Source organism: Pinus tabuliformis, chromosome 2_2, assembly GCF_031772625.1.
Source record: "Pinus tabuliformis cultivar Carrire ecotype Pingquan chromosome 2_2, CPIR1, whole genome shotgun sequence".
Taxonomy (NCBI): Eukaryota; Viridiplantae; Streptophyta; class Pinopsida; order Pinales; family Pinaceae; genus Pinus; species Pinus tabuliformis.
Genome location: NC_142300.1, coordinates 1206791224 through 1206863312, shown reverse-complemented (window position 1 = coordinate 1206863312; position 72089 = coordinate 1206791224).

Here is a 72089-nt window from a genome sequence, read left to right as displayed (position 1 = left end):
ATAGATGAGGTATCTGTACAAGCTACTTATCTAGAAGTTAGAGGAAAGAATGGAAATCCAGAAGTTGGGGGACCATCCCAACCCACTGTAAGCAAGAGCAAGGAGAAAAGAAAGCAAAAGTGGAAAGCAAGGAAGGCTAACACTACACAGAAAGGCAAAGCCTCATGCACTCACTGTAAAAAGGAGGGGCATGATGATGAGCACTGTTGGATTCTGCATCCAGAGCTGAGACCTAAGAAGTCCGAGGGCAAGAAGAAGAAGACTGTTGCAGCTATTCAGAAAGATTTGGGGTCAGACTCGGGAGATGAAACAATCATTGCAGCCACAGGTATAAAAGGTTATCTGCTTTAGAGAATGCTAAAATCAAGAAGCAGGTGCAGGAGTTGCTCGAGAAAGGGTTCATCAGGCCTAGCACATCACCATGTGGGTCACCAATCGTTTTGGTGAGAAAGAAAGATGGCTCGTGGAGAATGTGCATTGATTATCGAGCACTGAATGAAATAACGATCAAAAATCGTTCCCTTCCTCACATAGATGATCTTTTAGATCAATTGAAGGAAGCTGTTTATTTCACCAAGCTGGATTTGCACAGTGGATACCATCAGGTCAGAGTTGCAGAGCAAGATGCATGGAAGACTGCTTTCAAAACAAAGCAGGGATTGTATGAATGGCTTGACCAATGCCCCTGCTACTTTCATGAGATTAATGAATGATGTACTCAGACCTTTTCTTGATGATTTTGTTATTGTGTATTTGGATGACATTCTGAATTTTAGTAAAACGTGGGAAGAACATTTAAAGCATGTTAAGCAGACATTAGATGTTTTGAAAAGAGAAAAACTTTATGTTAAACTCTCCAAATGTGAATTTGGCAAAACCTCTCTAAATTATTTGGGTCATATAGTAGGGGCAGGTGAATTGAAAATAGATCCCTCTAAAGTGGCAGTCATTGTAAACTGGCCTAAACCCAAGTCTGCTACAGAAGTGAGAAGCTTCTTAGGAGAAGCACAATATTGGAGGAAGTTTATTTCAAATTTTTCCTCAATTGCAGCTCCCTTACATGCTTTGACAGGATTGAACAAGGTGTTTCAGTGGGGAGGCAAACAGCAGAAAGCCTCGACACCTTGAAAGAGAAAATCAGTACAGCACCTGTACTAGCACTGCCAGATCTACAAAGACCATTTGAGATTCAAACTGATGTCAGTGACTATTCCATGGGAGCAGTGTTGACACAACACGATAAACCCATATGTTATCATTCTGAGACTTTTAATCCTGTAGTAGTCAATTATCCTACCTATGATAAAGAATTGTATGCATTAGTTCAGAGTGTGAAAAAGTGGAAACATTACTTAATGGGCAAAGAAATAGTAATACATATTGATCATCGGCCACTTCAATATCTACACTCCCAAACTAAGTTGCAACAATCAAGACATTACAGATGGATGGGTTTTCTACAACAGTTTCATTTAGTCATCAGATATAAAAAGGGCATACATAACAAGGTTGCAGATATGTTATCTAGACCCATTATAAATGCATCTACCATACTTAAGCATAATTCTATGCTACATGAAAGCTACATAGAACAGTATGCTCAGGATATGGACTTTAAAGATGTATATGCAACTTTGAGTCAAGGAAAAAGAGTAGAAGAATTGGACTATCATGTAAAGGACCAACTCTTATATCATTGTGGGAAACTCTGCATTCCACAAACTGAGAGAGCAAAGATAATTAGGGAAGCACACACTTCTCTGATATCAGGTCACTTTGGGGTAAGTAAAATAGTTGCACAACTGCAAAGGTTCTGCTATTGGCAAAGAATGAGTGAGACAGTTTCTAGATATGTAAAGGGGTGTGCTATGTGTGCTAAAAGCAAGCCCAGCAATAGAAAACTAGGCTTGTACACTCCATTGCTAGTTCCTTCTTACCCTTGGAAAAGAATTTCCATGGATTTTGTTGGAGGACTGCCTAAATCTAGGAAAGGTCATGATTATCTATATGTTGTTGTGGATAGGTTCAGCAAAATGTGTATTTTGATACCTGTAGTAAACAGATTACCGCTGAACAAACTACGAAATTATTCTTTGAACATGTATGGGTTCATTTTGGATTACCCACTTCTATTATATCTGATCGAGACACCCGATTTGTGGGGAAGTTTTGGTCCAGTCTGTGGGAACTAATGGACACCAAATTAAAGAAAAGCATAGCTTTTCATCTACAAACATATGGCCAGACAGAAGTAGTTAACAGGACAGTGATCTAGTTACTGAGAGGAAATTGCAGCAAACACCCTAAGCTTTGGGATGAACACTTGTGTTATGTGCAGCATGCTTACAATAGAGCCAAACATTCTTCTACCCAGAGATCTCCTTTTGAGACCTGCTTTGGTTTCATACCAAGGTCTCCCTTGGATTTTGTCTTTGGTAAAGATACCATGGTTGAGGGACACAGTGATGTGGATAGGGCAACTAGGTTCATTGAACAGATCCAGGAGATCCACCAGGCAGTACAGGAATAGCTGGAAAAGAGCCAGGCCAAGTACAAGGCTAGGCATGATAAGCATTGGATGGAGCATAGTTTTCAAGTTGGAGACCAACTATGGCTGCATATCAGCAACGACAGGATGAAAGGAGAAGGTAAGAAGCTAAAACCTATTAGGTATGGACCCTTCAGGATACTTGAGAAGATTGGTGAAAATGATTTTCGCCTTGATCTGCCAGCTTACATGCACATCTACTCAGTCGTGAACGCAGATTGCTTGAGGTTGTTTGAACCTTCAATGATTGAGGACCCTGAAGAGCAGAGTCAATTGCCTTCTATTGATGACCTGCTACCTAAATATCTTAATGAGTTGTAGGAAGACACAGTTATGGATAGGAAGGTAAGGACGACGTGCAGTGGACAGGTGGAATACCTCAGAATTGGGCTTAAAGGTTAAAAGCCGAGCAGTGCAAAATGGATTGAGATTGGACAAGTGAGACAGCAGTTTCCTCACTTAGTCGATGCTTGAAGAAAACCAAATTTTGGTGGTCCAAAAGCTTTTCAGTTGGGAGGCCGTGATCCAAATCGGATCCATAAACGACTGTCATAGAACCATGACTATATCAGGACGAAACAAATCCTTGAAGAATCCAGAACAGCAATCAAAAACACCCTAAACCAGTGGCCATGGCAGCCGGTGCAGAACAACAAGGACCTTGATCAAAGCACACTGACCGAGGCCCATGGAGACTATGTAGGAGGTAAAAATAGCCCCTGGGAACCTCGGATCGGGAAAAGGAGCTGATTTTTGATGTAACGTGCATCGTTGGGCAAACAGGGCCAAAAAGGAGGAGCCTTAAGCACTCGGTCGCGTGGGGGAACCAAAGGACCGCGGGCGGAAAAAGGTAAAGGCGCTAAATTACAAAGGTGGGACCCGTGTTGAAAATGCAACAAGATGATGGAGCTTAGTGGAAAGGAGTCGCCTTCACTAAGTGGGCCCGCAGGCTATTTTTGGCGCAAAGTCTATTTTTAGACTATGTCTATTTTTAGACATATGGATCATGGTCTATGAGTTGCAGGATGCTATTTGTGGATGATTGGTCATGTTGGTAAAAATAGATGGACTTCTATTTTTAGACATATGGGCGGTTTCTATTTTTAGACTGCCAGGCTAAAAATAGAATAGTCGAATATTATTAGCTCTTAATAATATTTGGACTATAAACATTATCTTATCCTCTTGGAGCACTTCAGTTCAAGCTACAAATGTGGCACATGCAACTGCCAAAAGGAAATACACTTTTCTTGTGGGTCAGTTGAGCTATTGCATGAAGGACTTCAGTTAGAACTCAAGTGGTTGAGTTTGGTGGAGTTGATTGAGGAGTTGATGGAGTTGTGTTCAGTTTGACTTGGTTAAACTAGTTGTATTTAGTCTAACTGCAGAATAAACTAGTGATGAGTGATGTGAATTAATTATTAATTAATTCACTAATTATTAACTCATAAATCAACTAAAGAATACGTCAATTAACTCAGTGCATGGACAGTTCAGTGGAGACAAGTGTTAGAGGTGAGTGAAAGGGCAAGACAGCGGTCAGTTGTGACTATAGTTGTGCATGAGATTTTCACAATCAATGGATTGAGTATTGCCAATGAGGATTGCATGGTTCAACCAAGGAAATACAAGTTTTGTTCAGCCATTCATCATTATTCTCATGCAGGATTGTGCAGTGGAGGCAGGCAAACAGTGGAGGAGAATTGAGGCATCAGATCTGAGCTAGTTTGTGTGTAACAGGTGGAGATTGTACTGAGCACTTGTGAGGAGTATTGTACTATGTATTGTTACATGTTCTCAATCATTATAATATATAGATAGTGTGGGGTTTTCAGCTATATGCTTTCCCCGGGTTACATAATGTGTTAATGTGTGCATGCGATTGATGTTTCATTGTTTTTAATGCTGCAAAATTGATGATCAACGTAGAGGAGGTTATGTATTGTGCATGTATTCTGCAATAGTGTATAATCAAGATAATCTCTTTGAATAAGTGTTTAATTATTCAAAATTTCTACATGGTATTGGAGCAGAGTTGATCATCAGATCTATTATTCAGAAAGTGTTTACATTTTATTTCTTCAGGCAGAGTCTGTAATCGGGCCAGGTAGCCTCTGGATTCATCCTTATTTTGGAAGGTGAGATATCCAGTGAATGCCCATACAGTCAATCTCTGTACAAGAAATACTTTGTTCTCACGAATTTTAGATCAGAAGCGGTTGAGTTTTGAGCTGGTGGAATTCGAATTTGTAGCAGTGTTTTCTTGGTGTCAAAGTTGAAACGTCTTTCAACGGATTGCGATTGGAGTATGCTCTTGAGGGCAGCTCGAATTATATTGCATGGAAAGACAAGATGGAGGCGGTGTTAGATGACAATGGGTTGAAGGATTTCATAGATGCTGAAGTCCCAAAACCTACTGATGCTACTAAAGTTGTGGCTTGGAAAAAGAAGACAGCAAAGTGTCGAAGGATTCTGTTGGAAGGCATGAAGGATCACATTGTATCCAGCCTGCATGGAAAGGCTTCTCAATACTTGATGTGGTAAGCGTTGAAAGATTTATTCCAAAGGAAGAGCGACCAGAGGAAGTTGGCGCTCAAGGATAAACTCAGAAACATTAAGTGTGAGAATGGAGACAGTATGCCCGAGTATCTCACGAAGTTCACTCAATGCCGGGATGAGCTGGGAAGTGTGGGTGTGACTGTCGATGATGAGGACTTGGTGAGCTTGGCTCTCCTTGGTCTTTCGAAGAGTTGGCATTCCTATTAGGACTCTATCAATGGTCGGGAGAAACTGCCAGGATGGGAGAGACTTTGGTCAGATCTTGTGCAAGAGGAGATCAGGCAGAATACTAGGGACGGATCTTCATCAAAGGCATCTGATGAAGAAAATTGCGCTTTGGCTGCCAAAGCAAAGAAGGGGAAGGAGAAGGGTTCTCTTTTTGGATCCAGTTCTTCCAATGATGGGAAGAAAGTTAACAAATCGAAAGTGCGATGCTTTCGTTGTCATGAGGTGGGCCATTATGCTTCACAATTTGAGTTGGATTTCACACTCTTCGCATGCATGGTTTCATCCATGGTGGGAAGTGGTTGGTTTCTTGACAGTGGAGCTTCTTTCCACATGACCAGTGACAAGAGTTTGTTTAGTACTTTGGAGGAGAAAGATCTCCAGATACTCATAGCAATGGGTAATGATGAGAAGTATAGTGTCTCAGGTGTAGGCATGGTTATTTTTCAGAGGGAGCATGGAGCTCGCCTTACCTTGACCGATGTCAAGTATGTACCAGGACTGAAGAGAAATTTGGTGTCGATCACGATGCTGGAAGACAGAGGCTATGATGTAGTCTTCAGTAAGGGAAAGGTTTTCCTTGGACACATCATCACTAGATAGGTGAAGGAGATTGGTTCACGGGTCAAGAACCTGTATGCTCTTGAGGTTCAAGATGCATGCAAAGCCTTGAGCAGCGAGGCAACTGATGGAGACTTGGTGGTTGAGAGGGAGCCTATATTACCTCTCAACGCAGAGCCAGAAGAAGTCTCAGACGATTGTGGAGGAGCCACGATTGGTGCAGCAGCTTCAGGAGGTTGTGGAGCAGCCACAACAAGGGAGGCTGAGAGGATATTGAGTAGAGACATATACTCATGCAGAGACCTCCAGTAGGGGGAAACTTCTAGCCAGGTGGGCTGAGGGATCGCATGTAGCCATACCTCCAGGTAGGAGGTGGGGTGATATGGATTGATCGTCCCAAGGAGGAGGGGCAGGATCCTTGAGGTCCCCAACCTCTTGGATGAGACCTTGCTATGGGAGCCCCGATGTGGAGTAGTAGGAACTAACTGATTGGGTAGAGACAAATGCAGATGGAGCGGCAGAGAAAGCGACAATGTAGGGAATCCTAGGACAGCGCATAGCTAGCAGGCTACAACAATGCAAGAGGCACAAGTGTTTTGCACAGTGTTAGGTGGCATAGAGAAGTGTGCAATGGTGAGAGATGCATGGAGATGTTGCAGTAGCGCAGATGTTAGAGAGGGAGCACTTGTCAGCAGTAGGTAGAGCTTCAGCATCAGAGTATGTTCCTAGCCCAACAGAGTGGTCAGTTGGGAGTGTTTTTGTTCCAAGTGTTGTTGGAGCAAGTGGACCGAGCAAATGTGTTGCATGAAGAACATTCTAGAGTTGCAGGATAGGGGTTGCAGATAATCCATATCTTGTTGAGAGGGAGTGTTGAAAATGCAACAAGATGATGGAGCTTAGTGGAAAGGAGTCGCCTTCACTAAGTGGGCCCGCGGGCTATTTTTGGCGCAAAGTCTATTTTTAAACTATGTCTATTTTTAGACATATGGATCATGGTCTATGAGTTGCAGGATGCTATTTTTGGATGATTGGTCATGTTGGTAAAAATAAATGGACTTCTATTTTTAGACATATGGGCGGTTTCTATTTTTAGACTGTCGGGCTAAAAATAGAACAGTCGAATATTATTAGCTCTTAATAATATTTGGACTATAAACATTATCTTATCCTCTTGGAGCACTTTAGTTCGAGCTACGGATGTGGCACATGCAACTGCCAGAAGGAAATACGCTTTTCTTGTGGGTCAGTTGAGCTATTTCATGAAGGACTTCAATTAGAACTCAAGTGGTTGAGTTTGGTGGAGTTGATTGAGGAGTTGATGGAGTTGTGTTTAGTTTGACTTGGTTAAACTAGTTGTATTTAGTCTAAATGCAGAATACACTAGTGATGAGTGATGTGAATTAATTATTAATTAATTCACTAATTATTAACTCATAAATCAACTAAAGAATACATCAGTTAACTCAGTGCATGGACAATTCAGTGGAGACAAGTGTTAGAGGTGAATGAAAGGGCAAGACAGGTGTCAGTTGTGACTATAGTTGTGCATGAGATTTGCACAATCAATGGATTGAGTATTGCCAATGAGGATTGCATGGTTCAGCCAAGGAAATACGAGTTTGGTTCAGCCATTCATCATTATTCTCATGCAGGATTTCACAGTGGAGGCAGGCAAATAGTGGAGGAGATTTGAGGCATCAGATCTGAGCTAGTTTGTGTGTAACAAGTGGAGATAGTACTGAGTACTTGTGAGGAGTATTGTACTATGTATTGTTACATGTTCTCAATCATTATAATATACAGATAGTGTGGGGTTTTCAGCTGTATGCTTTCCCCGGGTTACATACTGTGTTAATGTGTGCATGCGATTGATGTTTCATTGTTTTTAATGCTGCAAAATTGATGATCAACGTAGAGGAGGTTATGTATTGTGCATGTATTCCGCAATAGTATATAATCAGGATAATCTCTGTGAATAAGTGTTTAATTATTCAAAATTTCTACAACCCGCACCCTGGAAACTGGCGGTATTGATCGGGGAGCCCTTGAACGGTAAGCGGTTTTGGAGAAAACGGAGCGAACACACTCAACGATCGACGCGTGGCAGCGGAGGTGAGAGAAAAACCGTCATGATCGCGCGTTATCGGTCAAGCAAGTCAACCGCACTCAACGTGGGAATAACGTTGGATCTGGAGGAGCTCAGATCGGATGGCTGAGATTGCGCCCAATAGACAGAAGCGGAATTTACAGGGGATTAAGCCGCGATTTAAGGGGATTTGGAATCTGTTGAGGGGATTTGGAATCCGTTGACCGCCATGGTGGAGAAAGAAACGAATCGACGAACAAGCTGGCGTTGTTCCGATGGAGACATGTGGCTACTTCCTGAGCATTCATGCTGACGCCGAACAGGGAACTCCCAGCACGCAGGTGACAGGCGAATCGACGCAGGCAGGAGAGGAACTAAATAGGCATGGAGGTCGAATGGCTAAAGCCATGAACAGAGATAGTGAACAGAATATTTGAGGAGAGAGAACAACGAGTCCAAGCAACCAAGAGAGACAGTGAACAGTGAACCCTGAGAGGAGGACTGGGCACAGAGAGCAGTAAAGACAAGCAGAGGAGACAGAGGGCCGAGCTGACCGCAGGCAGCATCGAGCACCAGAGAGCTTGAAGAATCAAGCCTCCCCATATAGGAATCTGTTCGGATTGAGCATCATAGTTGGATCTTTCCACTGTAGATCGAGGATCACAGAGCTGGTAGGAAGAACAAGAGTCTATGTACTCCTAGTGGCTTGGGGAATCCAAGAACCACCCTGCCAAGCAAAATCTGCTTCAGGAGAACTCATATTGAGTCCCTGCATTGTAATTTCTCTGCTGAAAGACACAATAAAACAAGGCCGCCACTGAAGCTGGACCGGAGACGTAGCCCTGGAGAATAGGGTGAACTCCTTATTAAAAACTGTTTGTGTCTTTATGTTGCTTACTGCATTTCTCTGCTGTCTTTCCATTTATTTTCTATGTATTGGCAATCTGATCGATCTGTTGTTTCAATAACACAGAACACACACCAGCACATGGGTCTGTAATACCTTCTTGTTTAATAAATCTTCAACTGAGGTCACTCATAGGGTGATTATCAAATCACAAATGTAGGAAGTATGGAATTTCTTTGAATCCCAAAACATATTTATTTGGGTTAGAAGAGGGAAAGTTATTAGGCCATATAATTTCTAAAGACGGTATCTGAATAGATCCTACAAGAATTGAGGCCATCTTACAAATACAACATCCTAGGAGCATCAGATAATTACAAGACTTTTTAGCAAAAATCAACTTTCTCATGAGAATTATTTCTAACTTAGTATAATTAATTAGATCATTGAATAACATGCTGAAGAAAGCTTCGACCATAAAATGGACCATTGAAGCTAAGATCAGGAATTACTCAAGATGATCAGGAATTACATATGCTTCAGCAATTGCAGACCCAATCTGGAGAATCATTCGATTATAAGCAAGGGTATGATTCTACTATCTTCGAAGTGCACAAACAATACAACTTGGGGAGTAAAAAGAACATTGATACTCCTGACCAAAACAAGAAAGCAGTACCAAATCAACCTAAGAAAATCAAAACAGCTCCAGTTACTAAAACTCTCTAAATCCTCTCTAGACCAAATCAAAATCCTTCTGGTCCCACCATTGTAGATATAACCCATGACCAACCCCCTAATGATCGACCATCCACTTCAATCCACTCCAAGGAGACAGTGGAGAAATCTCCAAACACCATATTAGAAAATCCACAGAAAGATACTTCAAAAAAAAAAAAAGAAGAGCAATCTACTCAAACTCTTGGAAAGTTCCAAGCCCTCAAACAGAGAAAGCCCCTTTGCCTTTCAATTTGGGAGCAGAGGTGGTTAAACTGAAAATCTCAGTTCCCTTAAAAGAGCTGATTAAAATTGAAACCTATAAATCTCAAATAAGCAGAACCTTAAACTTTGTTCAGAATGAAGACTCTCTCAACTTGTTTGATGATCAACCTGAGCTTATATTCGGTCCTGATGTTAATGGCAAACCATTAGAAGGAAGGATACCACCCTTTTATATGAGCCTTAACATTCATGATAAAATCTTACACAATGCAATGTTAGATTTTGGGGCTTCACATAATTTAATGCCTAAATCTGTTATGGAAAAATTAAACTTGGACATTACTAGGCCTTACAAGGACCTATTTTCATTTGACTCAAGTTGGGTAAAATGTCTAAGGTTAATTAAAGACCTGTGTGTTTCCTTAGTACAATATCCTACTAAGACCGTTCTCATGGATATAATTGTTGTTGATATACCACCTAAATATGACATGTTATTGTCTAGATCATGGGGGGATAAACTCCAAGGATCTTTGCAGCTTGACATGTCATATGCCACAATTTCAATCTTTGGACATCCTAAAAAACTGTACAGAGAGACCCTAATGAAGTATGTAGTGAGTAGCCAGGATAGGCCTCAAAACTTTCCTATCTATTCCATGCATTCTGACATCGATTCTTTTATTCTATACAATGCTGAACAAACACAAGAAACTACTTCAAACAACATTATTTTAGAACCAAAAGAAATTGCAGTTACAGCTCAAAATGAAACTGTCCAAACTCAAGAGCTTTCAGATAAAAGAGATGATCAAGACACCTTAATCAATGAAAATTTTGTCCCCCTAGACAGTAAGAATTATGAACATGAAATATTATGGCATCTTGAATTTGATGGGTTAGTGAATAAATTAGGAGCAGGAGCAGGAGTGTGGATATACAATTTAGAGAATGATCACTCAGAGGGCCATGCTTACAGACTGAATTTCAAATTCACTAACAACATGGCTGAGTACGAAGCACTTCTTTTAGGTCTCAAATTGGTTAGAAAGTTAGAAGTCATCATTTCAAGTCATATTTGAGCAAACAGAACTAGTAAAGGTAGCTACTGGAGCTATCCAAAAAGTAAAGGAAGAATTGGGTGATATGCCTGAGGATGCCAATCGACTCATCGACTTCCTAAACAATGAGAAAAGACATGAGCTAAATGAGCTTGGTATAGAGGATAGGACTAAGGCCATTCTGGAAGTCAAAAAGGTTCTTTCCAAAAGAAACCTCATGGTTAACTTAGAAGAAAAATGCCATAACATGCAGGTGGCCATTGACAGGTTTATGGCCAAATTTCAAATTTTGAGGGACAAAGGCCTTCCCAGTCCTATGGTCATCCATGATAAACTCATGACCCAATTGAACTACACTGAGAGACTAAGGAAGTTGGCCAAGGAATAAGCAAGCACTTCAGGTATCAAAGCCTTGCCAACTGGAAAAGTATTGTATGATACTTTGGAGAATATGTTTTTTCTAGAGCATGAGGTGAAACATTTGTTTGTCACCAAGCCCAATTTTGCTAAGTACACAGAAGCAGATGAAATATACAGAAGAATGATAAAAGAAAAGTTTCCTGAGGATGAATGGTGGGAAAAAATGACAGATTTACTATAAGTTACCACAGTAAATATGAAGGCAACCAGGTAAAATAGGTAAGAGACAAGTTAGCACGGTGTTGTGCTGTACAACAACCCCCCATTTCATAAACATTTTCATGAAAAATCATAATATGAAATGGGTCCCTTTTAAACTTAGATGTGTGAATAAATTGGTATTAACTCATCATTCGAAAATCCTCATCAAAAGGTCCAAGGGAAATAATATATAATAAACATTTTGAACAATAATACAATAGGTCTTTTAAATAATTGGGAAGCTCTTTATTATTACGATAAAGTGATCGCAAGATCGCATATCATAATAATAAGAAAAACATATATAAAAAATACCCATTAATTACTCCAATCCGAAAAAGCAAATCGCTATCGGATATCGGGGAAAGGAAAAACACATTGCATATATAAAACACCTCTCCCATTCCTCCGATGCGATAAAAGTCATTGCCATTGACAATCGGCCTCAACAACCCTGCATATGAATTGTCACACCTTCAAACCTTCCGATGCGATAAGGCGTATCGCCATCGGCAATCGGCGATTTCGCAATGGTGTAAGTAATATGACCCAAGCGCATTCCCGATTGCGATACATTTAACCAAGGCACGTGTTTCAAAACATATTTGAAAAGCCTGCATACATCGTATCACCTTTTGGTGATCAAAGGGATATTTTGGATTATTATTAAAACCTTCCCGTTTACGTCACCAATCATCAAGTGCGTTTATCCACCAAAAATCTAAGCCACAATTGAATGAATCATTCACCATATAAACATTATGATGGGTATTTAAAAACTCCCTTACCATGATTGACAGGTGAAGCGGCCAATTAATGAAGCAGTTATGCTGGGATTTTCCACTTAGATTCTATCTATGGCAGTTTCACTATAATCTTTGATTATTCACTAATTGATATAACTCTTTCATATTGGCTCATTCTACCTATTTCCCTGTATCACGCTGGTTTCATTCATTGTGCAGAATTCCGCGGAAATAACAGGTTTTAAGCAAATGGGAAAGAAATCTAAGAGATCCGCGGCAGCAGTGGCCCCTCAGTAACAGTGCAGCCGACCAGTGATCCAGGACCAAGTAAAAAAGGCCTAATCTCAGACACTACATGTCTCGATCTTGGAAATACAAGTTGGCAAAGCATCTATAATTTAATTGAAGCAGAGGAGCCTGAGGAAGTGTCGGAAGAAGCTACTGCAGACTCAACTAATAAATTAGAAGCCTCCCTGAAAGATTTAGCTGACTCATATTTACACAGGATAGCAGCTCGGGAGAAAATTCTTCCATACACTGATGTAGTCAAATGGGTGGTTGAAGAAATTCCAGTGTCAAATAGAACGTTTGCACAGTTGACGAAAGAATTTTTGGTTCATTTCAGCCTGATGACTTAAGGAAGATGTATCATTTGCCCGAACCGGAAAAGAAATACAACAAAGCCTTTCTGGACAAATTCGTAGTGGAGAACGAGACGGAATCGGCCCTGATTAAGCAATGGAGACAGAATCTTGCAAAGCACAAACATGAATCATCGGGTAAGTACTCCGTGGATTCCTTCTCATCTCCTTACTGTTACGCTAGGGCAATGATGTGTAGGATATGGGGAATGTGTGATTCAGCAAAGTTTACTATTGAAATGATTCCTTTAATGGAAGCGGCTGTTAACAGTTATGTAATGGATTGGGCTAACATATTGTCCGATAAACTAGCCTCGGCAATTCTTGATTTTAGATCAAATTCACGTAAAACCACCACGACCATTCCCCCTTTCTATTATAGTGCTTATGTTATGGATATGCTTTGCTTTAATTCTAAATACCCAGTACTTGGGTGGAGATGGATGCCACAAGACCCTAAGCCAATCCACATTTATCATCAAATGTTATGGAAGGCACACTATAAAGACAACTTGTACCAAATCTGTAATGGTTTCATGTTGCCTATCTATTATGCCATTTTTGATAAGCCTGCCCCAAAGATTTCCGAGGAGGCAGAGATTGATTTGACTGTTGTAGGGAATTGGTTTGGGGAGGACAAGTTCACATATATAAGAGTTTTTGGCAGCCTTGCAAGACCCCATGTCCTTCCTTTGTATATACCTAATAAGCTATTAGCCCGAGAGTTGGCCTACCAAATAACAACAACAAGAACATCCAAAACTCTTAGGACTTCTAAAAAGCAGTCATGGCCTGTATTTCCTTTGAGATGCGGTGTTTATACTCTACATGATTACAAACATGCGGAAAAGGAGGCAAGAAAAATAAATATGCTCAATCTTCCAACCATTCCTAACAGGCAATTCGATCCAAGGAAAGTTGCCTATAATGTGCTTGAACAAACCAAACTTACAAAGTTTGACCATGAAAAAGATGAATTTGACGACCTGTTTTCTTCAGCAGAATCATTGTTTCAAGTGAAAACATTGGCCAAAATGAAATATAAAGATGAAGGATTGGTAGAATTCAATAGGCTCAGAGAACAGAGGTTGCAAACTCTGCCTATGGACTTATTAGCTACTACACCAACAACTAAGTCAAGCGAGCTTGAACAGAAAATAATTGACAAATCTCCTGCTACAGAGAAAATTCCCGAAAAGGGAAAAGAGCCAAAACAAGAAACAGAGCAAGAGAAAGAGAAGAAGCGAGACAGTGAATATATTGATCTAGAGACTCAAATTGATCCCAAACTCCTCAAAGAGTGGCAACAATTTGACTCTATTATAAGCAATCCCAAGACTTCACAAGGATTCAATACACCTCAAGTAACAGTCAGTCAAGAGACAACAACAACTACGGTTCCAATTGAAGGAACCAGCGGCCTACCCATCAGTAAAGATGCAGAAATAATTCCTAAAGATCCATCCGATCAGATTGTTTTGCAGATAGAAGACATACCACCATTAGATGTCTTTTACAGTCCTAAACACAAGGCTGTGGTGAAAAGACAGAGAAAAAGGAGGAGACTTGATCAATCTTCCCTTTTACCAGAACAAACAGAGATGGCTAATGTGGTGTGGAAGGAGGAATTTAACCCTTCCGATGACCTTACAAAACTTTCTCAGTATGCAAGAGCCTATTCAGCAGCCACCATGGATAAAGCCTCAGAAGTAAGCAATCTACTTAAGGAAAGAGACCAAACAGTTGTTTCATTGCAGTCACAGGTCTCTGAAGCACAATGAAAAATAGAACAGTTGGAACAGCAGCTATCAACACAATAGTAGATAAACAATCAATTAAATGAGCAATTGCTCAAAGAGAAGCAGAGGATAGACTTAAGCGCAGTACAGAAACAAAAGGAGTTGTCCAAAGCATTGGCCAAATTGAAGACGATGAATGAACAAATGAATAAGACGAAAGATGAGCAAATTGCTCAATTGTCACAAGAAGTAGAAAAATTCAAAAGGCTTCCTCAACCAACAGAGTTCAGAACTGAAGCTCTCCAAATAAACAAAGCATTGATTACACAGCTAAAACTGATATGTCATAACATTTCTCTGGTTGAGCCCCTTTGTGAGATTACTGCAGCAATAGTTGATAAAATAGTCGATGCCAGGCAGGATTTAGAACAGGCCGATGAGACTTTAACCAACTTCCTTGCTTGGCAAGACACAAGTGAAGGACAAGCTGCGAATCTGCCCAAAATTCTAGAGTCACACAAAGACATCATTTTCCTAGAATGGCAGTCACAATTGATGAAAGCAGAGAGAGAAACCTCAAGATGTCGAGTATCTACCAGTAATTTAATTGAGTTAATCAATGACACTCTTTATCTGTGTTGTGTGTGGAGCATGATTGTTCAGAGGTCTTTGTTTCAGCCGGATGTATACCCCGGGAAGTTTGTCCACCCCCCCACGCGGGGGGGTGTGGGGGGGACTTGTCCCCCCCGCAGGGGTCCGGGGGGCCGATCCCCCCGGCTGGGGGGTCCGGGGGCGAGTGGTCCCCCGGCGGGGGCTCGGGGCAGTGCCCCCGAAGCTAAAAACAAATGTAAAATTGCCTTGTAAAAGTATAGTAATTTCTAGTCAATCTGGGCCGTTCACTAGGCGGATGATCTGACGGTAGAACTTATGTTTAGTTTAGGGTTTTTTGCCCTAGAAGGCAACCCCTCTCTTTGTATGAGGGTATTGTATTTAAGGCTGTGAAATAGATGTGTATTCTGTGAGCGAGAAACAGAGAGGTGAGACTGTCAGAGAAAACAGAGGATATTACATCGGATTTGCTGTAGGTTGTGTCTCTTCATTTTGCTGGATAATAGAAAGGAAGGACTGGCTGTTCGGGGTGGACGTAGCCCAAACTGGGTGAACCACGTATATCTGTGTCTCTCTTGTTTTGTGTGTTTTATGTGTTTATATTTCTGCAATATTTTATGTGTTCCATTGATCCGTAATATATAATTTTCTAACAATCTGTCTAACATGATTTCACAGTGCACTCCAGGCAAATTGACGTCAGCCAAAGCCTTGGAACAAACATGCAATCAAGAATTGGAAAAGAATGGAAGATTAATCGTCAACATCCAAAGTTTAACTTGGGATACCTTTTGGTTTTTCTTAATTAAACCATACAGTCAAAGGGCCGCACTCAAATGTTTAACCGATGCGATCGGTTGTATGATTCCCAAAATCCATGATGCCACATACTCAGCCCAACTGCATTCTCGTCTAAGTCGCCCTCCAGAATTGCAACCGATGCTTGCTATCTGCCAACTCAAGCAAAAGGGAGATCATCTGAAACAATGAATCATGTTGCCGACTGCAAACAAGCCGATTTTGAGGAGATACTCATAATGTAGTTGTACCAATTAATAGCATTTTTATTTTGTAATTAGTTAGCCTAATTAGTATTTATAGGCCCTTTCATGCATTTAGAAAGGGTCCTCAGTTTTTGTATAAACTCATATCAGTAAGTCACACTATTGTGCTTCTGATCTATTTTTTATGGAGATTGGGCCAATATTCTGAATTTTAACGAAGAAAGCTTTGATGACATGTGCACTATTGCTTTATTGTGGAAGTGTTTCTAAGTTAGAAGAAGGAATTTGAATGCGATTAATATCGAGAGTGAATCAAATAACATATGGTACTATTATCTATGCTCTTGCCTCATTCTTCTATGTGGATCAACATTTATTTAATCTTGCTATCATTGGATATATGTATGTGTTTTAACAGCAATCCTTATATTTTTCACTATTGAATGTCTAAGGAGTGTTATTCTTTCAATCATATTTATGTTTATGATATATATGAAGAATAGTGTAATAATGTTTGCTTGATTGCTTTGTTCAACTATTTGAACTTAGTAATTATCATATGAATAAGTGTCTTTGTTTACCAATAGACTCATCTATATGTCTGTTTGTGGATAAAGATCATCAAAAGTTACACTAAAGCAGAAATTTCCCGGGATAGGATAGTTGTTCATAATTTTACTTTTAGATTAAATCATTCATCCATTATCATTAGATATTAGAGAATCAACCATTTATCCATCCTATTTACCAATCATTTGGAAATTGGTCCCATTATTTCCAGTCGGAGTCACCACACCAAATGGAAAAGGAGCTACCTTTAAGGTTCGGACCGAATGGTTTTCCCTGATGTTGTTGCAGCGATTTTCAAGACATCAACATTTTTGGCGCTAGAAGGAGGGCATGAACTATGAATGGTGAGTAAACCCAAACCTATAACCCATTCTGAGAGTAAATCTCCCTCCACCTCACCTCGGACCTCCCATTTGCATACTGGAACACCAGTATTCAAACGAGAAGAAGAGGAGTCAACCACAACTGCTCAAACCCATCATACTTCAGAACGATTAAGTCCTAAGTCCCCTGAAGTTCAGTCTCTGATCTATAAACTTCAAGGCTTTTCGATATCACACAGAAATCTGAGGTATCTCAAGACAGTGAGACTTCGCACTTCAATCTACCTCACCCTCTCACCAGACTTCAAAGCGGAAAGCTCGGTATTGAACCTACTGAGTTACCTTTACCTAAAAAGAGAAGGGCAAAAAAGAACACTGAAGGATCTGATAGTGAAACTTTCTCATCATCATCCTCCATCTCGTCTTCTCCAGTGCGAAGTCAGCCATCCACCCCACCATTACATATTTTTGTTCAACAGGGATCAAGAACTTCAACATCTCAACCTCAAACCTCAATATCAACTCCTTCCCAAATATCTGGAACTTCATCAGCAATATCTTCTGCTATTAGTTTTACAATGGCTCAAAATCCATGGAGTAGTCCTGGTGCGGTCAATATGCCTGCACCTCTACACCAACTGCCAGATTCTCCTAAAAAATGGTTGCCAAAATTTAATCCAAATACAGGGACACCAGCTGAGGAGCATATTAACAATTTCATGTTATCCGTTAATTTGAAAGGAGTGACAGAGGAAGATGTTGTCGTTAGGCTTTTCCCTTATACCTTACAAGGATCAGTTGGGTCTTGGTATTTTTCCCTGCCCTCTGGATCCATTACTAGTTGGAACATTTTCCAAGAACGGTTTTTGACTAAGTATGGTGATGATAGATCTTTAGTAATGCTAATTAATGATCTCTCAAATCTTAGGATAGAATCTAAGGAACCTATTAAGGAATTCAACTCACGATACAATAAACTCTTGAATAAGATTCCAACCACCTCTAAACCAAGTGAGAAAATCAGAAGTGAATGGTATATAATAGTCCTACCTTCAAATATAGCTATTTTTGTAGACAGAGCTGCTAAACCAACTTTAGCCGAGAACATGAAAGAGGCGCTTGCTGTAGAGAAACGCATTATTGCTTTAGAAAAGAAAGCTGCTCTTGAAGATAAAAAATCCAAAAAAGTTTCTTTTAAAGATGATTCAAAGAAGAAAACTCCTAAAGATCCATATGATATGGAAGGTAAACAAAAAGTCCTCAAGACTATGTCAAATGAAATGGTTGAAATCAAAAAGCAAGTAGCTGAAACTTCAACAAAAAGGCCATTCAGAAATTTTAAGAAACCTGAATCAAAACCGCCAAATGCCATCTCTAACGCAGACTCAGATCCCAAAGAGGAAGAAGAAGATGAAGCAGTCTTGCCATCCGAGGAACCAGAAGAAGAAGAGATTGTTGAATGCCATGGGATGTGGGATTTTATTTTACCCAACTCCGATACAGAAAATGAACAAGAAGCTTTTCCTGTGACTACCAGAAGTAAAGGTACTCCTGAACCTGTTCAGGCAACTTCGAAGAAAAGGAATGCAGGTACCACTACTACTAAAGAAAAGGTTCCCACAAAGAAAGCCGCACCAATACCATCCCAAAATCAGCCATCATCTTCAAATTCACCTTCAACATCTAAGACATTAGTAGTTACAGATTCTATGGACTACAATATTATCGAAGACATGAAGAAGACTAAGGCAAATATTACTATGTTTGAACTTAGCAAACTCAAGCATCAACAGAAATTACTTCTTAAGGAGCTAAATGCCGTACCTTCTTCACCTCTTCCTAATGCTGTGTTGTCCAAAGCTGCTAATGATTCAGGTCAACCACCTCCGGGTAGGGTAGAAGCTACTGATGCAGTTTTAATTGGGGATAGATCAAATTCTCATACTCCTCCTTTCCTCTTGACCTATGAGATTTATAATAGAAATCTACACAAATGCTTGATTGACTCAGGGGCTTCCTCTAATATAATGCCAGCTTCAGTTTGTTCCAAACTGAACATTGAACCCCAAAAGTCTGCAATTCATATTGTACAGCTAGATAGAACTAAGGTCCAGGTTTTAGGGGAAATCAACTTAGTAACTATCAGGTTATCAGCTGATCCAAGAGTGGTTCAAAGAATTGATATTTTAATCGCTGATATACCTGAATTCTATGGGTTGATTTTAAGTAGAGATTGGTCTGAAAAACTCCATGGTTATATTTCCACCGATTGGTCCCATATGTGGTTACCTTATAAAGGAAAGCCAAATCAGATCAAAATCGATCGGGAGAAACACATGACCCATACTATTACCGAATTCGAACAGGAAAATCAACCAATAGCATTCAATAACAATATTTTGGGGAATTATTCATCTGAATCATTCTTTGGCAATTTCACTGCCCAACCATCTCCTTTCCCAGTTAATAATTTCACATCTCAAATCAAAAACTTCTCACAAACAGATAGGTCAAGATGTGTTAATATTGCTGAGGAAACTGTAAATAAAATTGTTGATAATTCTTTATTTTGGTCACTATACTTTGATGGGTCTAAATCTAGTGAAGGTGCAGGAGCAGGATGTATTTTAGTTAGTCCTGAGGGAGAAAAAACTATGTTATCATGCAGATTGGAATTTGAATGCACAAACAATACAGCTGAATATGAGGCCTTAGTCCAAGGACTTTACAAAGCAATTGGTCTTAAAGTTCAATACTTGAAAGTGTTTGGTGATTCAGAAATTGTTATAAAACAAGTTAGAAATACAATTCATTGCCTTTCTGGTCATCTCAAACACTATCAGTCTTTGGTACAGGAACTCATATCTCAATTTTTAGCATTCAACATTTCTCCCATCCCTAGGTCCCAAAACGCAGCAGCCGACTTGCTAGCTAACGTGGCCTCCAAACTCCTACCATCTGAAGATTATAGCCCAGATAGATTTTCAGTAGAATTAATTTTTAGACCATCAATTCCTGATAATGTCACCAATTGGTGAGTGTTCAATCACGATGAAGACATTTTAAATTTCTTGACTTCAGATAAGTCCTATGATGATCAAATCATTGATGAAAGTGATCATGACCTTCAAATGAAAGAAAAGCAAGAAGAAAACTCAATACCTAAACCAGTGGTCAAACTTGAGGATCTTTGTGATATTAAAGACAGGTTTAAACAGGTGACCAATTCAAAACTCCAGAGTTCCACTTTAAGATTTGAATTGATAAACCTAGGTACTGAGAAAAACCCTCAAAACATCAATTTGGGATTAGGACTTTCTTTAGAAGAAAGATCAGCGTTCATTAGATTGTTGCGAAAAAACAAATATGTCTTCGCTTGGAAATATGATGATTTAAAAACATACGATACATCGATCATTCAGCATACTATTCCAATGCTCTCCGAACAAAAGCCAGTGCAACAGAAGTTAAGGAAAATTCATCCTAATCTAGAGAGTCAAATAAAGGTTAAACTAAATAAACTCTTGAAGGCTAAGATAATTTTTCCTGTCAGACATTCAAACTGGGTGTCCAATATGGTGCCTGTTAGAAAGAAGAATGGCGATATCAGGATTTGCATCGATTTCAGAAATCTTAATAAGGCAAGCCAAAAAGATAACTTCCCTTTACCTACCATGGAGCAGACACTCCATTCAGTAGCTGGTTCTGAGTTAATGTCCTTTTTGGATGGTTTTTCAGGATATAACCAAATTTTGGTCCATCCTGATGACAGGCTTAAAACTACCTTCAGAACTAAGTGGGGAACTTATGCTTATCAAAAAATGCCTTTTGGACTTATCAATGCAGGAGCTACATTCCAGAGAGCAATGGATATAGCATTCAAAGGATTGCTCAATAAATCAGTAGTTGTCTATTTAGATGATATTACTGTATTTTCCAAGAAAAGGTTTAATGATTTACGTGATTTAAAACAAATCTTTGAACGTTGCAGAAGGTATGGTATATCTCTTAACCCAAAGAAGTCATTTTTTGCTCTTGATCAAGGAAAGCTTTTAGGCTTCATTGTTTCAAAAAATGGTATCTATATTGATCCAGACAGAATTAAAGATATTTCTGAAATTCCATCCCTCATAATAAAAAATCCATGCAATCATTTTTGGGTCAAATTAACTTTGTGAAATGATTTGTTCCAGATTTTTCCCAGATTATTTTACCATTGCAAATGATGATTAATAAAAATTCAGTGTTTAAATGGGGACCTGCAGAAAAAGAGGCATTTGATTCTATCAAAAAATCAATCATAAATTCCCCTGCTTTAAGCACTCCCAATTTTTCAAATCATTTCATACTATATACCCTCGCATCTGCTTCGTCTTATGCGGCAGTATTGACTCAAATTAATGATCAAAACTTAGAAGCACCAATCTCATTTTACAGCTCAAATCTCCAAGGTGCTGAACTAAACTATTCGGAAGTTGAAAAACAAGCCTTTGCTGTGTACAAAGCCATTAAACACTACAGGCCCTTTCTCTTGAAAGCTCACACAAAAGTTATAGTTCCTTTTTCAGCAGTAAGACAATTACTAGTTCAAAGGGAATTAGGAGAAAAGAGAGAAAATTGGGTCACAGCATTACAAGAATATGACTTAGAAATAAAACCAGCAAAGATTGTCAAAGGCCAAGGTTTTTGCAGGTTGTTAGCAGGAGCATCCAACATTCAAGAACCTGAAGGTACAGAAGATACTGAAGAAATCAATCAGATAAGTATCACAGATTCTAAATCACAATATGCAGATTTGATTTTCTATTTAAAAAATGGATACGCCCCTTCTAATCTTTCCTATAAAAACAAACGTGCCATTAGATTAAAAGAAAAAAACTTCTTAATTGTAGATGATGTATTGTTTAGGTGAAATTATGACTCAATTTTATTAAGATGCTTAGAAAAACCTGAAGCACAAAAAGTTTTGCAGGAACTACATGATGGACCAGCAGGAGGACATTTTGGAGCTGATACAACAGCTCAAAAAATCATTCACGCTGGATATTATTGGCCCACCCTCTTCAAAGATACTCATGAATGTGTAAGGAAATGCCAAAGTTGTCAAACATCCAGTGGAAGACAAAGAAATCCAGCTTTCCTTTGGCAACCTGTCAACATTGAACAACCTTTTGAGCAATGGGGATTGGACATCATTGGGGAAATCACTCCACATTCTTCCAAACAGCATAAGTATATCCTTACTGCCACTAATTACTTTACTAAGTGGGTTGAAGCAATTCCTTTGAAGACAACGAACTCTGAGGCAATCATGGAATTCATAGATCAATTCATTATTACCAGGTTTGGTGTCCCAAATGCTCTTGTTTTTTATAATGCATCTTATTTTTCTGGAAATTCTATATTTGAATTTGCAATCAAAAGAGCATTTAAATTGAAGTATTCTACCAATTACTACCCCCAGGGTAATGGTTTGGTAGAATCCACCAATAAAAACCTTATTAAGATTATTAAGAGAACTATTGAGCAAAATCATAAAAACTAGCACAAATCTTTGATATTTGCACTATGGGCTGACAGAATTGTTAACACTAAGGTTGTTCCCTTTGACTCCTAAGGGAATACGGCCGAGGTAACCACAAACCAATCTTTGGACTACAGGTCCTAGCCTACCTGCAGTCAGAGAGGGCTCTCTCTTTATGATTTAGCTTTGTTTAGGGGTGATTTTAGGCTAGATATGAGTGCATGAGTTTGTTTTAAGTTTGGTGGGATGGATGGATGATGTCTTCAAACAGAGTTGGACTACATAGTGTGAGAAGTTCAAACCATTGGGCATGGAGTCAAGGATAAGGGCTGCTGGTGCGTTTTCTTGGTCACAAGAGGAATACAGAGCAGGATAGCTACTCATGACACAATGTTAAATGCTGGAAATGAGATGAAATGGAGGTCAGGGGATGAGAGGCAATTAAGAATCTCTCATCCAGCCAAAGAGGGAAAGTGAATGAAGGCTAAATAGGAGCAATGAAGAATTCCTAGACAGAATTTAGAAATGAAATAAATAGCTTAAACATGATCATTTAAGTATGCATATTCATCACTATTTCAGAGGAAACATATAAAAATTACAAAAATTGAGCACAGAGTACATGTAAGTAACATCTGAACTATTCTTCTTTCTTGCAATCTAGATCATGATACATAGATGATAGATTATGTTAGGGTCCCACCCTAACCCCCTTATTTATGTCATGGGATCACGTCATAGTCAAGAGTCAATAAAGCCCATATTAATATTTGTAAGTGGTTAACCCGAAATTAATGACGGGACCACAGTTAGTTGCAAATGGGCCATAGTATTAGATAGATGGTATTAATAAAACCCACGGTATTGGCCCGTGGTACTGCATGTATGAGTCATATATAAAGGATAGAGACTCCCTGCGAGGAGCATCGTGTCTTATTTTGTAATCGAGCTCTGCTCTATTGGAGGTTGCCCCCTTGAAGAGGCATGTGAACATTGCTCTTTGAATAATAAAATCATTGCTATCCTGTGTTTTGGGTATATTTTCTTCACATATTCTGTGTTCTGGGTATCTTTTCTTCGCATATTCTGTATCTGGCTATTATTTTGCAGGTTAAGAGCATAACAAGTGGTATCAGAGCACTTTCCAGGGCTCGGTGGGATCTCCAATTTTTAGCAAAAAAAAATTTCGCTAGAGACGTGTTCCGGCGTCTTTAAACCACGGGATCTGTCATTGAGCGCATAAACCTGCGGATTTGGGGAGGCATGCACGCAGGAAATACAAGAGGTGGTCACGTCTGTTGGACTCCCTTGTAACCCCTGTGGGTACCCCTTCGAGTAGTAGCGCATTAGACAGAACCGCGCACGGACTGTCTTCCACGTACCCTCTGGGTATATAGGAAGCCCCCTAGGCTCCCTTGAAACCTCGCCATAGATAAACCTTCAGCCGTCTTGTGGCTACAGTACACCGATAACAGCACTCGGAGAGATTACTCGCCCGTACGATAGGGTAGTCGGGTTGTACGGCTAAGGGTACGGTCGATCCTCCTTAGTTAGAGCCCTGAAACATTGGGCCGAGTACTACTGTCAGACCCTTATGTATATTGCGATCTGTAGCACCTGACACTCCTCAAGACCATAGTTCCCTTTCTATCGAGGGATCACACATCATCGATTCCAGATCCGTGTGTGCAAAGAAGTGCCGCAGCAGCAGACATCAGTCTCGTCGCTCCATCAGATCCGCAGCAGCAGTTGTTCCACCATTCAGATCTCTCAGATCCACCAGATCGGAGTTGTTGTGAAGGGTTCCTGTACCGGGGTATACTTTTCACAGGACGTTTGGCAGCATTGACATTTTGAGGATTTGGCGACTGCAGTATTGATCAAGAAGGAGTAAAACTCCGTTAGGAGTTTTCCAAAGAAAAAAAAAAAAATGAGTCTGAGATCTTCCGAGGCGCTTATTGGTGATCTAGCCCATCAGCATCAGGACGACGAGCTGAGCAAAGTGGTACCATTCAATTTATTAGAAAAAAAAAAAAAAAATTGGCGGTCCAAATTTTTCATCAAGTTGGTGTATGGTAGAAACTAGAGCTCAAGCGATGGCCAATGAAAGGCTAGACAAAATTGAAGAAGATCTGAACTCCCTCAACCGTCTGATTGGCGGACTAAGTATCCAGGTACAGAAAGTACTCGAGAAGGGCAAGGAGCCAGCCCAAGTGGAGGAGTCTAATGGCCATGAATACCATGAGGGTGAGTCTAGCCATTCTCCTCATGTCTGGCACACCCATCCACCACCCAGTCAGCGACCTCCCAAGTTGGATATGCACAAATTTGACGGTTCTCACACGTCCGCATGGCTAGCACAACTGGAGCAGTATTTCAAATTGAATCGTATCCTAGATGATGGGACTAAGCTTATGGTGGGAACCATGTATTTGGACAATGAACGATGGCAATGGGGGGAATGGCATCAACGTTGCAATGGACCTTTTCAGAATTGGGCCCAATTTACCAAAGCTCTTCGAGATCGCTTTGAACAGGAAGACTCTTTTTTGGGGCGTCTCACTAAGCTCCGACAGACGGGTACAGTGGATGAATATATTACCGCTTTTGAAGCCTTAGCCTTCCGCACTAAGGGTCTCACAGATGAGTTCTACACGGAATGTTTTATCAGCGGTCTTAAAGAAGCCATCAAAGCTCAAGTTCTACTCCACCACCCTCCCACGTGGACGGAGGCTTGCCAGGTAGCTCGTAAGGTGGAACGTGCAATAGCAGCCCAATATAGCCGCCCCAATTTCCCCGCTAAAGGTCGTTCCCCACAAGCTCACAACACGACTCAGACACTTAAGATCCAAAAGGTGTCACCTGCGGAAATGGCCGAAAGAAGGAAGCAAGGACTATGTTACTACTGTGATGAAAAATATTCCCCGGGTCATAAATGCAAGGAGCCCAAGTTTTTTCAAATAGATGCCACTGACTACAGCTCAACCGAGGAAGATCCACCACTTGAGGAACCTGAGGCGATAGAAGAGGACAACCAAAAGGAGATTGTATCTGACGAACCCGTTATTTCGCTAAATGCGTTGGCAGGAATTTCTTCCCCTCAAACTCTCAAAATCAGGGGTTTTCTTAAACATCGCCCAGTAGTACTCTTGATTGATAGTGGAAGTACCCATAACTTCATCCATCAAAAAGTCGCAGACGCAGTGCATTGTTTTGTACATGCAGTTTCTAACTTCCAAGTCCAAATCGCGGATGGGGGCACCATGAAATGTGAAGGCCGCTGTGAAAATGTCAAACTTCAAATGGGGGATTATCAGTTGAAAACACACATGTTTGCCATCCACATGGGGGGATGCGACATTGTCCTCGGTGCAGAATGGCTCCGCACCCTTGGGCAAATCACAATGGATTTCCAAGAGTTATATATGAGTTTTAAACAAAACAACTGCACACATACCCTTCGTGGACTCCAGGCGGGAGCCCCCTCGATCATCAGCTCGCATAGGATGGAAAAATTGTTAAAAAAGGGCAATCATGGAGTGGTAGCTCAATTTAATGCTATCCAGGTCGTTGAAACCCAGTCCCCGCAAATTCATCCTGAGATGCAACAAATTTTAAATAAACATCGGCAGGTCTTTGACAAGCCTAAGGAGCTCCCACCCTCGCGAGGGGAACATGATCATAGCATCACATTGGTTCCAGGGGCCCAACCCCCAAATGTGCGGCCATATAGATATCCATTCACCCAAAAGAATGAAATAGAAAAGATAATCAAGGAACTTTTGGAAGCAGGTATCATTCATCCCAGCATTAGTCCTTATTCATCCCCAGTCGTCATGGTGCTCAAGAAAGACGGAGAGTGGCGGATGTGTCCCGACTTCAGGGCCCTCAATAAGTTGACAGTCAAAGATAAATTTCCCATTCCGGTGGTTGACGATTTGCTGGACGAACTCAATGGGGCTCAATTCTTCACTAAGTTGGATCTTCGCTCAGGCTACCACCAAATTCGCATGAAGGAAGTCGACATTCCCAAGACTGCTTTCCGAACTCATGAAGGCCATTATGAGTTCCTGGTCATGCCATTTGGTCTTTGTAATGCCCCTTCTACTTTTCAGAGCCTTATGAATCACATTCTTAAACCATATCTCAGAAAATTTGTCCTGGTCTTCTTCGATGACATCCTCATCTATAGTGGCACTTGGGCTGAACATCTTCAGCATGTAGATCTACTCTTGCAACTGCTCCGCCAACATAAATTATTTGTCAAGATGTCCAAGTGTTCGTTTGGCATGGAAGAAGTTGAGTATTTGGGCCACATTGTGGGGCGGGAAGGTGTCAAGGTGGACCCCAAAAAAATCCAGGCAATGCAAGAATGGCCTCAACCTAAGACCTTGAAGAGCTTGAGAGGATTTCTGGGACTCACCGGCTATTATCGTAAATTTGTCCGCAACTATGGCCGCATAGCTAAGCCCCTCACTCAACTCCTAAAGAAAAATTCCTTCTTCTGGAATGAGGAAGCCCAACGGGCATTTACATCTCTCAAAAATGCCATGTGTTCCACTCCAGTCTTAGCACTACCTGACTTCACCAAATCTTTTGTCATTGAATGTGATGCTTCGGGGACAGGTATTGCGGCAGTCTTAATACAGGAAGGGCGACCCTTGGCCTTCACAAGCCAACAACTAAGTGGGAGGAATCTGGCCAATCTACCTATGAAAAAGAAATGATGGCCATCTTGCATGCAGTCGACACCTGGCGACCTTACTTATTGGGGCGACGTTTCCAAATCCGCACAGATCATCACAGTCTTAAATATTTTATGGAGCAACGCCTATCTTCCCCACAACAAAATAAATGGCTCGCCAAAATGCTAGGATATGATTATGAGATCATTTACAAGAAAGGGAAAGACAATAGCGTAGCAAATGCATTATCTCGCCAATTTGAGGAAGAAAGTACTCTGCTAGCAATTTCCCTCCCCATTCCAGAATGGATTGAAGAAGCTCGCAGAGAATGGTTTTCACACCCAGGGCTATCACAACTCATTTCTCAATTGCAGGTAGATCCAAATTCCATCAAGGGCTACTCCTGGTAGGATGATATTCTTCGCTACAGGGATAGAGTCGTAATATCACCAACATCAACCCTCAAAAGTCACATATTGGCCGAATTGCACTCATCTCCCATTGCAGGACATTCGGGCTTTCAGAAAACTTATGCTCGCACCAGAAGATCATTTTTTTGGACCGGCATGAAAAAGGACATCCTTACTTTTGTAGCAGAATGTGATGTCTATCAACGCCACAAAGGGGAAACTGTCAACACACCAGGCACATTACAACCATTGCCCATTCCGACATCAATTTGGATGGAGGTTTCTATGGATTTCATTACAGGTCTTCCAAAATCAGGGAACAAGTCAGTCATCATGGTGGTGGTGGACCGCCTGTCGAAGTATGCTCATTTTTGTGCCCTACCCCAACCGTTCACACCAACTTTGGTTGCTCAATCTTTCATGGATTAGATATTTAAACTGCATGGCATGCCCACTTCTATTGTGTCTGATCGTGACCCGATCTTCACCAGTAATTTTTGGCAGGAACTCTTCAGAATACAAGGCACTCAACTCAAACTTAGTACTTCATATCATCCGCAAACAGATGGTCAAACTGAAGCTGTCAACAAATGTCTAGAAACTTACCTTAGGTGTTTCACCTCAGAAAAGCAACACCTTTGGGTACAGTGGTTACCTCTGGCTGAATGGTGGTATAACACCAACTATCATGCCACCACCAAAATGACTCCCTATGAAGCCGTATATGGTCAACTTCCGCCTTCCCCTACTTCTTATCTCAAGGGGTGCTCCAAAGTACAAGCAGTGGATCAACTCCTACAACACCGCGCAACCATGCTCGCCCATCTTAGAGAGAATCTTCATCAAGCTCAGAACCGCATGAAGCAACAGGCCGACCAACATCGCTCAGAGCGCCAATTTCAAGAAGGGGATCAGGTCTTTTTGAAGCTGCAACCATATAAGCAAACATCACTCAAAGACAAGGGTTGTCAAAAGCTCTCTCCAAAATTCTACGGACCATACCAAGTACTTCAGTGCATTGGAGAAGTGGCTTACAAGATGGCTTTGCCACCGACGGCAAAAATCCATCCAGTTTTCCATGTATCGTGCCTCAAGAAAGTGATTGGGAACAATTGCCGAGTTCAAACCAGTCTACCTGAATTGGACGAAGAAGGGTCAATCTGGCTTCAACCCGAACAGGTTCTAGACACACGAGACAAGCACCTGCGCGGCCGCATGATTAAGGAAGTCCTCGTCAAATGGAAAGACACCTCTCTGGAAGATGCAACTTGGGAACCAGCCACTATTCTTCAGCAGTTTCCGCAGCTTCAGCCTTGAGGACAAGGCTAGTCTTAAGGGGGAGGGCATGTTAGGGTCCCACCCTAACCCCCTTATTTATGTCATGGGATCACGTCAGACTCAAGAGTCAATAAAGCCCATATTAATATTTGTAAGTTGTTAACCCGCAATTAATGACGGGACCACAGTTAGTTGCAAATGGGCCGTAGTATTAGATAGATGGTATTAATAAAACCCACGGTATTGGCCCGTGGTATTGCATGTATGAGTCATATATAAAGGATAGAGACTCCCTGCGAGGAGCATCGTGTCTTATTTTGTAATCGAGATCTGCTCTATTGGAGGTTGCCCCCTCGAAGAGGCATGTGAACATTGCTCTTTGAATAATAAAATCATTGCTATCCTGTGTTCTGGGTATCTTTTCTTCGCATATTCTGTGTTCTGGGTATCTTTTCTTCGCATATTCTGTGTTCTGGGTATCTTTTCTTCGCATATTCTGTATCTGGGTATTATTTTGCAGGTTAAGAGCATAATAGATTAAACATAGAAACTGAAAGACAAGTGAGAAAGACTTATTGAACCATGAGGAAGCACGAGAATTCCATATTAAGCTCTTCAACCATTAAAAACACAACAGACAGTTCATCATCCAAGCATTCCAGCAATCTTTGATTATAGAGGCTCTCAAAGAATACAACGCAAGTCTGGAGAGGAGGATTATCAACCAACCAACCAACCCTTATTACATTGTTCGGGGCTGTATATATAAGCAAAATATCTACAAAAACATATCTGAGGGAAGATATGAGGAAATAACTCTGTTTGACCTAACATCTACTGCAATCAATGCAAAAAATACCTATCTAACTGCTGCGTTGGGGCAGCTGCATCAAAATTGCGGCTATAGGGCATCCTTTGGTAGCTCTACTGTCCAATCTGCAATAACTGTGCCTTTAAACCCTGGTCTGCCGCTTTCAGGTGGCTCTATGCACATCAACCTGATCTGATATGGATTTAATGGCTTTAACTCCTACTCTGATACTCTCTGACTTTATTGAGATCCTTTTTAATGCTCATTGATGTGGCTTTACTGCCCGCTGATACTCTTTAATGCTCTGTTGAACTGATACACTTTCGTTGGATCTCTTTGCTGAATCGAGACCCTTTTTTCCTTCTGATACACTTTAACTCATAAATCACCCTTGCCTGCCACTATTTGGCAAATATAACTGCTATTGGGACCTTTTTATTGCTTTTCTGCTTACTGGGAAGGCTATCGGCACTGGCCGATCCAAATATTATAAAAAACGGAGGAATACTGCATAAAAGAGGAGGACTGCGCAAATGGAGACTGTGACGAGGCCTTAAACTTGTTGTCTGGAGCTTTCATGGGCCGAGGTGATCAAAAAGGAATGAAGAAATAATGTTGGTTCCTTTGCCTTTGGAGCGCGCGGGCGCGATGCATGAAAACATAAGAAAAACCCTTTTTTCCCTTTATAAGGCAATAAATGCCTTAAACGTGAAATTCCATGAAAAAATGGGGCGGGAGCGAACACTATAGAGGAGAATATATCAGGGCCGTTGGATCGCGCGAAGGCAGATCCAACGGCTGCGATTGATTTCGCAATATCACAATTGGCAGGGAGTAGGGGGGGAGGCTTATATGTATATATGTCTTGCGATATAGCGATCGCCAATATCGCTATCGGCAATCACCTATCGGGGGTGGCAAGGGCGATGGCTTATAAAATAGTGAAAAGCGATCTACGATATTTGAAATGGGAGTGATCGCCCGATAGCGATATCGCATCGGGGGTTGCGATATCACATCGGGGAAAAGGGCGATAAGCAATGCGATACATATAATGGGGCGATGTGATAAAAATCTTGACTTTGCGGAAAAGCATGCTTTAACGATAAAAGGAGGCTTTGCGGTTAAACTTAAGTTTTGTGATAAAACTTAAGTTTTGCGGAAAAACGAAGGATTTATGATAAAGCGGAGATATGCGGTGGGAATATTTGCGATAGCGATATCGCATTGGCGGAGGGGTCGGGGACATGTAATATGGGCATCAAACTCATGCGACTTCCGATTGCGAAGTCGCGATTGGTGGTTTGCCATCGGAGCTATATATAAAGGGCCAATATATGATCGCTGCGACCTCCGACAGCAATATCGCGTCGGAGGGGGAGGAATTTGATCGGAGGAAGGGTTTTTGAAGGGAAAAAAAGGGTTAATGCGATCAGAGGGGTTCTTAATGCATTGGAAGGGGTCCGATAGCATTTGAAGGGGGCTTTATGCCTTGAAAAAGGATTTTTATGCATTGAAAGGGGACTTATGCAAATGGAAGAAGTCCACATGCATTTGGAAAGAGTTTATGCCTTAAAAAAGGGTAAAACAAGGTAAAAAGATGATTTTTATACCTTGGAGGGAGTTTTATGCATTGGAAGGGGTCCAAAGCATTGGGAGATGGCTAGATGAGCAAAATGGGGGTTCTTACTAAGTTTCAGACAAACTTAGTAATTCCCAAGCAACACTTATGGTTATTTTTCAACCAAAGGGAGGGGATATGTATATAGAGGGGATTTTATATATATTTTTAGTAGGGGGAAGGGGAAATCATGGGATTTGTATAATAAGTTAGAAGTTAATATGAATTTTGAGGAGAAAGCGCTAAGTATAGCAAACTTAGGCTTTAAAAGGGGAGAAAAGGGTTAAATGGAGCAATATAGGAGTATTGAGCAGATCCCAATATCCTTTGGGGAAATTAGTGAGTGAATTGGGGAAAAAGGAAGAAGTGGAAGTTAGACATGCCTCGCTTGAGCAGCTCCAAGGGGGAGAAAGCCTTGCACTTGTGATCTGAAGTAAAAAGACACTTTGAAACACAAAATTGATCACATTTCCTCATTCAGCAACCTCAAAACTGCCTACCCAGCCTACTTACCTAACATTTTCACTTCTTTTTTTGTTTGGGTGCACTTGAACTAGCAAACCCAGCTTTACATCTTTCCTTTTGGCTATTTTCCTATCTAAATCTACCCTTATTGCATCCAGGGGCTCAGATTAAGCTGTTGAGCACCCTTGATTCTCTACCTATCTACTAATCTGCCAAGATTAAACAGTTTGGACAGATGTTTATTCTCTATATTCTAAAACAAGAAATTGAAACCTAGGGAGGGCAAGATTAAGCTGTTTGGCCTTCCCTTAACTAAAACAAAAGTGGTGATTGCTTGGAAATATGGAACCTTTGCAGCAATGGAAAGGATGAACATATTTGGCACTTCCACAGTCAATCATGAAAAATGACACCTATTTCAATAGGAGGCTAACAGTGGCTCCACTTGGGGATGGATTTTCCTTGCGGAAAGTCAAGAACAGCAGGTCAAATGGCCTTGTATTCAATTGTTGCTGTAAACTGAAAATTTCCCTTTGCTGGCTGCCTTATTAATGAACATGACAGCATACTTGAAGAGCTTAGGGCCTTCACTTGGGGCTTCAACTGCAGCAAGCTAACTGTCCAAAACAAAAGAATTGAAATCCTACCTACTTACCCTAACCAGCACTTTCTTCACTGTTAGGTGAAATGAAACAGCCAATGCAACCACTTAAGCAATATAAACATCAGTGAGCTTTGCTGCTTGTGCTTGCTGGTGCTTAAAATGGAGATCTTGCCATCAGATATAGCTTTGTTAATCTTTGAGAAGATCAGGAAACTGCTGACCTCCTTTGCTGAATCTAAACACTGTACAAAAGGGTCCTGCAACATATATACATTATTGCTGAGCTGAAATAAACAACTGTACAAAAGTTTAGGATCGCTATCATGCCTTGGAATCTGGAAACCATCAACATTTTGATATTGAGGCACACAGCCCGCTAATGGAGAAGAGCACTGATTTATTTCATCACACAACCTGCCATCTAATGGATTGCACAAAACTTGGGGCGATGTAACTCATTATAAACAGGCTCGAATGGGACTTGACTGATATGCGCTTGTTGTTCCTCCTTTTCTTTAAATAACTCAGAATACTGAAAACAAAGAGGCAGGAGGTCCACTTGGACCATTTGATCATAAGCAGCTGCTTCCGAGTCTTTTTCTTCAATCTGACATTCAATGGCTCTTTGGGGCTGCAAATCTAGAGGTAATGCATTAGGAGCAAGGATTTGACTCTCCTCTAGATGATCAATATCAACACTTGCTGACACTTGATTACAAACTGCATGATAATTATTCTTAATAAACTGAAAAGACTCAAAACAAAATGGCAAAGTTCCTGCGCTGGTTTCAAAATTCTCTTCATTTTCCTCCTTTTCTTCATAGCTGAAATGAACGGGCTGGTCACCGATTTCAGGCTGCTGATCCTGAACTGTGCTTTTTGCCAAAATAGGCTCTGACTCCTCTGCAAGGCTGATTTGGACATTAGGCGCATAATCATCATCATACTCATCGTATTTGGGCAGACAGTTGAAAGAAGAGAAGCTATTATATTCATATAGTATATCAGGAGATTGCTCCTTCACATATGGCTGTATGAATATGTCATCTGATTTGTGGTAGGTTTGTTCGTGAACATCACTACGTTCCTTCTGCAAAACAGATCTGTTCTTGTGCTCTAAGCATTCAACTTTCATTGTGATGTGCTGGATCATTTCCTTTGATTTTTGCATTAAACTATGAAGTCTTTCCTTTTCCTCTGCCTTGCATTGTTCTTCCCTCATTCTCAGATTTGCCTCCACGTCCACAGCTATGTCCTGCATCTGTTTCAAAGTGGATGGGCTCCTTTCTCTTAAACGGAATTCAATTTCTGCATCAAAAGCTCTTGGATAATGCAACAGAGCTAAATCGGGAGGAGGTCTTATATTTAATGGCATGGAATGATAAATGTGATTGAATCGATCAGAAAATTGTTGAACAGATTCATTAGGAAGCCTTTTTAATTGATCATATTCTTCAATGAGCGAGAGGAAATTAATTTTGATCATCCATCTATCAAGGAAGAGTTTGAATAACTGCTGAAGATTAGAGCTGCTAGCCTCAGGCAATGATTTAAACCAAGTCCTAACTTCGCTTTGCAAAGAAAGGGCAAATAGCCTAATAATAACATCCTCATCTTCTACTTCAAATATATTAAGATAGTCTTCAAAAGCTTGGATATGCTTTTGAGAAGTAACTCCGTTCTCTCCATCAAATCTTGGGAGATACTCAGGATGATATTTAGGCAAAGGATTGAGCACGGGAGGCAAAATGAGAGGCTTGTATCTATCTGGAACTTTATGAGGCACAGGAATATGAACAAGGATTGGATCAATGGGCTCGATTTTTAGCTCCTCCTTGGCTGTATGATGATTTTCAACAGCGTTAGAAGGCTGCTGTTCAGATGTGCAAGGAGGCTTTTCAACAACATTTTCAAAAGGAAAATCATATAAATCTAATATAAAATCGTCTTTAAAATACAATATACATTGCAAAATTTTATGGATGAGAAAGAACATGATCTCTTGAACGATAATACAGGTCAGAAGCCTGATCTGCTCATATATTTCTTTTGGGTTCATTTCTCCAGCGGAGTCTTTATTATGAGGATTTATGTGGAGTCGCCAGGTGGATAAATCAACTTTGAAGTGTCTGATCTCTGTTCACCAACACAGATCAGCACTAAGCGTGAAAATAGATCTGAAGAAAGGGGGACTTTCTCCAGAAAACGAGATTTTTGAGATTTTTAGAGATTTTATGATTTTTTGGGATTTTTCAAAACAACTTTAAGACTTTTTCGAGAGGCAAACTGATCAAAAATGGGGATTTTCAGTAATAAACGAATGATTCAGTTCCCCAGCGGAGTCGCCATTGATGTTAACACTCAGGTTGTTCCCTTTGACTCCTAAGGAAATACGGCCGAGGTAACCACAAACCAATCTTTGGACTGCAGGTCCTAGCCTACCTGCAGTCAGAGAGGGCTCTCTCTTTATGATTCAGCTTTGTTTAGGGGTGATTTTATGCTAGATATGAGTGCATGAGTTTGTTTTAAGTTTGGTGGGATGGATGGATGATGTCTTCAAACAGAGTTGGATTGCAAAGTGTGAGAAGTTCAAACCATTGAGCATGGAGTCAAGGATAAGGGCTGCTGGTGCGTTTTCTTGGTCACAAGAGGAATACAGAGCAAGATAGCTACTCATGACACAATGTTAAATGCTGGAAATGAGATGAAATGGAGGTCAGGGGATGAGAGGCAATTAAGAATCTCTCATCCAGCCAAAGAGGGAAAGTGGATGAAGGCTAAATAGGAGCAATGAAGAATTCCTAGATAGCATTCAGAAATGAAAGAAATAGCTTAAACATGATCATTTAAGTATGCATATTCATCACTATTTCAAAGGAAAACATATAAAAATTACAGAAATTGAGCACAGAGTACATGTAAGTAACATCTGAACTATTCTTCTTTCCTGCAATCTAGATCATGATACATAGATGATAGATTAAACATAGAAACTAAAAGACAAGTGAGAAAGACTTATTGAACCATGAGGAAGCACGAGAATTCCATATTAAGCTCTTCAACCATTAAAAACACAACAGACAGTTCATCATCCAAGCATTCCAGCAATCTTTGATTATAGAGGCTCTCAAATAATACAGCGCAAGTTTGGAGAGGAGGATTATCAACCAACCAACCAACCCTTATTACATTGTTCGGGGCTATATATATAAGCAAAATATCTACAAAAATAGATCTGAGGGAAGATCTGAGGAAATAACTCTATTTGACCTAACATCTACTGCAATCAATGCAAAAAATATCTATCTAACTGCTGCGCTGGGGCAGCTGCATCAAAAATGCTGCTATAGGGCATCCTTTGGTAGCTCTGTTGTCCAATCTACAATAACTGTGCCTTTAAACCCTGGTCTGCCGCTTTTAGGTGGCTCTATGCGCATCAACCTGATCTGATATGGCTTTAATGGCTTTAACTCCTGCTCTGATACTCTCTGACTTTATTGAGATCCTTTTTAATGCTCATTGATGTGGCTTTACTGCCCGCTGATACTCTTTAATGCTCTGTTGAACTGATACACTTTCGCTGGATCTCTTTGCTGAATCGAGACCCTTTTTTCCTTCTGATACACTTTAACTGATAAATCGCCCTTGCCTACCACTGTTTGGCAAATATAACTGCTATCGGGACCTTTTTATTGCTTTTCTGCTTGCTGGGAAGGCTATCGGCACTGGCCGATCCAAATATTATAAAAAACGGAGGAATACTACATAAAAGAGGAGGACTGCGCAAATGGAGACTGTTCCGAGGCCTTAAACTTGTTGTCTGGAGCTTTCATGGGCTGAGGCGATCAAAAAGGAATGAAGAAATAATGTTGGTTCCTTTGCCTTTGGAGCGCGCGGGCGCGATGCATGAAAACATAAGAAAAACCCTTTTTTCCCTTTATAAGGAAATAAACCCCTTAAACATGAAATTCCATGAAAAAATGGCGCGGGAGCAAACACTATAGCGGAGAATATACCAGGGCCGTTGGATCGCGTGAAGGCAGATCCAACGGCTGCGATTGATTTCGCAATATCGCAATCGGCAGGGAGCGGGGGCGGAGGCTTCTATGTATATATGTCTTGTGATATAGCGATCGCCGATATCGCTATCGGCGATCGCCTATCGGGGGTGGCAAGGGCGATGGCTTATAAAATAGCGAAAAGCGATCTACGATATTTGAAATGGGAGCGATTGCCCGATAGCGATATCGCATCGGGGGTTGCGATATCACATCGGGGAAAAGGGCGATAAGCGATGCGATACATATAATGGGGCGATGTGATAAAAACCTTGACTTTGCGGAAAAGCATGCTTTAATGATAAAAGGAGGCTTTGCGGTTAAACTTAAGTTTTGCGATAAAACTTAAGTTTTGCGAAAAAACGAAGGATTTATGATAAAGCGGAGATATGCGGTGGGAATATTTGCGGTAGCGATATCGCTGTCGGGTGTGATAGCGATATCGCATCGGCGGAGGGGTCGGGGACATGTAATATGGGCATCAAACTCATGCGACTGCCGATTGCGAAGTCACAATTGGCGATTTGCCATCGGAGCTGTATATAAAGGGCCAATATATGATCGCTGCGACCTCCGACAGCGATATCGCATCGGAGGGGGAGGAATTTGATTGGAGGAAGGGTTTTTGAAGGGAAAAAAAGGGTTAATGCGATCGGAGGGGTTCTTAATGCATCGGAAAGGGTCCGATAGCATTTGAAGGGGGTTTTATGCCTTGAAAAAGGATTTTTATGCATTGAAAGGGGACTTATGTAAATGGAAGAAGTCCACATGCATTTGGAAAGAGTTTATGCCTTAAAAAAGGGTAAAACAAGGTAAAAAGATGATTTTTATACCTTGGAGGGAGTTTTATGCATTGGAAGGGGTCCAAAGCATTGGGAGATGGCTAGATGAGAAAAATGGGGGTTCTTACTAAGTTTCAGACAAACTTAGTAATTCCCAAGCAACACTTATGGTTATTTTTCAACCAAAGGGATGGGATATGTATATAGAGGGGATTTTATATATATTTTTAGTAGGGGGAAGAGGAAATCATGGGATTTATATAATAAGTTAGAAATTAATATGAATTTTGAGGAGAAAGCGCTAAGTATAGCAAACTTAGGCTTTAAAAGGGGAGAAAAGGGTTAAATGGAGCAATCTAGGAGTATTGAGCAGATCCCAATATCCTTTGGGGAAATTAGTGAGTGAATTGGGGAAAAAGGAAGAAGGGGAAGTTAGACATGCCTCGCTTGAGCTGCTCCAAGGGGGAGAAAGCCTTGCACTTGTGATCTGAAGTAAAAAGACACTTTGAAACACAAAATTGATCACATTTCCTCATTCAGCAACCTCAAAACTGCCTACCCAGCCTACTTACCTAACATTTTCACTTCTTTTTTGGTTTGGGTGCACTTGAACTAGCAAACCCAGCTTTACGTCTTTCCTTTTGGCTATTTTCCTATCTAAATCTACCCTTATTGCATCCAGGGGCTCAGATTAAGCTGTTGAGCACCCTTGATTCTCTACCTATCTACTAATCTACCAAGATTAAATAGTTTGGACAGATGTTTATTCTCTATATTCTAAAACAAGAAATTGAAACCTAGGGAGGGCAAGATTAAGCTGTTTGTCCTTCCCTTAACTGAAACAAAAGTGGTGATTGCTTGGAAATATGGAACCTTTACAGCAATGGAAAGGATGAACATATTTGGCACTTCCACAGTCAATCATGAAAAATGACACCTATTACAATAGGAGGCTAACAAGAATAACACAGAAGGTCTCCATAGGCACTTCTCCATTTAATCTAGTGTATGGAAAGGAAGCTATCATACCAACAAATTTAGTACTTCCATCTCTAGCTTTAGTGCAGTTTATTGAAGAAAGTCCCTCATCTTCTATTCAACTAAGACATGATCAGATTTTAAAACTAGAAGAATAAAGGGGAAAAGCTAGGATTATACATGCAAAACATCAGCAAATTATCAAGTCATCGTTTGATACAACTTCAACTAGTTCAAAGCAATTACAAGTTGGTGATCTAGTTTTGAAATGGGACAAAGCCCATGAGGATAAAGGAAAACACACTAAGTTCCAGAAAATGTGGCTCGGACCATTTCAAATCAACGAAAAGATAGGCCCTTCTACTTTCATATTGCAAGATCTATCAGGAAAGAGAGATGCTCTTCCTGTTAACGGCCTTATCTTGAAAAAATTCTTCAATTGAGGAGGTAACCCCTTCTCCCTTTGTAAATATTCAATTTTCAACAAAATTTCTATACATAGCTTATACTTTTTAGGATTTCGGAGAATAAAGTTGTAAGAAGCTTTCCATTGGTCTTCGCTATATTGAAGAAGTTCCTCAAAAGAAATAGTTCTGATATTTGCTTTTAAAGATGGAAGCCTTAAACTAAAGAAAACTTTCTAGGAAATTAGGTAGATTTAGATTCTGAAACCCCATTTTATTTTTGTGAAATCTTCTCAAGATTTAGAACTATTGTAAATCATTTTAATGTTTTTAAGCAGCCTAAAAATGGTTATCAATACAAAATAGATACTGATTCAATCTTAGCATCTTCAACTCTTATCCTGTCATCCATCTTCTCTTAAGGGGAAAACTGTTCATCCCATTCATCAAAGTTTATAATTACTCAGAGTGTAATTTTAAAATATGTATGATATAAAAAGATATGAGGTCTTATTACAAGCATGCTTACCATGATCATTAGGGGAATAGTTTAGCTGACATTACCTATACTGCATATCAAAACAAGGTAATGACTTATAATTATAAGACAAGGGGTCTCATCACGAGCCAGCTTGTTTAGTTAAATTACAACCAGTTAATGGCATTGTCAAACAGCTGGCCACTAAACCAGGACAATGGATTTTTATCTTACAAAATAATGAAAAAGGAAAAAGTAATACAAAATATGGAGACATATTTATGAATTCATTCTTTTTTATTATACTCTGAAATGGATGGGATAATGAACAATCAAATGGTTAAAAGGTATCCTTGACGAGACTATAGACATTTGCTGGCAGTAGAGGCTCTACCTATGACAGAGAAGTCACTATAAAGCTAAATTGGAAAAGTTTTTATTTTATCATTAACAGCCAATTAAGGCTAATTTAAAACATAGAATGTATTTAATTTTAGCATGAGAAGAAAATAGCAGAAAGAGTAATCATTATTTTCAGAATTTATGATTGCCTGGTTATATTAGAAATTTTCACTAGTCAAGATTTCCAGATTCAGAAAGTTTAAATATTTTAACATTTCTCAGAGATAACTATTTCTCCCAGTGAATCGCCAATTGTTGTGCTGTACAAAAACCCCCCATTTCATAAAAAATTTCATGAAAAATCATAATATGAAATGGGTCCCTTTTAAACTTAGATGTGTGAATAAATTGGTATTAACTCATCATTCGAAAATCCTCATCAAAAGTTCCAAGGGAAATAATATATAATAAACCTTTTGAACAATAATACAATAGGTCTTTTAAATAATTGGAAAGCTCTTTATTATTACGATAAAGCGATCGCAAGATCGCATATCGTAATAATAAGAAAAATATATATAAAAAAGACCCATTAATTACTCCGATCTGAAAAAGCAAATCGCTATCGGATATCGGGGAAAGGAAAAACACATTGCATATATAAAACACCTCTCCCATTCCTCCGATGCGATAAAAGGCATCGCCATCGGCAATCAGCCTCAACAACCCTGCATATGAATTGTCACACCTTCAAACCTTCCGATGCGATAAGGCGTATTGCCATCGGCGATCGGTGATTTCGAAATGGTGTAAGTAATATGACCCAAGCCCATTCCCGATTGCGATACATTTAACCAAGGCACGTGTTTCGAAACATATTTGAAAAGTCTGTATACATCGTATCACCTTTTGGTGATCAAAGGGATATTTTGGACTATTATTAAAACCTTCCCGTTTACGCCACCAATCATCAAGTGCGTTTATCCGCCAAAAATCTAAGCCACGCTTGAATGAATCATTCACCATATAAACGTTATGATGGGTATTTAAAAACTCCCTTACCATGATTGACAGGTGAAGCGGCCAATTAATGAAGCAATTATGCCAAGATTTTCCACTTAGATTCTATCTGCGGAAGTTTCACTATAATCTTTAATTATTCACTAATTGGTATAACTCTTCATATTGGCTCATTCTACCTATTTCCTTGTATCACGCTGGTTTCATTCATTGTGTAGAATTCCGCGAAAATAACAGGTTTTAAGCAAATGGGAAAGAAATCTAAGAGATCCGCGGCAGCAGCGGCCCCTCAAGTAACAGTGCAGCCGACCAGTGATCCAGGACCAAGTAAAAAAGGCCTAATCTCAGACACTACATGTCTCGGTCTTGGAAATACAAGTTGGCAAAGCATCTATAATTTAATTGAAGCAGAGGAGCCTGAGGAAGTGTCGGAAAAAGCTTCTATAGACTCAACTAATAAATCAGAAGCCTCCCTGAAAGATTTAGCCGACTCATATTTACACAGGATAGCAGCTCGGGAGAAAATTCTTCCATACACTGATGTAGTCAGATGGGTGGTTGAAGAAATTCCAGTGTCAAATAGAACGTTTTGCACAGTTGACGGAAGAATTTTTGGTTCATTTCAGCCTGATGACTTAAGGAAGATGTATCATTTGCCCGAACCTGAAAAGAAATACAACAAAGCCTTTCTGGAGAAATTTGCAGCGGAGAACGAGACGGAATCGGCCCCGATTAAGCAATGGAGACAGAATCCCGCAAAGCACAAACATGAATCATCGGGTAAGTACTCCATGGATTCCTTGTCATCTCCTTACTGTTACGCTGGGGCAATGATGTGTAGGATATGGGGAATGCATGATTCAGCAAAGTTTACTATTGAAATGGTTCCTTTAATGAAAGCGGCTGTTAATAGTTATGTAATGGATTGGGCTAACATATTGTCCGATAAACTAGCCTCGGCAATTCTTGATTTTAGATCAAATTCACGTAAAACCACCAGGACCATTCCCCCTTTCTATTATAGTGTTTATGTTATGGATATGCTTTGCTTTAATTATGAATACCCGGTACTTGGGTGGAGATGGACGCCACAAGACCCTAAGCCAATCCACATTTATCATCAAATGTTATGGAAGGCACACTATAAAGACCACTTGTACCAAATCTATAATGGTTTCATGTTGCCTATCTATTATGCCATTTTTGATAAGCCTGCCCCAAAGATTTCCGAGGAGGTAGAGATTGATTTGACTGCTGTAGGGAATTGGTTCAGGGAGGACAAGTTCACATATATAAGAGTTTTTGGTAGCCTTGCAAGACCCCATGTCCTTGTATATACCTGATAAGATATTAGCCCGAGAGTTGGCCTACCAAATAACAACAGCAGGAACATCCAAAACTCTTAGGACTTCTAAAAAACAGTGATGGCCTGTATTTCCTTTGAGATGCGGTGTTTATACTCTACATGATTACAAACATGTGGAAAAGGAGGTAGGAAAAATAAATATGCTTAATCTTCCAACCATTCCTAACAGGCAATTCGATCCAAGGAAAGTTGCCTATAATGTGCTTGAACAAGCCAAACTTACAAAGTTTGACCATGAAAAAAATGAATTTGACGACCTGTTTTCTTCAACAGAATCATTGTTTCAGGTGAAAACATTGGCCAAAATGAAATAGAAAGATGAAGGACTGGTAGAATTCAATAGGCTCAGAGAACAGAGGTTGCAAACTCTACCTATGGACTTATTAGCTACTACACCAACAACTAAGTCAAGCGAGCCTGAACAGAAAATTATTGACAAATCTCCTGGTACAGAGAAGATTCCCGAAAAGGGAAAAGAGCTAGAACAAGAAACAGAGCAGGAGAAAGAGAAGAAGCGAGACAGTGAATATATTGATCTAGAGACTCAAATTGATCCCAAACTCCTCAAAGAGTGGCAACAATTTGACTCTATTATAAGCAATCCCGAGACTTCACAAGGATTCGGCACACCTCAAGTAACAGTCAGTCAAGAGACAACAACAACTACGGTTCCAATTGAAGGAACCAGCGGCCTACCCATCAGTAAAGATGCAGAAATAATTCCTAAAGATCCATCCGATCAGATTATTTTGCAGATAGAAGACATACCACGATTAGATGTCTTTTATAGTCCTAAACATAGGGCTGTGGTGAAAAGACAGAGAAAAGGAGGAGACTTGATCAATCTTCCCTTTTACCAGAACCAACAGAGATGGCTAATGTGGTGTGGAAGGAGGAATTTAACCCTTCTGATGACCTTACAAAACTTTCTCAGTATGAAGGAGCCTATTCAGCAGCCACCATGGATAAAGCCTCGGAAGTAAGCAATCTACTTAAGGAAAGAGACCAAACAGTTGTCTCATTGCAATCATAGGTCTCCGAAGCACAACGAAAAATAGAACAGTTAGAAGAGCAGCTATCAACACAGCAGCAGATAAACAATCAATTAAATGAGAAATTGCTCAAAGAGAAGTAGAGGATAGACTTAAGCACAGTACAAAAACAAAAGGAGTTGTCCGAAGTATTGGCCAAATTGAAGACGATGAATGAACAAATGAATAAGACGAAAGATGAGAAAATTGCTCAACTGTCACAAGAAGTAGAAAAGTTCAAAAGTCTTCCTCAACCAGTAGAGTTCTGAACCGAAGCTCTCCAACTAAACAAAGCATTGATTACACAGCTAAAACTGTTATGTCATAAAATTTCTCTGGTTGAGCCCCTTTGTGAGATTACTGCAGCAATAGTTAATAAAACAGTCGATGCCAGGCAGGATTTAGAACAGGCCTATGAGACTTTAACCAACTTCCTTGCTTGGCAAGACACAAGTGAAGGACAAGCCGCGAATCTGCCCAAAATTCTAGAGTCACACAAAGACATCCTTTTCCTAGAATGGCAATCACAACTGATGAAAGAAGAGAGAGAAACCTCAAGATGCCGAGTATCTACCAGTAATTTAATTGAGTTAATCAATGAAACTCTTTATCTGTCTAACATGATTTCACAGTGCACTCTAGGTAAATTGACGTCAGCCAAAGCCTTGGAACAAACATGCAATCAAGAATTGGAAAAGAATGGAAGATTAATCACCGGAATCCAAAGTTTAACTTGGGATACCTTTTGGTTTTTCTTAATTAAACCATATAGTCAAAGGGCCGCACTCAAATGTTTAACCGATGCGATCAGTTGTATGATTCCCGAAATCCATGATGCCACATACTCAACCCAACTACATTCTCGTCTAAGTCGCCCTCCATAATTGCAACTGATGCTTGCTATCTGCCAACTCAAGCAAAAGGGAGATCATCCGAAACAATGAATCATGTTGCCAACTGCAAACAAGCCGATTTTGAGGAGATACTCATAATGTAGTTGTACCAATTAATAGCATTTTTATTTTGTAATTAGTTAGCCTAATTAGTATTTATAGGCCCTTTCATGCATTTAGAAAGGGTCCTCAGTTTTTGTATAAACTCATATCAGTAAGTCACACTATTGTGCTTCTGATCTATTTTTTATGGAGACTGGGCTAGTATTCTGAATTTTAACGAAGAAAGCTTTGATGACATGTGCACTATTGCTTTATTGTGGAAGTGTTTATAAGTTAGAAGAAGGAATTTGAATGCGATTAATATCGGGAGTGAATCAAATAACATATGGTACTATTATCTATGCTCTTGCCTCATTCTTATATGTGAATCAGCATTTATTTAATCTTGCTATCATTGGATATATGTATGTGTTTTAACAGCAATCCTTATATTTTTCACTATTGAATGTCTAAGGAGTGTTATTCTTTCAATCATATTTATGTTTATGATATATATGAAGAATAGTGTAATAATGTTTGCTTGATTGCTTTGTTCAACTATTTGAACTTAGTAATTATCATATGAATAAATGTCTTTGTTTACCAATAGACTCATCTATATGTCTGTTTGTGGATAAAGATCATCAAAAGTTACACTAAAGCAGAAATTTCCCGGGATAGGATAGTTGTTCATAATTTTACTTTTAGATTAAATCATTCATCCATTATCATTAGTTATTAGAGAATCAACCATTTATCCATCCTATTTACTAATCATTGGGAAACTGGTCCCATTACTTCCAGTCGGAGCCACCACACCAAACGGAAAAGGAGCTGCCTTTAAGGTCCGGACCGGGTGGTTTTCCCAGATGTTGTTGTAGCGATTTTCAAGGCATCAACACAGGGTCAAAGAGTAGCAGGATAAAGAATATCAGTAAAAGATTAAAGAAAAAAAGATTCCATCGTAGAAATGCTACAAATATCAGCGAACTTAAAGGGCTACAACTCAACTGCAACAACCAGCACAACTACAATAAAAGGGACAACATGATGTTGTTTCCCATCTATCTCTATCTTCATGCTTGAAGATATTTTTATTTCCTAAATTAAATCTCAAATTGTTATGAGATATTTTGTAATTATTTTTTGTATAAATACTCCACATTTCAAAGTATTTGGTGTGGATTCAAAGACATTTCTGTAGACTTTTCTCTTAAATCAAAGTCCTATTGTATCAAAGAACTGTATTGGCTTGCTGGATCATGGCATAAAGCTCAGATATTTTTCAAGATTCTTGTGTAAAGCGAAAATCAAATAAGTATTCTCTCATGTGTATTATTGTTTTTCCTTATGTTTCTTAATAATCATATGTGTTCTATGAAATCTGAATGTTAAACTAGGAATGATATTTCAGAACTGCTTAAATGCACTTTGTCTTGACTGTTTACATTCTTAATGTTTTCTGCTAAACTATCTTAGCTAGGGAATTCTTAGCTGCTCCTTAACTTCCATAGTTTTCCTTTTGGTCTATGTAGCAAAGGATTCTTAATTGCCCTTTGTTGATGATCACCCTCTGTTCCTCATTCTGATCCCGGTCCAAGGATTCTTAAGTGCCCTTCACCCTGGTTAGAATCATTCTAGCCATCAGCCCTTGCAGATTTGCCTTTTGCTTTGCTAGCCTGCCCTGTGAACATTCCCTTTAATGATCTGATCCAGTTATGTTATCCTTTTATTGACTCCATAGCCCAATGGCTTGAAGAAACTAGCTCTACCCATATGTTCCTAGAATTCCTCCACCCAACCCAAATCAAAACCTTATGAACACTAAGAACTAGCCTAAAATCCTCACCCAAACAAAGTTAAATTATAAAGAGAGAGCCCTCTCTAGACTTATGTTGGCTAGAACCTAAGTCTGAAGATTGGTTTGTGGTTACCTCAGATTATTCCTTCTTTTGATAACTTCTAGGGAAAGCTTCTGAGTGATAATAGAAGGAATTTGAAGAATTCTGTAAGAAGTGTGGTATAGCAAAGCAGAAGACTACTCCATACACACCTGAGCAAAATGGAGTTGCAGAAAGAATGAACAAGACATTGATGGAAAGAGCAAGAAGCATGCTCAGTGGTGTCGGGTTAGGACAGGAATTCTAGGCAGAGGTGGTGGAGACTGCATGTTACCTGGTCAACAGATCACCTTCATCAGTGTTGGAGGATAATACTCCACAAGAGGTATGGACTGGTAAGAAACCCTCTCTTTCACATCTAAGGGTATTTGGATGTGATGCATATGTACATGTTCCAAAGGAGAAAAGAACAAAGTTAGATAGTAAATTTGAAAAGTGCATCTTTATTGGGTATAAGGATGGTTTAAAGGGTTATAAAATTTGGAACCCAGCAACAAGGAAGGTTGTGTACAGCCGAGATGTGGTGTTTAGAGGTAACGATGTTATTAAACATGAAGTCCACCCAAAGGAACCTAAGAAGACAGAGTCTGAGCTTAAGGAGGAAGAATCAGACTCTACAACAGAAGAGGAATCAGAAGATGAAGAGCCACAAAGTCTGGTTGTGAGAAGATCCATTCAAGAAAGAAGGTAGACAGAAAGGTATAGTCCATCTGCTTTCTATTCAAATTTTTATTTATCTATTATTGATGATGATCCTAGAACTGTGAAGGAAGTGTTGGCATTATGATGCATGTGTTGTACTTGATGGCAACCCACTTGTAGCAGAACATCTCACTTGTATATGATAACTAGGTGAATCTACAGAAGAGATATTAGATGTGATAGAAAGCATAACAACAGTGTTTACAGATATGATGAAATGTAGGACAGTTTCAAGGAATTAGTTCAGAAGGCAACTTACTCAAATGAAAGATCACAGTATAGCAGGTAAACAGTAAAGAATTACAGTTTAGACTACAAAGAATGAAGAAAGAGAGGTATATGTAGGTTCACCTTGACCAAGTTGCGTATACACTCAGGTTAACAAAACAAAAGGAGCATATAACGTACACACCCATTTTCATAGAAGGAAAAGCGTGTATACCTTGTAAAACTAAGTTTTTGGTCCGAAGTATTTGGTCCATGGTATTTTGATCCATGGTATTGGTCCATGGTAATAGGTCCGAGGTATTGACCCTAGGTATTTGATCCAACGTATTGGTCCTAAGTGGTTTTGGTCCATGGTATTGAGAAATGCCTAAAACTATATAAGGAGGAGAATATCATTAGGCCAAGACACACAAGTATTGAATATTTGATAAAGGGAGAGATTCATTATGCAAGTTATGGGTTTATGATGCTCTGCTTGATCTGAAACAAGGATGAACCTTAGTGGTTGATGGAGGACAAGATCTAACGACGAATCGAGATCTTAAGGCTTGGAATGAATTATCTTTATAGGGTTTGATCATGTATACTGACGCATGTGTTGTTCTATAAATATTATGATCTGGGTATAACTAAAGTCTGGAATAGCTGCAAAATTATGAATCAATATTTACAAATGTATACACTGGTTGACTTTGGTAAAAGCGTGTATACACGCAGGTTCAACACATCTAAGTAGCGTATACCTTATAAACTATGATGTTTGAAGTTATAGTTGGTTTTGGTTGTTGATGCAAAGTTCTGGGTTTTGCTTTATGTTCTGGTGACAGTGTTCAGATTGATTGAGTGTGATTTGCTTCAATGATGATGGATGAGATCTAATGATGGAGCAGGATCATAATGACTTATCATTATGTGATCTGATGGACTAGATCTAATTGCTAACACATGTTTTATCCTTTATATGTGATGATCTAGGTATGTCTGAAGTCGAAAAGAGCAACTAAGTTATAAGTAAGTATTTGCAAACATATATGATGGCTCGCTTTGATGAAGTTTTGTACACGTTGGTTCAGCTCTTCCAAGTTGCGTATACACTCTGATGCATGGTTTTGAGGTTACAGCTAATTCTGAATGATGATGCAGTGTTCTGAGTTCAGATTTGTGTACTGGTTACAGTGATCTATCTATTCCAGCTAATTGATTGAATTTGATTAAGTTTTAATTAATGGTTGATTCAGTTGTGATAGAGGTTCAGTAAGTGTTTGATTTAGTTGTGTCAGAGATTCATGGGTTGTCATTGATTGATTGAGTTTGGTTGATTCATAAAGTAATGATTGAGTTTCAGTGATTGCAGTGGTGATTGATTTTGAGCTTAAATGTTGTTGATGGTTCCAGTATGAAAATTGGATGAAACATGGCCTTCAGATTATGATGTTGTGTTCCAGGAGTATCCAGTATGAAAATTTATGAAATGTGGTACCTGGAGGAAGAGAGAAGGTTGTAGCCTTCTATAGGTCAGCGCCTACGTGCTAGTAAACATATCAGCTAGTACAAGAGCTAGGGGGTTGTAGCTCCCTTCCAGTAGAAGCTGGAGAACGAGAGAAGGTTGTAGCCTTCTGCAGGTAGAAGCCTGCATACTGGTATGAGTCTGCACCAGTACAATGTTGTAAACAGATTTTCTTATTATTAAAAGAAGACAGAGATGACAACAGCAAGTGGTTTTTACCCACATTAGGTTTCCACCTTACATCTTGGTGTTCATGTCTGTTGCTTATGTGTGATGGTTCTTTCTATTATTAACTGCACATGGTTACTATTTAACATTTAATAAAGTACTGATGCTCAGATTAAAAATAAACATATGCTGAATTAACTGAATCATTAGTTTGTTGGATATATGCTTGTTTCCTTAAACACAATTGCGTGCACACACAGGTTACCTTCATTGAAGTAGCGTATATGAAATTGAGTATGAAAAGAAAAAGATTATTGACTTGACTAATACTGATTCACCGCCCCCCCACCCCACCCTCCCCCCCTCTCAATATTATTTCCAACAATTGGTATCAAAGCAATTCCTTTGGTAGAAGCTTGATTGCTTGAAGGAGATCTGTAGAACAATGGGAAATAAGCTAAAGAAGAAAGCGCCTCAGAAGAAGAATACATCTCAAAGGAACTATGACAGTGGGAGAATCGATTGGGGAATATGTGGAAGCAACTCTTCAAATTCATAATCACCTCAGAATGAAGATGAACAAACAAAAGAACTATTAGGTATGAATTTGTTATCCTCTGGTGATACATTTCTCCATCCATTTGAAGATGATGAAAGTGATAGCGAAACAATTGAATTTGCGCTTATGGGTGAGGAAGAAAGATATCAAATAGAGGTAGAATTTAAAAGGCTTACGGACAAAATTAGAGATCAACAAGATCTATTGGACAAAAGGGAATGTGCCTTCAAAGAAGAAGCTACCAAACTAAAAGCTCAACTAGAGGAAGGAAACAAAGTAAGGAAGCAATTCAAGGAAAAGGAAGATCAATGTCAAAAGCTACAGGATGAAGTGACATAATTAAGAAATGAATTAAATGAAAGTAGCACAACAATCAAGAAACTTAGAGATAGATCCAGTTACTATGAAAGTCTTGAAGCTAAGATCCTCTCGCTAAAAGAAGATCTTGAAGAATCAAATAAGCAGAATAAAGAACTACTCCAAGCTCTTGAAAAACAAGAAAACAAAGTTCTTGAATTAAGGCATCAGATGGAAGAAGGAAGAAAAGTTGAAGGAATCATGAAGAAGCAATATCTTGAAAAGGAAGAGCAACATCATGTTGAGGTAAATATTCTAAAAGATAAATTAGAAGAAAAGGATAAACTATTATGATTTCAAGATAGTACTAAGGTTTTGGATGATATTCTTAGTAGTCAAAGATCTCCTACTATCAAAACTGGTCTTGGTTTTTATGAATCTATTGAAGGTGAATCTAGCTCACAGGGTGAGGCAAGGAACTCTAATGCAAACCCTGAAATGCTCAACAATGAGATAAGAGATCAACCCCATCAACAACCAAGGAAAGAAAGTCTTCAAAGAAAATCTTTCACTCCTAACTGTGATAGACGGTTATTTCCTCCGATGAATAATGTTGAATGTTTCATATGTCATAATTTTGGACATGTTGGAACCAAATGCAGAAGTAGAATGGTTCAAGACCATCACATAGAAAGATCATCACGTTCCAAGTACTTTAAGGGATATTGTTTTACTTGCAATATGTTTGGTCACAAAGCCATTGACTGCTATAGAAGGAATATGAAACATATGAGATGTTATGCTTGTAACAAGTTTGGACATATAGCAAAGGAATGCATGAGCAAAATTTGACCACCATACCAAAGGGAGAAAACATCATCACACTCAAAGATATGCAAGAAAAAGGAAGTACAGTCAGAAAGATGTGGCATAGCAGAGTATACAAACATGATAGACTCAGAGGGAGCTGAAAGTGTGAAAAATCAGTGTTCTAAATCTCATACGCAAGTTTCATAAGACAAGTCACGAATATATGCGAGTTCGAAGCTACACAATCGCATATATGTTGGTTTGAGGAAAAGCAGTGGGACAGACTCAAGAAAAAGGATCTGATATGATTCAGACAATTATCAGTTATATTTTCTGTCGTAGATAAATATAGTCTGTGGATATTATTTAGAAATGTTTTGATCCTAACAAATTGTTGATAACTTGATGTATATCTAATTGATGATGGCCTTGATACTTCTTATTGACATATGCAATGATCAGATCTGACAGGGAACAGGTGTAATAGGTTCAGGGGGAGAACATGCTATGCTTCTAACAAAGCATTGTTGGCATTATGTTTAGAAGTCTTTTCAATGATGATGATGCTTATGTGACTAAAGTGTTTTGCTATGTGACGGTTATAAGTTTCACATGATGAAATCTCAAATGATACTTATATTGGTTGGGGTTACATAGTTCAGATCAGATTTATGGATGATTGTGGATGAATTTTTGATGATGAATACAGTACATATATGTTGCTTACATGGTGATCTTCATAAGGACAAGGACAAGTACAAAGCTTGAGTACACAACTTCATTAATTGATGATGAGCCACACATTCGTTCTGTGTTGTTTTCATTGTATCTTCAAAGGTGCATAAAAGGATTCCTATAGATCTTAGCTCTCACACGGTTGAGGATTGTTGTTGTTGATTGTTGGGTCGTTAATATGCCATTATTATTATCACTTTTCAACACTTATCCCACCCATTTCCACTATTCTTCATCATATCATTTGTTATAATTTATCATTTAAATCCATTTTATAAATGATTTATGCTCTCATGCATGAATATTATTTATTTTCCTTTATTTCTAATAAATTGATGATTATGCTTTATTTTATCAATGATAGTTCTAATAAGTTGGTTATAACATTATTCACCATTTTTAGCCTCCAAGGTAACTTCCATATTGAAGATTTGATTTTTAAATCTGCCAACTCAGAAATTCGCTGGTTTAAGGAGTGACAGTTTTGCGGTTGCGATTCTGAGCAAATGAAGACGAATTTGAGAAATCCGGAACATGGGTTTTGTCCAGAACGGGCCCAATTAACTTTATCAAAGAACGGTTTGCCCAAATTCGGCTCGTACAGAGAGAAACGTAGGGTTCTTTGAGCACGATTTTCTCAGATTTGCTGTTGCGGCCGTCCTCCAAATCTCAGCTGCAAACCCAAATTCGTCTTGCTTTTGTTGAGAGCTGAAAGGAAATATATTTTCTTGTTGATCATCTGGTTAGAATCAACCCAAATTTGTAAAACAAATCATGTTGTAATTATCTATGTTATAACTGCTCTCTGATCTTTCTTTATTTAAATGAAACCAAGGATCAGAGAGGGGGAGACTTCAGGATGACTTTGGGGATTCGAATGATGGCGAATTGATGATTTGAATTAGAGATTCAGAAGCAAGGATTCATGATAGGATAGGAGGAAGGAAGGATTGTTTTATGTTGTAAGTCTCAAAGCTTCAACTATTGTAATGATTTCACTATTTAATAATTAATACATGATTTGGGCGTTGTTGTTCACTCTTTTCCTTCTGAAGTAACCCAGCAGCGTCCGTTGGCGGCTAAGGGCCCAGCCTCTGGTGGAGTACGCTGCTGCTGTTGTGTATCATATCTTTACACTTGTTTTTGTATCATTATAATTTGGTTTCTGTGTGGATTGTTTATATAGTTTGGTAATCTGACGTATTTGTCATATGCTGTTCCATGCTCTGTTATGACTAATTCATTGATGGTTTCATTCAGGAAGCTTATGTAAGTGACTCTATGTTGCGTAATGAATCTTTTCGGAGTTGATTGCATGTTCACTATTTAAACCAACTGTTTCTGTTACAGAACCTTCATATTGAATATTGTTGTATTGGATTTATCTGAATTCTTATTTATGAGAATCCGAAAGTAATATCATTCTATCTGGAACATAATCATATTCTCTTGAATCATCAGATTACGATAGTAAGTGTGTTGTGTATATATGATAAATGCTGTTCCATAATTCATTTGTAAATATCTTCTCGTAAAGTAAGGTTCATTGGAATTGCTTTTGCCGATTGTTATTTGATTGCGGAATGAGAGTTCAGTTCTAACTCGCGAGATTTAGTTCTTTTAATTGCTGTTTCATTTACTGCTGTTCTATTTCCTTTTGCTACTTCATTTTACTTGCTGCCATTCCATTTACTTGCAATTGCTGCTTTGGTGTGAGAGAAGGTCTAAAGCCGTAGTGAGTCAGCAAGTCGCTGCTTAGCTCCTAGATCTTTGGTCCATACTCTATTTTCCTTTCCGTCAATTTCTAGAGAAATGAGTTATTGCTACTGTATCCTCGATTGATGGTTGTTTAAATGAATGATTTAGTTTAGAACATTTCAGTTTCTTGTTGTTCCAATTAGATTTCTTTTTCAAGCATTCATTTACTTTTGGGTTTTAAGCACTATACTGCAAAACATTACTCTTGAGTAAATAGTCGCCTCAGACTGAGTACACTCTTGGAATAAAAAGTCGTCCCTGGATTGATAATTAATGTGAAGGTAATTAGAGGTGAAAAAGACCCTTTTTATCGCTCCACATTTTGGCGCCGTTGCCGGGGAGAGTGTAGCCATTTCTAAAGAGTAGTGTGAATCTGATGAGTGCCTGCTAGGGAAGAGTTGGATCTTAAAAACGGAAGGTAAGAACATGCGTACGGAGCATGTAAAAGCCCTGCTCCCCCGTCTGCTTTCCAGCAGGACTGTTAAAGAACCTAGAGTAGAAATAGATGTTTGAATTTTTGTGTGAATGATTAGATAGAAATTTTTAAAAAATGAATCACATGATCTCACGCAAGTGGTGATGTAAGCACCACCCATTTCACTAACCGATTGACAGGAACATTTGAAGAAGGAGCCTTGAAGAAACACATGAAGAACATCTTATATTATGGTAAGAAATGGCTCACGTTTCTACTTTTGAATTTCCTATCAAAGATCTAGGAGAAGTGACACAAATGCACATAATTCCCCCACCTTTACCAAATTTTCATGGTTTAGCAAATGAAGATCCAGATACATTTTTATTTGAGTTCGAAATACTTTGTAGAGGATATGATTATTGTACTAATGATCAAAGATTGAAAGTGTTTCCTCTTACTCTAAAAGGAGCAGCTTTCCGATGGTTCATGAGCCTAGGTGGGAATTGCATCCAATCATGGGAGGACATGAAGAACATATTCTTGAAGAAGTACCAAGACTATTGTAAAGCCAATGAAGATATTTTCTATATGATACAAGGGGAAGACGAAAGTTTGGAGGACTATGTAGATCGATTTCAATACAACCTTCAAAAATCAAAATATAAGCATTTGGAGAAAGAGATCTTAAAAACACTCCTTCTTAAAGGAATCAAAGAGGAATGTTTAGAAATCTTAAATCTGATAGGAAAAGGTGATGTTTTTCAGTTATCATATGATGATGTTTGTGAATTGTGCATAAGGTATTCAAGAGGAATCTCCAAGGCTGGTAAGAATTCTAGAAATGTTTTTTCTTTGTTTTCCAAATCTGCTACAAGAATAGGAGACATAAGAGCTGAAATCAATGTTCTATTTGAAAATTTTAAAGTCGATTTTATTAGCTCTCTAAATGAGAAATTGCATGTTTTGCAGGTTCATAAAAATCAAGAATTGGATGAAGTGTTTTACCCTCAGGACCGAAAGGAGCATCTCATAGATACTCACTCTTCCTTATCTAGGATGGAAGTGGCATATCAAAGAGATGGGAAAGCTGCAACAAGGCCTATAGGTATGGTTCAAAACACTTTTTCTCCATTGTCATACTTGCATAATCCATTATGGAATGCTAATGTGTTAGGGCAGCCATGTCAATTTCAATATAACCACCTATCTTGTTTACAAGTTGGGCATGGTTCATCTTATGATGGCATGATTACTCTCCCTCATCTTGTAGCACAAGCACATTCTCCATATTCTCCACCAGCTCTTTCACAACACCTTGCTTGCCCATCAAAACCATTCACACAACCCAATCAACCACATCATCAAAATGCTCCATTCCATACACATTTTCCTGCTCAATTAATTCCACACCCTCACCATAATAAACCAGTACAACATGCTTACAATGTTGAACTGGCAAATTTACCCACCCTTCCCACCCATTCTATCTCACATGTGTTATTAGAGAAAATCTACAATGAGATTCAGAATGTTTCAAATGCAAAAATTGTAGAAGCTATGGAAGAAAATGAGGTTTCTTTTACTATGCATCAACAAGCTGTTTTAAAAGCTCAAGAACTTCATGATATGATGGCTATGCGAAATCAAGAAAATAAAGGATACATTGAAGATTGGTTTCACTCCATCATTTGTTTGCAACATCACTCCATGCTTCAACAATTTTTGATACCATTTTTTGAAGGGAAGTTGGCTTCTCATACCCTAATATCCATTAACATGCATTTTTCAAATTTGGGTATGTGCATACGTGAAACCGTATTTCGAAAATGGCTTCACTGGAAGTACTCATATACGTAGTCATATTCATCCTTCAATCAAAGTAGGTTAGTGAAAAAAATAAAATAAAATAAAATAAAGACATAAATAAGTGCATTTTGTTCTTTTGTAAAACTAGTTGTTTTTGTTGCAACATGCTATCGAAATTAACATCGGTGATATTTTTTTTTTAATAATTTGTGTATGCAGATGATTTACAATGGAAATAATAAGTTCTACAAACACTCATTTTCATTTTTATCACCAATTTGAAAAAATGCTTGAATTTCATTTTTTTGGCTTGCGGGCTTGATGAACTTTCTGGAAAAACAGTCAGGACAGTCATGTTTTGAGGGACCAAAAGTGAATATTTCTAAAACCTGTTTCTACCCCAAGTAGCCCTTCATGTCTAATTTCTAACCCAATTTGAATCACTCAATTTGGATTTGAAACGAAAAAGTTAGAACCAAAACATTGACAGGGTGTCTAGCGGACAGCTCAGGAACAGAGTTGGGACAATCAGTTTTTGGAGGCCTAAATGACCATATTTTTAAAACCTATTTCTACCCTAAGTAGCCCTTGATGTATACTTTCTAACCCAATTTGAATCACTCAATTTGGATTTGAAACGAAAAAGTTAGAGCCAAAACAATGACCGGATGTCTAGCGGGCAGCTCAGGAATAGAGTTGGGACAGTCAGTTTTTGGAGGCCTAGATGAATGAATTTTTAAAACCTGTTTCTATGGTAGATTCCCCTATGAATCTAGTTTACAATGCAATTGGAATCACTCATTTTCGATATCGTATGGGGAAGTTATGATCAAAATACTGACTGTCTATCATAAATCAGCACTCTTAACACTATGTCTTTCTGGCTGTTCCTTACAGTATTTGACCTACCAATTCTTCTTGTCTTCAAAACCTGTTTCTATTGGAGATAAATAAATGAATCTATTTTCATTTCCAATTTGAATCATTCGAATCCGACATCAAACGAAAAAGCTACGCTTGAAATATCTAAGCCGGGTAATCGATAATGACTCTATTATGCAGGTTGTTCTAACTAAAATTGACATATCATATCATTGAATCTTTAAAACCTGTTTCTAATGGAGATAAAGCTTCGAATTAGCTCTCATTTGGCTTTGGAATCACTCAATTTCGACGAAAAACAAAGAAGTTGTGATTAAAACACTGCAGGTTAGTGTGATTGGCCACTGCTCTCCCGCAGGTAACAAATAAACTTTACTTTGTTATTTTCTCCAAGGATTTGTTCTACAGAGTAACTACTTGTTAGTTTTTTACATAATTCTTGGATTAGAGGAGCCCGCGCACCTCTCTTTCTCCATGATTTAATGTTTTATTGCAGGTAGATACTCGTTTTTTGCAGGTCTTGGGAAAATAAAAAAGGTCAATTTATGGACGAGTGATTTTTGAAAGAAATTTTAAATGAAACAAAGGAATTTCATCCAACTCATTACCCAACGGATTCATAATAGAAGAAATGAAGAATTGATTTCCATTTGAAAATTCATGTCTTGTCACTGTTGCCAAAACATTTTTCAAATAGATCATTTTTTTGACATAACATCATAGCTGTTGTAACTCAATTTATTTATTTACATACTGCTTTTTGTTGTTTTTTTTCTAATTTCTCTTATATTTTGTGTTTCAGGTGTTGCTTCATTCAAAGTGCAACTCATCCTCAGCATCAATGCTGTGAACAGCGAATTCATTTTTTGCGTGTTTGCATTTTATGGTTGTGTATTTTGCTGTTCCTTTTCTGAAGGGACAGCATTTGTGTGCATTTTTGTCGTTCCGGCTGTTCCTTTTTCAAAGGGACATCATTTTCGTTTTGCTATTTATTTTCTAAAGGAATAGCGCTTTTTGGTTCAGCCATTCATTTTGCTGTTCCTTTTTCACAGTTCATTTTGCTGTTCCTTTTCGAAATGGAATAGCTGTTGTTCCTTTTCGAAATGGAACAGCACTTTTTCACTTTCACATTTTGCTGTTCCTTTTCGAAATGGAACAGTTGCTGTTCCTTTTCGAAATGGAACAGCACTTTTGCACTTTCACGTTTTGCTGTTCCTTTTCGAAATGGAACAGCACTTTTGCACTTTCACGTTTTGCTGTTCCTTTTCGAAATGGAACAGCACTTTTTCACTTTCACATTTTGCTGTTCCTTTTCGAAATGGAACAGCTGTTGTTCCTTTTCGAAATGGAACAGCACTTTTGCACTTTCACGTTTTGCTGTTCCTTTTCGAAATGGAACAGCACTTTTGCACTTTCACGTTTTGTTCTTCCTTTTCGAAATGGAACAGCACTTTTGCACTTTCACGTTTTGCTGTTCCTTTTCGAAATGGAACAGCACTTTTTCACTTTCACATTTTACTGTTCCTTTTCGAAATGGAACAGCTGCTGTTCCTTTTCGAAATAGAACAACACTTTTGCACTTTCACGTTTTGCTGTTCCTTTTCGAAATGGAACAACACTTTTGCACTTTCACGTTTTGCTGTTCCTTTTCGAAATGGAACAACACTTTTTGCACTTTCACGTTTTGCTGTTCCTTTTCGAAATGGAACAACTGCTGTTCCTTTTCGAAATGGAACAGCACTTTTGCACTTTCACGTTTTGCTGTTCCTTTTCGAAATGGAACAGCACTTTTGCACTTTCACGTTTTGCTGTTCCTTTTCGAAATGGAACAGCACTTTTGCACTTTCACATTTTGCTGTTCCTTTTCGAAATGGAACAGCTGTTGTTCCTTTTCGAAATGGAACAGCACTTTTGCACTTTCATGTTTTTGTTGTTCCTTTTCGAAATGGAACAGCACTTTTGCACTTTCATGTTTTTGCTGTTCCTTTTCGAAATGGAACAACACTTTTGCACTTTCACATTTTACTGTTCCTTTTCGAAATGGAACAGCTGCTGTTCCTTTTCGAAATGGAACAGCACTTTTGCACTTTCACGTTTTGTTGTTCCTTTTCGAAATGGAACAGCACTTTTGCACTTTCACGTTTTGCTGTTCCTTTTCGAAATGGAACAGCGCTTTTGTACTTTCACGTTTTGCTGTTCCTTTTCGAAATGGAACAGCACTTTTGCACTTTCACATTTTGCTGTTCCTTTTCGAAATGGAACAACTGCTCTTCCTTTTCGAAATGGAACAACACTTTTGCACTTTCATGTTTTTGCTGTTCCTTTTCGAAATGGAACGACACTTGCATTTGTTGTTCCTTTTTCAAAGGAACGGCACTTGCGTTTTCGCTGTTCCTTTTTCCAAAGGAACGGCATTTCCATTTTCACGCTTTTTTGTGTGTATTTTTGTTTTTTTTGGTGTGCATTTTCTTCGTTGTTTCCTACACGGAACACCACTTTTTGAGGGTTTTCGCTGTTCATTCAAAAAAGCAACACTTTTGGAGTATTTTTGAAAGCAACCATTTTCTTCCTCTTGTGATATTATTCCTAATTCATCTCAACCACATTTTACGGATTCCCTTTTATGGCATGAAGTACACTACTTTTATCAGGACAAGAATTATGGGTTCTTTTGAAGCAAAGTTAATATCATTCACGTTATAATCTTTAACCGGACAGCTCCTTGATGATAGATTTTTTTCAGAAGGGACACAATTATTTATATATCACTTTACTGCATTGTTTTCTGTTGAACATGATATTGATTGACCATCTTAATACCATGCTGGTTCCACCCTTCCTGGTTATAATCTTCTCTGTCTGTAATAAACGAGATTATGGGTATATTTTTTTTCTATTGACATGTTCAACTTCTTCCACCATCCCTGCTCTTAAGGAGTACTGAGCCTCCCTCTTTTTATCATAAAAATGTGTAATAATAACAAAATTTTGTTCGCAGATGGAGGATAGGGGGTCTCATTACGAGCCAGCCTACCATGTTCATAAGGCTGTAACAAAGTGACATTCCCATTATGGCCACCACACCAGGGTTATGATCCATTGGATAGCCAAATTATCCTTGGAACAGGAGGTCTCATCACGAGCCGGCCTGATCACTCTTTCTACATCCTAGTGAATGGCAGTGTGGTTATCTGGTTACCATGCCAGCACATTGATCTCTTCTGTAGAACAACACTGAAACTCTCTAGTTATAAATTGAGGATTCTGGCTCATATGGGTTAAAAAGCAACCCTGCCGGGGCTATGGATGCCTGCTGGCAGCAACGGCTCTGCTTATGGTATTGAAGTTATATCTTATCGTCAATTATTATTATAATACCCTTTTCTTATTTTTCTTTTTATCAGAGAAGTTATTTCCTTAACCTTTTCCCTGTTTTGAACCTTTATGCATGAGAAATTGTTTTATGATCAATCACATCATTTTCAGCTAGAATACCATCAGCAAAGCATCTTTTTAGCATATTGTTGTCCTTTTTCGTTTTGTATAAACTATCATCAATCCAAAGCGTCCTATCTCTTATTCATAACTATCTTTACACACTTTGCTCTCAACATAACCATAATTTTCACCGTCCTATCATTGATAAGTGTACCATGCTTCACTTACTGATATATTGTTCATTCCATTGCCTTGGCGTCCGCACCACCCCTCTCATATGCTTTATGGTTATGAAACCCATTTTCCAATTGGAGGGGGGGAATGTATGCATTATGGAATTGCATGCGATATGATTACTACGCTCTGCCATAACTTGTTGATTTGACAAAAGTTTTTCTGACTGAAAGTTTTGCATGCATCTTATCTATTTCTATTCAAAACTAACACTATGGATTCAAGAACATTGTATGCAAAATAGTGCTTTGTTTACAGGGAAACAAAAAGTATGGGCAGAATTCTATTCACAGCATGACCACACTATTGCAACTAACAGACGCGGCTCGAGCAACTTGCGAACATGAACAACTCTTCAGACATTATGTGCTTACCTGGATTCCACCTTTTGCATCACTTTCAGCACCAACTTTGACTACATCAGCTTCAACAACTGTCAATACATATATGTCATTCCACATTTTTCTTTTGGAGGTAAAACTTGAGGTAAAATAGCATAATTTTCTGGTTTATTACGAATTTAGGAGAATTTACTGAACATCCATTTTGAGCATTATTTGCCATCCTTCATTTCATAATTTTTACCACTTCCCATTTTTCAGCAGCATATCATTTCCGAGTATGGGGGAGTGTTCCTTCATTTCTTTCTTATGACCATGTCATTCATATTCTTTATCATCCATTGCTCTAATTATTCATTCTCAACACCTCCCTTATTTCATGTTGTTTTCCACCAAGCGTAGAATTCAACAGCTGGTAGCAACCACCTCTCTTTGTTTTCTAGCATCGCATGAGCACATGCTAATTTTTCAGAGAGGGGGGAGGAATTGCTATGCATGATGGAGGTTTTCTATTTTCTTTCTCCTTTAAGGCATACAATTTCAGTATAGAAATTGATTTCCCTAATATTTTTAAAACTATGAACTCCATTCTTGTGATCTCTAGGAAACACAGACATACTATTAAAATACACATACCTAGATAAATTCAAGATATATTGGTTCATAAAATTTCGGAAATCATGCACTCTCACCTACAACCATTTTGTTTATATCTCATGATCCATGCATCAAAACGATCTGATTTTTGGATCATAGAAGCCTTCATATATTACAAATCTACTTGCAACATTTCAACAAAATCTGGTTTGTAGTTTTGACAAAATGGTTAATGAAGTTTGTTGTTATCTACATCACATTTTGTTGCAACTTCATAGTTGACTGTCAATGTAAAAATTGTTATGCCTTCATCAAGATTCCTAAAATTGAATATTCATTAATTGAGGAAGAATTTATTTGTTCTATCCATTTCATGCGCTGAGATGAACATATTTATTTTATTGCTTGGTTAACACATGGGTTTTTGTCTTTGGGTTGCATGAGGACATGCAATATATTCAGTTTTCGTTGCATGAGGACATGCAACATATTGAGTGTGGGGGTATGTTGGGTCGTTAATATGCCATTATTATTATCACTTTTCAACACTTATCCCACCCATTTCCACTATTCTTCATCATATCATTTGTTATAATTTATCATTTAAATCCATTTTATAAATGATTTATGCTCTCATGGATGAATATTATTTATTTTCCTTTATTTCTAATAAATTGATAATTATGCATTATTTTATCAATGATAGTTCTAATAAGTTGGTTATAACATTATTCACCATTTTTAGCCTCCAAGGTAACTTCCATATTGAAGATTTGATTTTTAAATCTGCCAACTCAGAAATTCGCTGGTTTAAGGAGTGACAGTTTTGCAGTTGAGATTCTGAGCAAATGAAGACGAATTTGAGAAATCCGAAACATGGGTTTTGTCCAGAACGGGCCCAATTAACTTTAACAAAGAACGGTTTGCCCAAATTCGGCTTGTATAGAGAGAAACGTAGGGTTCTTTGAACACGATTTTCTCAGATTTGCTGTTGCGGCCATCCTCCAAATCTCAGCTGCAAACCCAAATTCGTCTTGCTTTTGTTGAGAGATGAAAGGAAATATATTTTCTTGTTGATCATCTGGTTAGAATCAACCCAAATTTGTAAAAGAAATCATGTTGTAATTATCTATGTTATAACTGCTCTCTGATCTTTCTCTATTTAAATGAAACCAAGGATCAGAGAGGGGGAGACTTCAGGATGACTTTGGGGATTCGAATGATGGCGAATTGATGATTTGAATTAGAGATTCAGAAGCAAGGATTCATGATAGGATAGGAGGAAGGAAGGATTGTTTTATGTTGTAAGTCTCAAAGCTTCAACTATTGTAATGATTTCACTATTTAATGATTAATACATGATTTGGGCGTTGTTGTTCACTCTTTTCCTTCTGAAGTAACCCAGCAGCGTCCAATGGTGGCTAAGGGCCCAGCCTCTGGTGGAGTACGCTGCTGCTGTTGTGTATCATATCTTTACACTTGTTTTTGTATCATTATAATTTGGTTTCTGTGTGGATTGTTTATATAGTTTGGTAATCTGACGTATTTGTCATATGCTGTTCCATGCTCTGTTACGACTAATTCATTGATGGTTTCATTCAGGAAGCTTATGTAAGTGACTCAATGTTGCGTAATGAATCTTTTCGGAGTTGATTACATGTTCACTATTTAAACCAATTGTTTCTGTTACAGAGCCTTCATATTGAATATTGTTGTATTGGATTTATCTGAATTTTTATTTATGAGAATCCGGAAGTAATATCATTCTATCTGGAACATAATCATATTCTCTTGAATCATCAGATTACGATAGTAAGTGTGTTGTGTATATATGATAAATGTTGTTCCATAATTCATTTGTAAATATCTTCTCGTAAAATAAGGTTCATTGGAATTGCTTTTGCCGATTGTTATTTGATTGCGGAATGAGAGTTCAGTTCTAACTCGCGAGATTTAGTTCTTTTAATTGTTGTTTCATTTATTGCTGTTCTATTTCATTTTGCTACTTCATTTTACTTGCTGCCATTCCATTTACTTGCAATCGCTGCTTTGGTGTGAGAGAAGGTCTAAAGCCGTAGTGAGTCAGCAAGTCGTTGCTTAGCTCCCAGATCTTTGGTCCATACTCTATTTTCCTTTCCGTCAATTTCTAGAGGAATGAGTTATTGCTACTGTATCCTCGATTGATGGTTGTTTGAATGAATGATTTAGTTTAGAACATTTCAGTTTCTTGTTGTTCCAATTAGATTTCTTTTTCAAGCATTCATTTACTTTTGGGTTTTAAGCACTATACTGCAAAACATTACTCTTGAGTAAATAGCCGCCTCAGACTGAGTACACTCTTGGAATAAAAAGTCATCCCTGGGTTGATAATTAATGTGAAGGTAATTAGAGGTGAAAAAGACCCTTTTTATCGCTCCACATTTTGGCGCCGTTGCCGGGGAGAGTGTAGCAATTTCTAAAGAGTAGTGTGAATCTGATGAGTGCCTGCTAGGGAAGAGTTGGATCTTAAAAACGGAAGGTAAGAACCTGCGTACGGAGCATGTAAAAGCCCTGCTCCCCCGTCCGCTTTCCAGCAGGACTGTTAAAGAACCTAGAATAGAAATAGATGTTTGAATTTTTGTGTGAATGATTAGATAGAAATTTTTTAAAAATGAATCACATGATCTCACGCAAGTGGTGATGTAAGCACCACCCATTTCACTAACCGATTGACAGGAACATTTGAAGAAGGAGCCTTGAAGAAACACATGAAGAACATCTTATATTATGGTAAGAAATGGCTCACATTTCTACTTTTGAATTTCCTATCAAAGATCTAGGAGAAGTGACACAAATGCACATAATTCCCCCATCTTTACCAAATTTTCATGGTTTAGCAAATGAAGATCGAGATACATTTTTATTTGAGTTCGAAATACTTTGTAGAGGATATGATTATTGTACTAATGATCAAAGATTGAAAGTGTTTCCTCTTACTCTAAAAGGAGCAGCTCTCCGATGGTTCATGAGCCTAGGTGGGAATTGCATCCAAGCATGGGAGGACATGAAGAACATATTCTTGAAGAAGTACCAAGACTATTGTAAAGCCAATGAAGATATTTTCTATATGATACAAGGGGAAGACGAAAGTTTGGAGGACTATGTAGATCGATTTCAATACAACCTTCAAAAATCAAAATATAAGCATTTGGAGAAAGAGATCTTAAAAACACTCCTTCTTAAAGGAATCAAAGAGGAATGTTTAGAAATCTTAAATCTGATAGGAAAAGGTGATGTTTTTCAGTTATCATATGATGATGTTTGTGAATTGTGCATAAGGTATTCAAGAGGAATCTCCAAGGCTGGTAAGAATTCTAGAGATGTTTTTTCTTTGTTTTCCAAATCTGCTACAAGAATAGGAGACATAAGAGCTGAAATCAATGTTTTATTTGAAAATTTTAAAGTCGATTTTATTAGCTCTCTAAATGAGAAATTGGATGTTTTGCAGGTTCATAAAAATCAAGAATTGGATGAAGTGTTTTACCCTCAGGACCGAAAGGAGCATCTCATAGATACTCACTCTTCCTTATCTAGGATGGAAGTGGCATATCAAAGAGATGGGAAAGCTGCAACAAGGCCTATAGGTATGGTTCAAAACACTTTTTATCCATTGTCATACTTGCATAATCCATTATGGAATGCTAATGTGTTAGGGCAGCCATGTCAATTTCAATATAACCACCTATCTTGTTTACAAGTTGGGCATGGTTCATCTTATGATGGCATGACTACTCTCCCTCATCTTGTAGCACAAGCACATTCTCCATATTCTCCACCAGCTCTTTCACAACACCTTGCTTGCCCATCAAAACCATTCACACAACCCAATCAACCACATCATCAAAATGCTCCATTCCATACACATTTTCCTGCTCAATTAATTCCACACCCTCACCATAATAAACCAGTACAACATGCTTACAATGTTGAACTGGCAAATTTACCCACCCATTCTATCTCACATGTGTTATTAGAGAAAATCTACAATGAGATTCAGAATGTTTCAAATGCAAAAATTGTAGAAGCTATGGAAGAAAATGAGGTTTCTTTTACTATGCATCAACAAGCTGTTTTAAAAGCTCAAGAACTTCATAATATGATGGCTATGCGAAATCAAGAAAATAAAGGATACATTGAAGATTGGTTTCACTCCATCATTTGTTTGCAACATCACTCCATGCTTCAACAATTTTTGATACCATTTTTTGAAGGGAAGTTGGCTTCTCATACCCTAATATCCATTAACATGCATTTTTCAAATTTGGGTATGTGCATACGTGAAGCCGTATTTCGAAAATGGCTTCACTGGAAATACTCATATACATAGTCATATTCATCCTTCAATCAAAGTAGATTAGTGAAAAAAATAAAATAAAATAAAATAAAGACATAAATAAGTGCATTTTGTTCTTTTGTAAAACTAGTTGTTTTTGTTGCAACATGTTATCGAAATCAACATCGGTGATATATTTTTTTTAATAATTTGTGTATGCAGATGATTTACAATGGAAATAATAAGTTCTACAAACACTCATTTTCATTTTTATCACCAATTTGAAAAAATGCTTGAATTTCATTTTTTTGGCTTGCGGGCTTGATGAACTTTCTGGAAAAACAGTCGGGACAGTCATGTTTTGAGGGACCAAAATCGAATATTTCTAAAACCTGTTTCTACCCCAAGTAGCCCTTGATGTATACTTTCTAACCCAATTTGAATCACTCAATTTGGATTTGAAACGAAAAAGTTAGAACCAAAATATTGACAGGGTGTCTAGCGGACAGCTCAGGAACAGAGTTGGGACAGTCAGTTTTTGGAGGCCTAAATGACCATATTTTTAAAACCTGTTTCTACCCTAATTAGCCCTTGATGTATAATTTCTAACCCAATTTGAATCACTCAATTTGGATTTGAAACGAAAAAGTTAGAGCCAAAACATTGACCGGATGTCTAGCGGGTAACTCAGGAACAGAGTTGGGACAGTCAGTTTTTGGAGGCCTAAATGAATGAATTTTTAAAACCTGTTTCTATGGTAGATTCCCCTATGAATCTAGTTTACAATGCAATTGGAATCACTCATTTTCGATATCGTATGGGGAAGTTATGATCAAAATACTGACTGTCTATCGTAAATCAGCACTCTTAACACTATGTCTTTCTGGCTGTTCCTTACAGTATTTGCCCTACCAATTCTTCTTGTCTTCAAAACCTGTTTCTATTGGAGATAAATAAATGAATCTATTTTCATTTCCAATTTGAATCATTCGAATCCGACATCAAACGAAAAAGTTACGCTTGAAATATCAACTGTTGGTCTAAGCCGGGTAATCGACAATGACTCTATTATGCAGGTTGTTCTAACTAAAATTGACATATCATATCATTGAATCTTTAAAACCTGTTTCTAATGGAGATAAAGCTTCGAATTAGCTCTCATTTGGCTTTGGAATCACTCAATTTCGACGAAAAACAAAGAAGTTGTGATTAAAACACTGCAGGTTAGTATGATTGGCCACTGCTCTCCCGCAGGTAACAAATAAACTTTACTTTGTTATTTTCTCCAAGGATTTGTTCTACAGAGTAACTACTTGTTAGTTTTTTACATAATTCTTGGATTAGGGGAGCCCGCGCACCTCTCTTTCTCCATGATTTAATGTTTTATTGCAGGTAGATACTCGTTTTTTGCAGGTCTTGGGAAAATAAAGAAGGTCAATTTATGGACGAGTGATTTTTGAAAGAAATTTTAAATGAAACAAAGGAATTTCATCCAACTCATTACCCAACGGATTCATAATAGAAGAAATGAAGAATTGATTTCCATTTGAAAATTCATGTCTTGTCACTGTTGCCAAAACATTTTTCAAATAGATCATTTTTCTGACATAACATCATAGCTGTTGTAACTCAATTTATTTATTTACATACTGCTTTTTGTTGTTTTTTTTCTAATTCCTCTTATATTTTGTGTTTCAGGTGTTGCTTCATTCAAAGTGCAACTCATCCTCAGCATCAATGCAGTGAATAGCTAATTCATTTTTTGCGTGTTTGCATTTTATGGTTGTGTATTTTGCTGTTCCTTTTCTGAAGGGACAGCATTTGTGTGCATTTTTGTCGTTCCGGCTGTTCCTTTTTCAAAGGGACATCATTTTCGTTTCGCTATTTATTTTCTAAAGGAATAGCACTTTTTGGTTCAGCCATTCATTTTGCTGTTCCTTTTTCACAGTTCATTTTGCTGTTCCATTTCGAAAAGGAACAGCAGCAATGGAACAGCTGCTGTTCCATTTCGAAAAGGAACAGCAGCAATGGAACAACTGCTGTTCCTTTTCGAAATGGAACAGCACTTTTTCACTTTCACATTTTGCTGTTCCTTTTCGAAATGGAACAGCTGCTGTTCCTTTTCGAAATGGAACAGCACTTTTGCACTTTCACGTTTTGCTGTTGTTTTTCGAAATGGAACAGCACTTTTGCACTTTCACGTTTTGTTGTTCCTTTTCGAAATGGAACAGCACTTTTTCACTTTCACATTTTGCTGTTCCTTTTCGAAATGGAACAGCTGCTGTTCCTTTTCGAAATGGAACAACACTTTTGCACTTTCACGTTTTGCTATTCCTTTTCGAAATGGAACAACACTTTTGCACTTTCACGTTTTGCTGTTCCTTTTCGAAATGGAACAGCACTTTTTCACTTTCACATTTTGCTGTTCCTTTTCGAAATGGAACAGCTGCTGTTCCTTTTCGAAATGGAACAGCACTTTTGCACTTTCACGTTTTGTTGTTCATTTTCGAAATGGAACAACACTTTTGCACTTTCACGTTATGTTGTTCCTTTTCGAAATGGAACAGCACTTTTTGCACTTTCACGTTTTGCTGTTCCTTTTCGAAATGGAACAGCTGCTGTTCCTTTTCGAAATGGAACAGCACTTTTGCACTTTCACGTTTTGCTGTTCCTTTTCAAAATGGAACAGCTGCTGTTCCTTTTCGAAATGGAACAGCACTTTTGCACTTTCACGTTTTGCTGTTCCTTTTCGAAATGAAACAGTTGCTGTTCCTTTTCGAAATGGAACAGCACTTTTGCACTTTCACGTTTTGTTGTTCCTTTTCGAAATGGAACAGCACTTTTGCACTTTCACATTTTGCTGTTCCTTTTCGAAATGGAACAACACTATTGCACTTTCATGTTTTTGCTGTTCCTTTTCGAAATGAAACAACACTTTTGCACTTTCATGTTTTTGCTGTTCCTTTTCGAAATGGAACAACACTTTTGCACTTTCACATTTTGCTGTTCCTATTCAAAATGGAACAGCTGTTGTTCCTTTTCGAAATGGAACAGCGCTTTTGCACTTTCGCGTTTTGCTGTTCCTTTTCGAAATGGAACAGCACTTTTGCACTTTCACGTTTTGTTGTTCCTTTTCGAAATGGAACAGCGCTTTTGTACTTTCACGTTTTGCTGTTCCTTTTCGAAATGGAACAGCACTTTTGCACTTTCACATTTTGCTGTTCCTTTTCGAAATGGAACAACTGCTCTTCCTTTTCGAAATGGAACAACACTTTTGCACTTTCATGTTTTTGCTGTTCCTTTTCGAAATGGAACGATACTTGCATTTGTTGTTCCTTTTTCAAAGGAACGGCACTTGCGTTTTTGCTGTTCCTTTTTCCAAAGGAACGACATTTCCATTTTCATGCTTTTTTGTGTGTATTTTTGGTTTTTTTGGTGTGCATTTTCTTTGCTGTTTCCTACACGGAACACCACTTTTTGAGTGTTTTTGTTGTTCTTTCATAAAAGCAACACTTTGGGAGTATTTTTGAGAGCAACCCTTTTCTTCCTCTTGTGATATTATTCCTAATTCATCTCAACCACATTTTACCGATTCCCTTTTATGGCATGAAGTACACTACTTTTATCAGGACAAGAATTATGGGTTCTTTTGAAGCAAAGTTAATATCATTCACGTTATAATCTTTAACCGGACAGCTCCTTGATGATAGATTTTTTTCAGAAGGGACACAATTATTTATATATCACTTTACTACATTGTTTTCTGTTGAACATGATATTGATTGACCATCTTAATACCATGCTGGTTCCACCCTTCTTGGTTATAATCTTCTCTGTCTGTAATAAACGAGATTATGGGTATATTTTTTTTCTATTGACATGTTCAACTTCTTCCACCATCCCTGCTCTTAAGGAGTACTGAGCCTCCCTCTTTTTATCATCAAAATGTGTAATAATAACAAAATTTTGTTCGCAGATGGAGGATAGGGGGTCTCATTACGAGCCAGCCTACCATGTTCATAAGGCTGTAACAAAGTGACATTCCCATTATGGCCACCACACCAGGGTTATGATCCATTGGATAGCCAAATTATCCTTGGAACAGGAGGTCTCATCACGAGCCGGCCTGATCACTCTTGCTACATCCTAGTGAATGGCAGTGTGGTTATCTGGTTACCATGCCAGCACATTGATCTCTTCTGTAGAACAACACTGAAACTCTCTAGTTATAAATTGAGGATTTTGGCTCATATGGGTTAAAAAGCAACCCTGCCGGGGCTATGGATGCCTGCTGGCAGCAGCGGCTCTGCTTATGGTATTGAAGTTATATCTTATCGTCAATTATTATTATAATACCCTTTTCTTATTTTTCTTTTTATCAGAGAAGTTATTTCCTTAACCTTTTCCCTGTTTTGAACCTTTATGCATGAGAAATTGTTTTATGATCAATCACATCATTTTCAGCTAGAATACCATCAGCAAAGCATCTTTTTAGCATATTGTTGTCCTTTTTCGTTTTGTATAAACTATCATCAATCCAAAACGTCCTATCTCTTATTCATAACTATCTTTACACACTTTGCTCTCAACATAACCATAATTTTCACCATCCTATCATTGATAAGTGTACCCTGCTTCACTTACTGATATATTGTTCATTCCATTGCCTTGCCGTCCACACCACCCCTCTCATATGCTTTATGGTTATGAAACCCATTTTCCAATTGGAGGGGGGGAATGTATGCATTATGGAATTGCATGCGATATGATTACTACGCTCTGCCATAACTTGTTGATTTGACAAAAGTTTTTCTGACTGAAAGTTTTGCATGCATCTTATCTATTTCTATTCAAAACTAACACTATGGATTCAAGAACATTGTATGCAAAATAGTGCTTTGTTTACAGGCAAACAAAAAGTATGGGCAGAATTATATTCACAGCATGACCACACTATTGCAACTAACAGACGCGGCTCGAGCAACTTGCGAACATGAACAACTCTTCAGACATTATGTGCTTACCTGGATTCCACCTTTTGCATCACTTTCAGCACCAACTTTGTCTACATCAGCTTCAACAACTGTCAATACATATATGTCGTTCCACATTTTTCTTTTGGAGGTAAAACTTGAAGTAAAATAGCATAATTTTCTGGTTTATTACGAATTTAGGAGAATTTACTGAACATCCATTTTGAGCATTATTTACCATCCTTCATTTCATAATTTTTACCACTTCCCATTTTTCAGCAGCATATCATTTCCGAGTATGGGGGAGTGTTCCTTCATTTCTTTCTTATGACCATGTCATTCATATTCTTTATCATCCGTTGCTCTTCTTATTCATTCTCAACACCTCCCTTATTTCATGTTGTTTTCCACCAAGCGTAGAATTCAACAGCTGGTAGCAACCACCTCTCTTTGTTTTCTAGCATCGCATGAGGACATGCTAATTTTTCAGAGAGGGGGAGGAATTGCTATGCATGATGGATGTTTTCTATTTTCTTTCTCCTTTAAGGCATACAATTTCAGTATAGAAATTGATTTCCCTAATATTTTTAAAACTATGAACTCCATTCTTGTGATCTCTAGGAAACACAGACATACTATTAAAATACACATACCTAGATAAATTCAAGATATATTGGTTCATAAAATTTCGGAAATCATGCACTCTCACCTACAACCATTTTGTTTATATCTCATGATCCATGCATCAAAACGATCTGATTTTTGGATCATAGAAGCCTTCATATATTACAAATCTACTTGCAACATTTCAACAAAATCTGGTTTGTAGTTTTGACAAAATGGTTAATGAAGTTTGTTGTTATCTACATCACATTTTGTTGCAACTTCATAGTTGACTGTCAATGTAAAAATTGTTATGCCTTCATCAAGATTCCTAAAATTGAATATTCATTAATTGAGGAAGAATTCATTTGTTCTATCCATTTCATGCGCTGAGATGAACATATTTATTTTATTGCTTGGTTAACACATGGGTTTTTGTCTTTGGGTTGCATGAGGACATGCAATATATTCAGTTTTCGTTGCATGAGGACATGTAACATATTGAGTGTGGGGGTATGTTGGGTCGTTAATATGCCATTATTATTATCACTTTTCAACACTTATCCCACCCATTTCCACTATTCTTCATCATATCATTTGTTATAATTTATCATTTAAATCCATTTTATAAATGATTTATGCTCTCATGGATGAATATTATTTATTTTCCTTTATTTCTAATAAATTGATAATTATGCATTATTTTATCAATGATAGTTCTAATAAGTTGGTTATAACATTATTCACCATTTTTAGCCTCCAAGGTTACTTCCATATTGAAGATTTGATTTTTAAATCTGCCAACTCAAAAATTCGCTGGTTTAAGGAGTGACAGTTTTGCGGTTGAGATTTTGAGCAAATGAAGACGAATTTGAGAAATCCGGAACATGGGTTTTGTCCAGAACGGGCCCAATTAACTTTATTAAAGAATGGTTTGCCCAAATTCTGCTTTTACAGAGAGAAACGTAGGGTTCTTTGAGCACGATTTTCTCAGATTTGCTGTTGCGGCCGTCCTCCAAATCTCAGCTGCAAACCCAAATTCGTCTTGCTTTTGTTGAGAGATGAAAGGAAATATATTTTCTTGTTGATCATCTGGTTAGAATCAACCAAAATTTGTAAAACAAATCATGTTGTAATTATCTATGTTATAACTGCTCTCTGATCTTTCTCTATTTAAATGAAACCAAGGATCAGAGAGGGGGAGACTTCAGAATGACTTTGGGGATTCGAATGATGGCGAATTGATGATTTGAATTAGAGATTTAGAAGCAAGGATTCATGATAGGATAGGAGGAAGGAAGGATTGTTTTATGTTGTAAGTCTCAAAGCTTCAACTATTGTAATGATTTCACTATTTAATGATTAATACATGATTTGGGCGTAGCTGTTCACTCTTTTCCTTCTTAAGTAACCCAGCAGCGTCCGCTGGCGGCTAAGGGCCCAGCCTCTGGTGGAGTACGCTGTTGCTGTTGTGTATCATATCTTTACACTTGTTTTTGTATCATTATAATTTGGTTTCTGTGTGGATTGTTTATATAGTTTGGTAATCTGACGTATTTGTCATATGCTGTTCCATGCTCTGTTACGACTAATTCATTGATGGTTTCATTCAGGAAGCTTATGTAAGTGACTCTATGTTGCGTAATGAATCTTTTCGGAGTTGATTACATGTTCACTATTTAAACCAACTGTTTCTGTTACAGAGCCTTCATATTGAATATTGTTGTATTGGATTTATCTGAATTCTTATTTATGAGAATCCGGAAGTAATATCATTCTATCTGGAACATAATCATATTCTCTTGAATCATCAGATTACGATAGTAAGTGTGTTGTGTATATATGATAAATGCTGTTCCATAATTCATTTGTAAATATCTTCTCGTAAAATAAGGTTCATTGGAATTGCTTTTGCCGATTGTTATTTGATTGCGGAATGAGAGTTC